The following is a 72,089-nucleotide window of genomic DNA, read 5'->3' on the forward strand; positions in this document are numbered from 1 at the left end:
ATGTCAGGAGCAGCAGACTGTTGCTGGAACAACTTGATGACGGCCGATGCGTACAGGTGTCAAAGAGAATCCACTCTTTAAACCAATTTGCACAGTCTACACAGACGGAAGTATATTCCCGGGCCAATGCAAGGTGACAGCCAGATGGTCAAAGCAGAAATGGACCTTGAAAATGTACAGAGGCGTGCAAGCCGTGTAAGTGCGTGTCCGTCGCTCGCCACTGCCACTGCCAAACTGCCGAGAGCGGGGGGCGTGTCCAGCTGTCGTCGATGTCAGGAGCAGCAGACTGTTGCTGGAACAACTTGATGACGGCCGATGCGTACAGGTGTCAAAGAGAATCCACTCTTTTAACCAATTTGCACAGTCTACACAGGCGGAAGTAGATTCCCGAGCCAATGGAAGGTGACAGCGAGACGGTCAAAGCAGGAACGAACCTGGAAAACGTAAAGAGGCTTGCAAGCCGTGTAAGTGCGTGTCCATCGATCGCTCGCCACTGCCACTCAGTACCAGTCAGTACATGTAGTTTTCAATTTATTCAAAAATTATAAGCAACCAATAAACAATAAAAGAAATTTAAAATAACCAAAACTGTTTAAAAAATCTGTCAGAAGAAATATGTGACATCCACTACACTCCAGGAGTTCTTCGGCTATGTGCACCTTCAAACCACACTTTCTTACAGGCACATTTGCACAGCAATTGGGCTGAACCTGATCTTTAAGAATCTTTTTCGGGTGCAGCAGTAGAGAGAAACCAGGTTTAACCCAAAAACGAAGGGCCCTACACATTGAATCACAAGCCAAGATGGTGCACTTGAGTTGCCTCTTCCATAAGTCTCCAAATTTCTAGTCCTCCACAAGCTGCATGATCCCTGTCTGCTGCTAGTCAAATTTCACTATTCTACATGGCTCAGGGCTCCCCACTGTTTTTCTCACTCTTGAAATGCTGCAGCCCTAGCAGATCATTAGCTGTTTATTTATTTACATTTATGCAGTGCCACGAAGGCATAAGTGAAGGCGGAATACATAAAAACACAATAAATCCTACAGCAAGTGCCATCTTTTTGTACAGGATGGGAAAGAATCTATGGCAGATGAGAAAAAAGAGCGTCAACAGCGCATTCACATTAGTGAATTGTTCAGGAAAGGACAAGAGGAAAAGCAGAAAAACAGCAGCTGTGAATGTGTGCACGTCACAATTCCGACAACAGTGCTCGGAACTTTGCCTCGGACTGGCATTCAACGACACATTGAGGCAGCTTACAACATTCATTGATGACATGCGGAAAGAAAAACAGTTTGAACACATTAGTACAGCCCTTTATCTCATGTATTTTCTAGTCTTGGTTGTGCCTTCTGGACACAAAATGAGGTGGCAGCAGATAAGTTTTGGGGTTGGTAGTAGTTTCCTTGAAATAAATGCGGTGAAGGAATTCTAACTTTATTCGTAAACGGCACTCCTCCAGAGAGTCCCAGTTCAGGTGCTGCTTGATACTCTTACTTCGATAATTAAAAGTATACTTGTTGGTGGAAAACCACGCCGCACGATTCTGAACGCGTTCCAGCATATCACAATAGGTTCTGACGAGAAGGTCCAAGACTGCATAGGTATACTCCATAATTGGTCTGATGTTAGTGACGTATAAAAGCTTCTTAACCTTCTGAGGTGCGTCCCAAAAATTCCTTTCCAAAAAATTTAACATTCTTGATGCGTCTGCCAAAATATATTGTCTGCTTTCTCCAATATTATTCTCATTTTAGCACTGCACTCTCCACAGAAAAACTGCTGGATATTGTACTATCAACAGGTTTGTGTGGCACGCAAGTGGCTTGTATCATGACGAATAGGTGTAAATATAGCCTAGCCAATCTGCCATGCCACAACTACAGCTGCAGCCAGATATCATTTCGTGGAGCAGCACAATGGCCTTCAATTTTACAGTGGTGAAGTGTGCAGCATTTTGGTTCAAACATGAGTGTGAAGGGAAGACTGTTTATGTTGCATGAAAATAAAGGAATCACACGCATACTAGAGTTTGCAAGAATACCCTGTGGACATTACAAAACACTGCCACTTTTGCTTTTTCTTTGCCAGCTAACAAACTCCATAAATCATCTGCAAATAATTTGGTTCATAAAGACAAGCTGCCGTGCACTCGTTTGAGCACAGTGGACTTTCCCTAAATCCAAGCTTGAGTACATGAATGTCTCACTATATCAGGCAGATCTAATTGGAGGGAAGATTTGCAGTGTATTCGACTGAGTCAGTGCACCACAGCGAAGGTTATGAAAACATGAAAGATGTTTACCGCTGCAGGTCCCAGCACGTCTGTGCCAGGTAGCCCATTACAAAAAAGTCTGCATAGATAGCGTGATAAGTAATGTAAGTATGGTTGAACATAGAACTTACTATCCAGGCCATAGCTCTTGGATCAAAGCTTCACACATTTCTGCATAATAATATACTGCAGATACAACTAACAAAGCCATACAGCTGAGAGTTTTTCTAATGAAATAGAAAACAATTAGCTGGCATTCAAAACCACGGACCTGCTACTCAGCGAGGAAGGGAATAAGAGAGGCAAATATGAAGGAAAAGAGGTGCAGAAAATTATTAATGTTTAGAAAATTAATTTTAAGTTTAAAGACATTTTCAGAAATAATGCAGCCACTACTAATTTGCTTGATTTTATGAGGTTTACCACCACAAAGTGGCGCAGGCTAGGTTAGATATTAGAGAAATGAATAAATCTTTAAGTGTGCTAACATCACAGAGGTCATACACCTCTATCATTTCGTCTCCATCAAAATGCAACCACTGCAACTAGAATTTAACCTGAATCTTTGAGGTGAGCAGCTAAGTACCATAACCGCGGCTCTCTTTTGGGATGGCATGCTTAGTTTAGTTTATTTGGGTTTAACATCCCAAAGCGACTCAGGCTACGAGGAACGTTGTAGTGAAGGGGTGACATGCAACGAAGTGGTGACTTACAGGCTTTACAAAGTTCACTAGAGAGTGAGCATTGATGAGGTTTTAGAGTTTGTCTAGCCTACCAATGCCACATATTCGCACAGATAATTCGTTACATGTATATGGTGCCTATGACAGGCTATGGGACCTAAAGCACAAAGCAATATCTCCATAAAATGAAGGCAAGAGCAGAGTTCCTTGCTGCCAGCAACCACTCCACTACCCAAAAGGACAGTCAGCTTTTAAAAATACATGTCCTGCCTATGTCTATTCGAGATTTCAGCTCAGATTTTGATTTGCATTTATTGCCAACTCACGCAGCTCTCTCCTCCATTTCTTAGCATCAGCCCTGCGATTTTTCTTTCAGTGGTTCACTGCACTATTCGCTATTTTAAACTTTTTAGTGTACCAACTTTTTGCATGACAAATTTGTAGCAGCAACGTAGTTTAAAATTTTTCCTTTTGAGCATACTGCAAGGCGCTGTTCGTAACTTCTGCGTGCATGCCAAAGGCCTTAAACCCCAATCTACTCACAGCCATTTCTCTCAATTGCTCTGAATTAGTGCATGACCTGGCTGAAATGTGCAGATGACCTCGCCTAGATATACTCTTACCACTTCCAGTACCTAGGTGCCTATTATAAAATGTTCTCTTTCCAGATTGTTGAGTATTTTAGCTCACTTCATTTGGGCACTGAGTATTTATATCCGCAGTCATGAACTACAATTCCTCATCACTGATACTACAGCAATAACATCATGAAATCAGATGCAACTAAGCCGATGTAACTACGCCGTTCTCCACAAGCCTGCGTTTCCCAAACCAATCCATTGCTAGACAGAGAGGGTTACATCATCTAGCACTGTCACATCTAGTTCCCTCTATGTGTTCTACGTAATAAGCAACCATTAATTTCAGGTCACTGCTGCCAAAAATACACCTCTGACAAACTTCATATGCTAGGACTTAAGAATTTGCTTTCTAGAATCATGATACATACGTACTCACTAGGCTCTCTCGTCACAGAAGGAGGCTGGCACTGTAGTGTGGAGTTTATCTCTCGTCAGTGTTCACACATGAACACACGTAGTGTATTTCTTTATTGTTTCCGCTCGACATACTGACAAAGACGAGAGAGGACACTCAGTTTGTTGTCTCATCGGTGACAAATTTTCGCTTGCCAGCTTTCTGCCAAGGCCTGACTTGGCGACTGTCAGCGTCTCGTCGGCATCGCTCGTTACAAAGCCTTTCACACAACTGAATACCTGGGCATCATTAGTGCTGCTGTAGTCATTATAGTGACCACAGAGGTTTTATGTGCGTAACCGACCAGTGCTATGCCAACAGGTTCTGCTAGCAAGCCCACAGGACCCCATCAGCATCACTAGCAAGCAGTGACTGTTGAGAGGCGATTTCAACGACGTTCCAATATTTGAGGCTGCACCCCTTGCTTTCACTTAATGCGGGTGAAGGTTGAAGGGACTCCTAGGTAGGACAATATTATGTTTCACTCAGTACCTGTGATTGAAACTTGCTAGAATGTGCCTGTTTACGACCAATAAAAAAATTAAAATTTTTAGTGTTTAAAATTTTGTACCCCTCCCCTCTAAACAGCAAGAGCACAGCTGCTTATGCAAGATACAGCAAAAGAGATATCTTGACTAAATTGAAAAAAGAGGAAGTGCAATGCATGTGTAATGCAGAGAAGTTATCAGCAATACCACACTAAAACACAAGGAGGATTCCCAGAGTGTGTGAATGCATGAATGGGTGGCAATTAGATGGCTAAATGAGATTAGAAAATTTGAGGAAAAAGGGTGGTAGCATGTGGCACAGGATAAAGTTACCAAACATGAACTGGAGGACCATCGTTCTGCACTAATTCTAACTGTTCTGCACTAATTTTAACGGCACATTCACACGACAGACAAAATCACTAACTCCAGGAACGGACTGCGCATCATGCGACTCAATGTCAATCACCATTCCAAATGGCACCAGCACCGCGGACTGCACTTGAAGAAAAGTAGACATATTTTTGCTCTCAACTTTGAGCAGCAGTCAGCTGCGCTTTTAAGAGCAAAGCTCTAAAGTACGGCAGCATTGGCACTTAGTTTTACTGACATGAGGGTGCTCGTGAGCACGCAAGTCCCATGTTTGTTTTGCTCTAAATGTGTTAATTGCGAGGTATGCTTGATTAAAGAGGGGCATCTAACAAGGGTGTCAGCCATCCGCTAGGGCACCTCTTCTTTAATTACCTTCTATATCTCTCCCTTATATCACGGTTCAAGTGTCCACCAAAATGTGAGAGAGCTACTGTTACAGTTTCTTCAATTTTCCTTCAACTAATTTTAAAATTTTCAAGGGTGCAGCTTTAAGAAGGTAGAGGTACAAACTGTGCAGTATAACCATATGCTATGGCAATAAACCAGCAATAAATATGTGCTGACAGCAGCTTGCCCAGTGCACTGCAAGGATGCTATGCCATACAAGGATTGGTGTCATCGTGCAATGTTACATTACTGACTGACAATTTGGCCTCTGTATCAGAAATACTGGTAAACAATCGTAGAGCACGTTTTTAATGGAACAAAAGAACATATAGGTCCTTATCGAGGACACATATGAATACCAGGCAACCGGTGTGCAATGTCAAAGCACGTTTATGTTAACAGCAGCTGCGTCAAGAGCTACATCAGCGACTATATTTTGTGCAAGTCTACAGTTCCGGTAATTATAAGCTGAGGTACTGCTGTGAAGTGCATGTAGTGTTTGCATGCATTTCTAAACCTAGCTGCAAGGCTGTGTTGAAAATATTTTTCTAAATAGGCAGCTATGATATGCATCACTGAAAAAGAATAACTACCATGAACGGATCAGGAGGAATAACACAACCGAAGGCAGGAATTACGCATGGCCCAATAGATGCTGGCAGCTGGCAACTGCAAATAAATACATCCAGAGCAACAGCTGTCAGTGTCTGTAGCAATGTGATGAATGACAAGAGAGGAAATCGTCTACTGCTTTAAAACTAAAATTAGACGTAATATAAGTAAATAAAAACCAATGAGCTAGCCCTTGACAAAAGAAAAGAACAGATTTTATGTAATGCACCCATATACATTCTTTGAGAAGAGTCACAATGACTGTTTAACCACACTGAAAGATGAGCTGGCTGAAATACCGCACACCAATTTGAGTATAGGATGCGCATGTTTTCATTAATTCCTATCATGGTGCCTTGCAGCAATGTCTAGGTATTAAATTGAAAGTTGCAACCAGTGTACCTTGGTTAAATGAGAAGAGAGAATGGAAAAAACTATGCCTTCACTAGCAAGAAGCTTGATATCTCACAGCACACCTTAGCATCACAAAAAAATTGGTAACGCAGTAAACAAATCTGCATACAATTAAAAACTGCAGAAATTTTTCGACTGGCAATGCAAGTAAGGGCAAGATAAACAAAAATACCAAAGAACACTCGTGAGTGCGGTGAAGGGAGGTCTGTGGGTAGGATCCCGTGCCTGGGAATAGTAACGAGCTCGGAGAATTACCGGCAGCACAGCTGATGGCACGCAACCAAGAATAAATAACAAAGTGAAAATAAGTAACAAAAAGACGATCGACAATGGCGAACCACTTGAATGCGGGCCGCACAAGCGAGGAATATAGCAAAAATGTAGAAATCCTAAATAAGTGTGCAGTTGTATCCCCGACAGCTCGGAGTGCTCAGAAGGAGAGGAAGCATCGACGCTTACAGCTCAGGAGACGCAAGATTGATCTAACTTTGACATAACACTGCCTCAAATCCTGTTCCATTGGGGAAGCACAGATAAGTTTACAAGTGACAAGGGCGAGGAATATGCACCAGCCTTTCACATGCGATCACTTTCTCAGAATAATTTAGTTTGACGAATATTAAGGCACAAGAACTAATCCGATAAGTACCAACCCTGAGCAAAAATAGTGCGGTGTCTGATCGCAGCTGGCCTAGCGCGAGGGCTCCGTCGCGCGGCACTTCTCGCTCATCGTCTTCTACGCAGTGCAAATCTATGCTTTTGCACTGAGTGATGAAGCGCTAGCAAGCGAAAGCGTAACTCTGTTGTGATATCTGGTGCAATTTTTATTTACTACGGCCCGCGAGTACAAAACGCACATAAAGACAATGAGAACAACACTTGTCATGCAGGATATAGGCCCTGCTTTTTTGGCGCCGCATTATAGATGCTGCAACCGCATGCAGACTGCCTCCACTCACATCCCTATACAGCCGCATACAAATAGCGCGTGTGAATACAGATAGTTAGCATAGAAACGCAGAGCGGGACTCACCGGTCATGCGATTCATCCAGGCTTAGTAAAACCGCGCAGGAGTCTTCGATGCCTTTACAGATGACAAGACGTCGCAGCACTGTCTTTCTCCGTGGCTTACCCGTTGAGACTCGCCAATGTTGACAGGCCGTAATTCTGGTCGTTGGCTACTAAAACACACTCCTCCTCAACTTCGTATTGAATGAGTTCTTCACACGTGTCCGCCGTACAAGCACTCAAGCAATGCCTCAAAGAGGCAAATAATACAAAACGCGACGCGTCGCTTGCGCTACAATGGCGCGGACGGCTGCGCTTACGCGTCGTTGAAAAATTGCAACCCACAAAGACGTTTGTTTTTTAAATCACGAATATTTAAAGTATCTTCACAACAAAGACAATATATTTTTTTAATTATTTTTACATTATTAATGAATTTCAAAGCGCTTTCAGTTACTTTTTCTGGCGTGTCGTTTGTAGAAGCTGCGATCCTGTGAACACCTGAAGTTGCCCGGATGCCCTAGCAGACGACGGAGCAGACGACACTGTTGATGGAATGCAATCTCGTTTGATGCCAGATAAAATCACCAAGTTGGACAAAAATAGCGAAAAAATGCGCCGTATCTCAAGCTGGTGAATATCGTGGATAAGTTGAACGCAATTGGCACGATGAAGAGCAGCTGCGATTCATTAATTTGCGCGACACTGGCACGCTCACCGCAGATCATGAAACTTAGAAGCTTAATCTGTGACCAGTACAAGCGGATTGCTTTGATATAAACTGCGTTAAGAAACTACGCCGATACTTGCGTCACACTTTAGCTAGTATGCAACAGCGGCTAGCACTCGCCGCATCCTGATCGCGTGTAGTTTCAAAATAAAGAGCCCACTTGCGCATCGAAGCAGCCGTGTTTTCGAGTTCGTATCGTTACGATAAATACGAGCTGTTTTGGCACGTACTGGAATTGAAGATCTCAGCCTGCGCGCCACGAACGGCAACGATGGCGTCGCGGACGATCTTAACTAAGACTCGCCGCATCGCAGGCGATAACCCAAGCATATGGGCGTTAAAAGTGTTTCACCAGTACTGAAGACGTGGGCATAAAGTATCGCTCAGTCGCAGGCCAGTCGCTCGATGCTCGATTTTCCACCCTTCCGAGTGAAAGTGTCAAGCTGTTGAGCCAATCAGTGAGCGAGCCGGAGTGAGCGAGCCGAGCTTTGGGGAAGGACGCCGTCCGCGGGCGCGCCGGGCAATGAACTACGCGCTACCCCCTGGCTGCCCAAGTCGTCGCTAAGCCTAGCCGGTTTCACATCGATGCAGCAGCTGAGTGCACTTTGCAACTGGCTAGCGCTGAGGTGCTGCTCTCGTCATCATTTTACTGTGAACTTCGTCTCATAGTAAAACAAAGACATGCTCGGTTTCCTCGACACCTTCAGGAGCGGAGCCAGCTGAGGCCAGGAGAGCCGTGCTTGAGCAGCAGCAATTAAAGGCGCTATGGGAAGTCAATTGTTTGTATTCCTCTTATCGCTTCTACCAACGACTCGATATTGGCCAACGGTACCACATCCGACGGATTAGTATGGACTTGAACAAACGTTACTGTCACATTTTTCTGAAGCTGGCGGCCGGCATCCAGGCTGGCATGCCGCCCCCGAGAAGGGCGCCCGTACGTTATCATGGCACTTAACTGTATGGCCGTGGTGCATATCAAAACCGCCAGACATCCTCCTGTCGCTCAGATTGTCGTAGCACACAGTCACACTGGGACCAGAGCACTTTAGAGGACCGAACGCGGGGGCGCAGGAACTAGACTATGTCAAAGCAGGCGAAACTCTAAAGCGCGCGATTGACGTCAGTCCCAGGACTTTATTCTCATTTCGACCGAGAATCAAATCGGTTCAAACTCGCCGGCCGCCGCATTTCACCTTCGGGTTCATACGCTGTTCTCTATAATTAGCGACATTTTCGTGTCACCGTCATGAAATTTTCAGTGAAGGCAATGAACGACGTCGTAAAGTATTTTTTCCTATTTTATGATAAGAAGCACGTCACTGCCGCTAAAACAATTCTCCGCCAACACTGTATCAGTGTTGGACTTAAGAGCGTTAGCTATGAGAGCTTCAAGTGTTTAAATCGGGGTGCTCAGCAAACGTGAAGAAGATAAAATACAAACATCTGAGGGCGTTTCGGAAACATTCCTTCTAAGATACTGGCAGCGCTATCTACTTCAAAAAGTTTACACTACTATTGCGATTTACAGCCACGTTCGCTATATCCGGTATGCTTCCTCTTTATATATCACTTAACGATTTGTAAAAACGTGTGCATTACAACAAGACGAATCGTTTGACCGCATCCGGAACCCTCTGCGACAAACGATTAGGCCATATGGCTGTCTGGAAGTCCCCGGAATGCACAGTTAGGGGGCGAAAAGGTCGTCGGTGCAATTCCCACACATAATTTGCGCTTCATCTGAATATGTATGTTATCCTCAGGAACATGACAAGTCAAATGACACCACTTCAATCATTCTGCGTCAAAAGGGCGGCCCCAAATCTCATGCAAATGGGGGTCCCCGGGGTTCCACTTCGATAGCTGCTATACTGGCATATGTAAAACGGATCGAAAGTGTCTGTGACAACTGAGGCTCTACGCGCCCGCTCTTGCTATGCGATATAGTGTGGTAACTGTCTTGGCCAATTTGACCTTCCCTGCAGACAGACGTGTCCTTGACAAACGTAAGTAGTAAAAGCTGAAGCTCTTAAAACTGAAACGTGGAATAATAATATCGGGGTTGCTTTGAACATTTATACACAGAACTGCGCGCATGTACATACATGCTGCTTTTGTGATAGCCGGATGATTATGGCGAGTAATTTTCCCTGATTAACGACTAACGACAATCTTTTCCGCGACGCGCGTATATGTGTCCTTGGCCTTTTCTGTGCTTGTAGTAGTAGCGGTACATTATGTTACATGGCTTGAACACGTCACAGAAGCCAAGAGGACACTGAGTTTCAGTAGCGCCATTCGACTTGCGCGCGCCGATTGGTGTGAAGGTGCTGTCGTAGCTGGCTATACATGCCGCCACCGCAAGCACTTGCGGATACGCAGGCGCCGCTGGCTTCGTCGCTTGTGCATTACAGCTTTATGGGCTTTCAAAGCCGCATTATACTCTTGAGCATGCACTGCTTTCTGCACACTGTCATGTGGGAACAGAAGGGAATTAAGTAGGTGCTTGAGCAGTGCCTCTCCTCTAAGCCAATTCTCGTTCGGTGAGAGAGCCAGGTCGCGGTAAGCGAGTTGAAAACTCGATTCGCCAATGTGAATGAGCACTTCATTTCGCTCGATGCCTGTCACCAACAGACCAGATCACCTCGCATCCTCTTCACGACTCGCCACAGTGAACGCGCTTTCACGCATCTTTGGTCAATTTGATCCTATCGCTGTCACACGACAGCACGACAGTATTTCTAGGATTCTGCAGTAAAACAATTACCCTAACCAAGAATCTGTCATACGACGCATCCCACGATAGGTATCTATCGCGAGGCAGAATCCACGACAGGTATCTGTCGCGCGGCATATCCCACGACAAGCTGGTGTGTCGCGCGACAGGCCGCACGACAGGTACTTTTGTCGCGTGAAAAGAGGCGCGCTAGAAGTCTGTCGCGCGACTGAACCCACGGAAGGCAACTTAGCTGAGGCATTTCAACTCCCGTTGCAAAGCACATGGGCTTATACCGAAGTTCCTTCGCTTACTTTAACTCGTAAAGACACCCTTCCGAAGAAAAATCATCACTCAATCAGAACGGCGTCTCCTTCAGGCCCGCTTCATGAACACCAAGGCCACTATCAAGCGCCTCGAAAATGAAGTATTTTTCTCTCAACGCAGACTTCAGGATCTTCTTTCCACTGATTTCATCGACGTGTTGCTGCATGAGAACTACGTCTCATCCAGAACACAAGCGGAGAGGGTCGCCAGCTAAGAAGTAAAGTTTCTGCGCCTACTCGGCAGCCCCGAATGCAGCCATGCTATACCAGGAATTTACAACTTGTCGTCGCACAACTTGGATCCTGCAGAACATGCACTCCTAAGCCGTGGTCTGAGTTTCAACACAGGCGCTGCCTCCAGGGTAGGTCAATTGACTTGTGCTGTTGAGCAGGCAGTTCGTCTTGTAGATCCAAAATTTCAAGCTGAAGCACACTCATGTGCTATTGGGGCGGTTTTAAAGCAGTCTGCTAAAACCGACACTTTAACCATGTCCGAGAAGCATGCCCTGAAGAGACTCAAGAGCAACGAAAAGATAGTAGTCCTTGCGGCTGATAAAGGAAACGCAACCGCGATATTAGACCGCACCCAGTACCTTTCAAAGATGTCCGAACTCCTCGAAGATGCGGTCACCTACGCCAAGCTTAGCCGGGATCCCACGAAGAAAATACAAACAAAGCTTCAAAAACTACTCACGGATGTTTTAAGATTTGTTCCTCCTGCGAAAAAGTACCTTTACTACAAGCTATTGTGTCATAACGGCTCAGCACCCGCTATTTACGGCTTACCTAAGATTCATAAACCGGACATACCACTCAGGCCGATAGTTGACTTCACACGTTCCCCGTTGTATAACCTATCTAAATATCTGCGCCAGGTTATTGGACCTCTTGTTGGACGTACGCCGGCATACGTGAAGGATTCCATTGATTTCGTTGCTAAACTCAAGGCCGTGGCGGTTGACAACGAAGACATCATGGTCTCGTTCGATGTGAAATCGATGTTCACATGCGTTCCAGTAAACTTCGCTGTTGAATGCTGTGAGAGGGCACTGGAAGAAGACCCAACACTACCATCCCGTACGCCTTTTGAAACAGTTGATCTGTGCCGCCTCTTAAGCTTCTATCTTCAGAACACATATTTCGTTTTCAGCAACGTATATTACAAGCAGGTGTTTGGTACGGCCATGGGTGCATCTGTGTCCGTAACCTGTGCCAACCTCGCGCTGGAGTGTATTGAAAGTTCGGCCCTACAATCGTTTCATACTCATCCGAAACTGCTTTTACGGTATGTGAACGATTGCTTCTGCGCAATTCAGCGCAAGGATGCCAAACCGTTTTTGGATTACCTCAACTCTTTTCAACCAACATTTCAGTTCACAATAGAAGAAGAAGCCGCCGGAAGTATTGCTTTTCTCGATGTTCTCGTTCTCTGAACTCCCGATGGGCTCGCCACTACCGTATACCGAAAGCCCACACATACCGGCAAGTACCTCGATTTTAAATCTGCCCATCCCATAGGCCACAAACGCTCCATCGCGTCCGCTCTGTTCAAGCGAGCTGGTCGTCTATGTTCTAGTCCTGGCCTACTCTCTTCCGAGCGGCAGGAAGTTCGCGTCGACCTTGAAAATAATGGCTACCCCCGTCAGATGCTAAACAATCAAGAATGCCGCTGTAAGGAGCCTACTCAGCCCCAGTTTGTTGGGCAACAGAAACGCGTGACTGTCCCGTATTCCCGGGGTACAAGTGAGGGTCTTTGCGCGAATATTTGCCAAATACGGCGTTCGAATTGCGCACGTACCGTCCAGCAAGCTGAAACAGCAGCTGTGTCACGTGAAGGACCGCCTAGAGCGCACTTGTTACCCCGGCGTTGTATACAAGATCCCCTGCAAGGATTGCGACGCTTCATACAATGGCGAGTAAGGCGATTTTTTTAAAGAATAATAAGGGAGCATAAGAATGACGTCAAGAAAGGTCGCACTTCCTCCAACGCACTTGCAGAGCATGCCCAAATGATGCAGCACTCCATTTACTGGGAGAACGCCACAATCTTGGACACGAAGAAACCTTTATCTTCACGATTACTTCTCGAATCATTTTACATACAGACGACCAAGAATGCTATCAACAGGACGAGAGGGAATCTCCTCGATATCTACGCCCACTCACTGTGCAGTCAAGTCCGCTTATAAGTAGCGGCCCATTCCGCCCTTCCTCATTGTGAACAAGGGACCCGTACGGGTCTCGAAACGTCATGTGTTAAATATTTTTTCTTTGGCGAGTGTATGCTTCTTGTGCTTCCAATATGCTTCCCCTTCGCCAGACAGGATTCTGTCGAACTCTTGATTATGAGGCACGCAATCTCTGTCGCGCGGCACGACTCCTTCTGTCGCACAACAATACCTGCGACAGAAACCTGTCGCGCGACAAATGCTGCGACAGGGACCTACTTCGCATGACAAAATGCAGGAAAGATGTCTGTCGTGCGGCAGAAGCTACTACAAACAACTTTGACGTGCGAAAGAACCCACGACACGAACCTTGTCGCACGAAACAAGGCACGACAAGACAGCTTGTCTTGAGACACAAAATTGTGTCGTGCGACAGATGCGCGACTAAAAATTCTGTCGTGCGTTTTGATCGGGTAGGATGCGCGAGTATCAAAATTTTTCTTGCGAACTGAATATTTTCGATCCATTTTGAATATAGGCAAACAAAAATGCGTGTTGCTGGTAACGGCTGAAATGCGCTAACGGACGGGACAGAAAAGAACACATACACATGCTCTGGTGCCTGTGTTCTCTTCCGTACCGTTGGCGCTGTCAAGTCGTTTGCATCAACATCCACCATCCAGCCCGACTTAGCCATCTTCATTGAACAAAATACCGACAGTCTTAAAAAGTTTCCCACAACACAACCACGAAACGAAATATGTATCAGACCATAACTTTACTTCACTCGTTATTGTGGTGGGGGAGTACATTCGCTTGGTTTTACGGGGTTTAACGTCCTAAGTGACTCAGGCTATGTGGGACGTCGTAGTGGAGAGCTCCGAATATTATGGAGTATCTGGATTCTTTCACGTGCACAGACATTGCGCAGTACACAGGCCTCAAGAATTTCGTGTCTATCGAAATGCTACCAACGCATCCGGGATCGAAGCCTCGTTTTTCGGGCCAGCTGCCGAGCACCACAACTACTCAGCTACCGCGGCGGCTCCGGGATGGTTTGAGTAATGGTAGCAATAAACTTTAATTTATATGGCAGTGTTATGAAAACAACCCGTTGGATAAAATTACTCGGTTCAGTTTAAAATTCAAACGTCCCGTTCAAATAATGCCTACATCACAAAGCTCACGGAATGCTGAGCTACTATTCTGGACTGAATGTTGAGAAAGCATTGTAAGGTGCTGAAATAATTTCTTACTGGCTAAGTGACGTCAAATAGTGGTACCTGAATAGCATAAAGAAACTCAAAAACATGCCTCTGAAAATAAAGAGAACAAAATTTCGGTTGCAACGCGGACAGAACCATTTCCTCGACGCTCCCCCACGACCCCTATCTATAATCGACCACCTCCGCGCCTGCGACAAAAATGAAAAAGCAAACCGCGCAACTACAATGCCCAAACTCTCTCTGGCTCACCCCCCAACTCTAATATCTATCACTTCCGGCATTCACTTTCTCTCGCCTGTTATCTATCCTCTGACAGCGGCTCAATGTGCTACCAGTTGTCATAGCGTCAGAGGGACGAAACGACATGTTTCCAAAACATCAGATTTAAAGAAAAAATTTATTTGAAAGGGTACTTGTTGCATAGCCAGAGGTATTTCTGAGAATCCCAGCATTGTATGAGTGTCGACAAATTCAGTCAGGCCTGACTGCGCGCAGGCATGACACATAACCGTGTGGCGGCACGTCGCATGCGACCTTACACATCAGGTGACAGGTTAGGTCCACCGAAACAACACATATTGTACAGCGTCAAGTCTAAATGGGATTTTTGAGACACACCACATTAACGGTGTTGTGCATATCGCCAGCCACTTCACCGACCCAAGTAGGTTCGTTTAAAGAAACGAAAGCAAAGGCCATTTGTCACGTATGCCTTGCAATCACGAAGTGCTATGTATAAGGTATGGTTTAGGTAAAGTTAAATTACTCTTTCTGTCTGAGGCAGGTGTTAATTATAGTACCTGGTTAGCTGTGAGAATGTGAATGTGGAACTCACGCATAGAAGCGGTCGTGTTCGATAGAGAAAAGGATCAAATGAAGTTGGCTCAGCATTGCAGATAACGTCGGATTAACGAAATTCATCGAACAAATACACAGAAGATGAAGAAAGCCGCCAAGCGATTTCGTTAATATTGACATGAAGATCCTTTCAAAAGTCAGCAAAACATAGCAAACGGTTTGAAGCTATTTTGTGCTAAGGAGTGATTCGAAACGCGTGGCGATGTCCAGGCTACAGCTGACAAGAAAAATCTGCAGAGATTGTTTACATCCCCATCATTGCGAAAGCAAGGATTTGTGCTACGCAGAAGACGACAATGAGCGGGCGGTGCCGAGTGACGTAGCGGAGACAAGTTGGCGAAGACGACGCTCTGCAATGTACAGAGCAAGAGTGCGGTGGAGTTTAATACGAGGCGTGTTCGGCTGTGGCGATAGCCTCAGTTGTAGCATCACAGGCTACAACTTAGGACGTTTATGACAGAACAGACTTTCTACCGGACTGGTTTTAGCTCTTGAGGCCGTGTCTATCTCTGCCGCCCTTTTACTTGTATTGCCTTTTATGAATCTAGTGCTTTGCAGCCACTAGCTGAGTGCTTAGTAAATAATCTTTATATAGCCCCTTTCAATACATGCATAACCTCGTGCAGTATGTGCCATGATGAAAAAAAAGCGATGATCGATATCCACGTAGTCTTGCGCAGCGGCCTTTGTTCGCATCTCCGCGGGCTCTACTCCCATTCTTGGATATTTTTCATTTCCTTTTCTTCCCATTTTTACTATGCTTGGGACAGAGTGGACCAATATCGGCAATAGACGGTCTTTTTAGTCTCTGAATCTCTAGATTAGTGCTTTTTCACTTATACATGCCGACGGAATAATTTTAGACAGCCCAAAGGACAGCTCAAACTAAGCATGCATTTGTAACAAAGTACCTTAATTCCCTGCTTCTTATGGGCGATAGAGTTACATATGCTACATTCCTCGTTGATAAAATCTAGCTGTAACGAGGCTGAAAACGAGTCACCTGTGGTTGACTGCAAGTGAAGTTAATTAGTTTCTTTTCTAGTTGATCGATTCACGAATAACTTTCACGTATGATGTAATAGAAACAAAGAGGTGATGTAGCCATGATATTTTTGTTTATATTTTAAAGTTCTATAATTTTGCGGTTGCGTGTGAGCCCTGCCAACATGAATGTGTTCGGCGGAAAAAGGGAAGACAAATTATTACAGGTTTCAGTATATTTCAGTTTCTTGCAGGATTGCTATGACTCAGAGAGTCAAAGAAAACTGTTACCAAGATGTGACATCCATTTGATCAAGAGCCGACCAAAATTGATAGTTGCAGATGAAATGATTTCATCCGTAAGAGTGAAGACACGGAGCGGGTGGTAGGCCCTCGGTGAAGATCTACATCTCCAGTTAGCAGCAGCAAGCAAACCCTTCAAAAATATTGAAATAATTCATAGCAACCGTTTTGATGGCTGGTGGGCACTGGAAAGGAAAGCAGTAAGAAGAAACCGGTTTTCGTTTTTCAGATTTAGTAGGAATCTAAGCGCATACTCAACCGTAAGCACCGGCCTGAAAGACATGTAACCAATAACGTTTTAATCTTCTCACGTTTTCCGCTTCGGTTCTATTTTATATATTATACGGGTGTGGTATTTCTTTTCTCTTTTGTCCATGTTACTGCGCGTTTCTCCTAGTTTTCTGGCATGGCTCTGCCTTGAGGCTCCTACTTTATCACCACCCTTTTCTTTTCTTGACGCGTCGGGCATTCTCCCGGGCGTCTGCATGGAGCATGCCTCAGTTGCGTCGTTTATAGCTTGTAGCATTTTATTTTTGTCTTCTTAATGTTCTATTTTCACCTCTTAAATGCACTTGGCTGTGACAGTTAGGGCCTTCTCATATGTGCATAATTTTGGCTGAGAGCTTGTGCTCAGGTTGATTCGTATCTGCTGAGCGGCCGTTTTTCGTAAATCGTCCCTGACTCCTACGTGTTTTATGAAAAAGCCTGTGGTCTATACGGCAGTCTTGCAATAAAGGATGTTGGCGCTGCTTGTGTGTTGTCTATAGTCTTCACTGAAGCATGTCTCTCTACGGTGACGAAGCTATAGCACGTGAAGATAAAAATCTAGCAGGTGTTCTAGAACTCTTCGACGAAAAGTGGTAATTCAGGAAGAGTTCTGTTGGGGTTCAAGCCACAGATTTAAAACTTGGACCTAAGTCTTACTTGGTTGTCTGGGCTAGTTTAGTGAACCCACCAAAAAAATTATTTGGTGATCCTCAACATCTTCTAGGAAATCAGTGTCGAAGGCACAGCTATGGTGTCTGCATCGGTAGAAGGCAGGCAATTTTCTAATCTCTTGCCCATTCTAAGAAAATAAGAATGGTTGGCTGGGGCGCACGAATATGTGCAAGTAACTATACTGAGAGAAGTGTTAACAACTTATAAAACCACGTTAACAATGCCGAGAGGTGCGACCCCATCGCTTTGTTCCCCTGCGCTGACTGCGTCCCCGAGCTGACTTCTCGTGGAGGCAGGAAGCGTTTGTAACGTCTGAACAACGTACCCTCGAGATTGCTGGAATTCTTGCTCTGTGAATTCCGCATAGCAAAAGAAGAAAGGCTGCAATGCATAACAAGGTATCTTTAAACGGGAGAACAGAGGTGGTGGAGGAGTGTTTCCTAACCGGCTCCGCGGAGAATGCACTTTTGCACATTCAGTTGCAATCCCTTGACGTCGCGTTGTTTAGACCGGTGGAAGGTCTTCCTGAAAGCACATGTGCACTCGGCACCGCGGTGAGCAATGTTCGAACAAGAATACAGACTTGTTATCTTGTTAGGGTAGGATTTATGCAAGAAAATGCGGCGTTTTAAAAGAAATCAAAGGAAAGGATTGGCCGCGTCGCGTGTGTGTACACAGGCTGACACATTCTCATGTGCAGGTGTGTAACAGAGTGGCTTCCTGGCTAAAAAAACTAGGAAGTGTGTCACCGTGCACGGAAGCGTGACTTTCTTGAAGATGACCGATTCAAAAAGCATAAAATGTCTCTTTTTTATGAGGACATTACCTAATGTCGGATCGAAATGGTCGCGTTTCTTCGAGGTGTCGGCGTCGGAGGAAAACCGGGTCCCTGGTGGTGTTTGCGGCTGGGCGGACATCGCAAGTTAGGCTGGCTTCGTTCAATCGAACCCGCTAATTCTTTTAGATAACTACGCCCGCATCTATAGTTAGTGCAGCGGCGCCGAAATCAACTTTTGCCAGTTTAACAGAAGGATCAGCGTCGCTGCTTTGGCAGGCCTTCTCGCTTAGCAGTGCTTGCCCCTCGTTGATGACATTCAGCGTTAGCATTGAGCGATAACGCACATCCTTTTTTTGCTTTATGTACCTCAGGCTGAGCGTCGACGCGTCGCGCGCTCTCTGCTTCGCAAATTTTGTCGAAAAAAGCGTCCCAGTCTTAGATCGTCCCGATATTTCATTATTTTTTTAACAATGACCGTAAGGAGCTTCTGAATACAGTTTTAGCGCAGAAAATCATCTAGCTCCCACATTCAGCAGAATGAAGCAAAACCTTCCGAAATTCGTTTGACGATACTAAAAAAAAGTAAACTTTAAAGCCAAGAGTGCAGAGAGGGATTGTGACCGACGTTGCCAAAAATGGGCATTCTTTGTTTTCGTACGCTTCATACCACTGAGCCAGAGCCGTGGCATCCCGCGATATGATAAGTGCTTGTTGGTAGGAGTTACCTATATTGTCGTCATCGTCATCTTTCATCGCTTCGTTCTCTGGTTCGCAGGGGTCTTGCAGCGGAAGCATACGAGTGGTAAACGACGAGGTAAGACTCGTCTTTGTCACCCACAGCAGCTTTTATGTAGCCGTAAAAAGAAGGCCAGAAGCGAACCATTTCTTGTGTAACATGCATACTTGCAGTAGATTTAAGAGCGTCAGCTCTTACTCATCGCGTTTCTCGATTTCTTGGATAATTTTCTAAGTCCGAGGAATTCAAGATGACAGCCTTCTTAGTAAATCAATTTTGCAACCCGTTTTGTAATTGACTGGCAACATCATGAGTATATCGAATTAGTGATTGATTGGTTACGTCGATTATAAATGCAGGATGTCAAATTAGTATTTCCATTGGTGTCCCCTCACTTTAATCTCATTCATATCAATTCTAGTAAACCACACAGCTAAAGCCCCAACTTGATGCACACATCCTAGGCGTACGGTGGAGCGCCTACGCGCCCAGCGCCGCGCCGCGGCGGGCGACGAAAAAAGGCATCCACCTCCATGCTCCCTGTGCTGGCGCGTTCCTCCTCTCGAGCCGACCGAAGGAATTTCAAGCGTGAAGAAAGGGGATTGGGGGCGCTGAAGGGGCAACTTAAACCGCGAAGAAAAATTCCAGGAACCTGAAAGAGCCTCAAGCCACGAAGAAAAGAGTCCCCGAGGCCCCGCGGTCCTCCTATTGTTGTAAACCGGACCCCGCTTCAAAAGCGCGCGCAAGCGCGCGCGCTCAGGTGCGGATATCTGACATGTCCAGATATCTGCGCACTGCTCGCGCCTGCGCGCGCGTCGCGCTTTGCACATGCGCAGACAGGATCCAGCGTACGCCCGGGCGCGTAGGCGCTCGGCCGGTACGCGTAGGATGTGTCCATCGAGTTGGGGCTTTAAAGCGCCAACTCCAAGCACCCTTCCTTGGGGTACGCGCTCAGCGTCGGCGCTCTTGGCGTACGCCAAAACCGGTCTGCGCATACGCACTGCAGAAGACGCCAGCGAGTCTCGGCGAGGCGCTATCTGTCCGTGCTAGATATCGGCGTCAGCGCACGGGCGCTCGCGTACGCGTCGGAAGAGGGGTCGGGTCTATAACAATGGCAGGATCGCGGGGATCTCTGTGACTCTTTTCTTCATGGCTTGAAGCTCTTCCAGGTTCCCCGAAGTTTTCTTCGCGGTTTAAGTTTTCCTTTCATCGCCCCTCAACCCCATCTCTTCACGGCTTGAAATTCTCTCCCTCGGCTCGAAAGGGGAAGCGAGCCAGCGCCAGAAACATGGAGATGCATGCCCCTTTTCGACTTCCGTGCCCGCGTACTCCAAGAGCGCCGAAGCTGGACGCGTACGACCAAGAAGGGCCCTTGGAGTTGGCACTTAACGCTCGTTACTTCAGTGCCTTCCAGACAGTGACCGGCCGGCATCTTTTTTGACAGAAGACCGCTCAACGTCCGACAAAGAGGGCGCGGGTATGCCGCGCTAGCCACGACCGGACTTTTTTCTTTTTCTTGCAACCCAGCCCAGAAATGAGTCGGGGAGCCACACAGTCTGTCTCCCTTGAGCACCCTGGGTCAGAAAAGAAAAAAAGAAACCAAAATGCAAAGCCGCCTCCCCTCCCCGAGAAGCTGGGCGTGAGGGGAGGACACACGAAGTGGACAGTGCGCGAAGCTTATCGGCGTCTCTCTCCCAAACCAGGGAGGGAGAATGTAAGAGATGAAATAGGCGCTCAACTTCATTCGACGCGTGGTGGCGGCTTTGTGACCTAGCGGCGCATGAACCAGAATTCTGGTCATGTAGAAGTGAGCGCAATGACCTCCTGTACACCAACACGGCGGGGTTAAATCCAGTGCATTCATGCGGCACTGACCGCAAAGCGAAAAGTGCAACAGGTAGGCATGCGACCCAGCCACGCTTGTTTTTATAGCACAGTCCCCTATGCACACGCCTCAGAACAGAATGCCACCTTTCTACGCTGTTGCTCTGTGGGTAATGGATTGAGCTGTGCACTATTTTAATGCCGCGCCGCTCTAGAAATGATGTGGTGATGACACTAGTGAATACACTACTCTGATCTCCTTGGATGTCGGAAGGGAATCCAAATCGGGCAAAGACTGATAACAGTGAATTCACAACACTCTGAGGTCACCTGGCGCAGCGCAACAGCCTCTGGAAACTTCGTGCAGGCATGGTGAGGATATAACGACACCTTGACTCTGTCAGGAGAAGTGGCCCAACTATATCTATCACCAAGGGGTGAAATTGCTCAGTAACGAACCGTACTAAAGCCATCGGTGCTTTCCACTTATCTCGAGCCTTTCCGACCCGCTGACATGTGTCGTAGGACCGTCCAAATCACTCTATGTCCTTAAAACATCCAGGCCAATCGTATTCCTGTAAAAGCCTCTGATTTGTTTTCCTTATTCCTAGGTGGCATGACCACGAATTTCTATGGGAAAGTCGCAGTAAGTCTTGTCGGTACTTCTGGGATACGACTAATTGTTTCGCTCCACTCGACGTTTATCCTTGTATAAGCGATAAAGCACTCCGCCTTTCATTTGGAAAGCAATATTCTCTTTTTTCCTTACTCGTTCTGAGGACCTTTCTGATCTCCTGTAAAGTCGGGCCATTTTCTTATCCCACACCTAGCTAGCTCCTCTTGGTTTGCACTCAGCAGCGTCGTGAAACCACTTGACACTGGCGGCAAAAAAACCACTATCTAGTATATTCTCGTTCCGCGGTTCGTCATGCTTACTGCGAGGTTGACCGGTCTCGGGTGCCTCGTTAGCGCGATTTTCTGAACCTTGTTTATCCATTTCTGCAGCAAGTTTAACGGCCATTTCCGCCGCAGTGGCATTCTCAGGAGTAAGTCGTGTTGCAAGTTCTCGTGCCTTTGAACGAGGCCCGCACAACTCGGTCTCCGAAATGGATACCCTTCTCTCGTAGTAACATATCTGATTTGTTGGACAACAAATACGCATAGCAATTAGGTAGTTTTGCTGAAACTGCGTCTTCGGTTGTAAGCGTACCAACAGGGGCCTCAATTACCACAGTCACTATAGGCCAGCACACGCTTTGTTCTTTCCCTACCTGTCGAGTCCATACACATTGGCCTGTGTAATCAGATGGTGACACATACGATGGATGGATAACATCCATCTTTAAGGCTAATGTCCCCGCATCTTTCATTGCTTCCCGTTCACTACCAGGCCATGTATATAAGGTTGCAACAGCTTCATGTTTTCATCGCAGTTACTGACATACGAGAACGCAGCACTTTCTCTTCGGCAGTTCACTGCTATGTGACCCTGCTTATTGCATCTATAGCAAGTGAGCGGCATCCTAGCCTCAAACGCGACTTTTTCTTTCGGCGCTTTGGCCACTTTTGCACCCTTCTCATTGTCTTCCTTTCTTTGAGGTTTATCGGAAGAAATCTTTCCTTCGCCCTTCTCGACTGTAGAGTTCCGAAAGTGCTTCTCGTGACGGTAACTCGGACTTCTCCCGAAATTGCGGGGCCTGTCAACTCTCGTGTTGTTAAACTGCCGGCGCTAAGCGTACTCCTCAATGAGTTCAGAAGCTTTTGTCGCAGAAGTTGAATTCTCCCGCTCCTGTATGCAATTTCTTTCCTCTTCAGGGAGGCAGTTGTTAAGCTGCACCAACAAAATCCTCTCCGCTACAATGTCCCGGTCAATATAGCTTTCTGTGCACTTCATCCATTCGACCGAGTTCACTAGCAACTTGTACAAAAAAATTGAGAAGGCTCTTGCCCTTGGCGTTCTTAGCTCCCTGAAATCGCTGCGCGATCGCTCCGGCGCAAAGTCCACTTTCATAGAAGGCAAGCCTTGACCTTCTCGTAGTTGTCCGCGTCCTCTTTGCTGAGCCGCGCGACAACCTCCGATTCCTCGCAGGGCAGAACAGTCAGTCGCCTTTGAAAGCAAGTGTATCGACTGAAGGACAGTTTCTCGCACGTTCGTGCAAAGTTTGCTAGATAGAGACCGATGTCTCCTGATACCACATATGGCTGCATGTTCATAGACATCTTGAACTCTGCCTCCTTGTTGAGAAGAGGTACCACTTGCTGGGGACAATTGCCCGACCTCTTGCTCAACTCCACTTCTAACTGACGGAGCTCTATCGCCCACTCCTGTGATTTTTGCTTCATTCTCACTTTCAAGCTCACGCGATTTCTGCTGTCTGAGCTGCTCTTCCTGTTTTCTTCAATGAGGTTCCACGCCTCACTGAGCTCCTCATCATCTGCCCCAAATCCATGATTGAATAATCACGGGTTTTTGGACCAAACCCTTTCTATCGATCTTAAATTCCTCATAGAACAGCGACAGGTCCGGCTTCTGCAGCTTCTGTAGGTCTACGATAGTTCTGAGTCGAGGCTATTTCCAAAACAATCACGCAAAAATACCAAACCTCGAGGATTTAAGCACAAGTCTCTACCAGTTCGAAGTTTTAACCCTCTTTTAGAATCTGGTCCACATCAGAGGAAACCAAGCACTCACCCACACAAGCGATCATGTCTTGAGATATCTGCCCCTTCGCTGGCTGACCGTTGTTGCCGCTTGTAGGTTCCGATCTCACCGCTGGTCACCAGTTTTCGTGGTGCTGGGGCTCCCTCGAACCCGGATGCCTTTGGGTAGCGTGTCCGAGCCTTCGGGCTGAGGAAATATGGAACTTGAAGTTTGGGAAAACGAAAAATAAGCGGGTTTACTGGCACTTTGAAGAAATTTATTTACATAATTTAGAAAAGAGCAAACAGCGAAATGTTAAAAGTTCATAGCGTCAACCGACTGGATGAGCCTTGTCGTTAGGGCTCAGAGCGATCGTCCTCACTCAGGTCGTCTATTAAATATCGCAAGGCTCCGCCCCTCCACCAGTCGGTGGCCGATTCAACACGCGGCACAGATTGGAAGAATGACACAGCACATATTACGCGGAGGCACTCGTGGGAATGGGCGAGGAGAATTTGGGGGTCCGCTGCTACCTCGCGCAATAGAGCGGCATGTCTCTATCAAAAACAGGTTATTCATGGGCGTGCCACGGTCACTCCTGCGTTCAGTCACAGCTAATCACTGGAAGGCATCGTCCCCTCTTCCCTCTGTCGTCTTGTTCATCGTCAATCGCATCTCGCGGCGGACCAGACAAAGGGAACGCCATCTCCCCTCTCCATAAGAGCGCGTGAAAGATTCCGCAGGTAGGTTCCCAGAGACATTCTTTTTCTCGCGGGGTCAACGAGGAGTCAAACGATGTGTCCCCTGCACAGCAGGATTGAAACAATGCCAATGTACTGCATGCATATTGGCCATTCAAACACATGCTTTAGAATGCAGGTACTTTCAGAATTTTGTTCAAACTGCACTGAAAGGGTCAGGTCTGATTCGATGAAATTTATTGGTGCTGGAGCAACTGGCATAGCCACATAGTCATGGCAGCCAGTACTAGTTAACTGCTGTGATTGCATTAGTGTGGTAGGTGAGGGAACGAGGAGTCCATTGCAGAATGCAAAAATCAAGTGCATGAGATACCAAAAAGGAATGGGAAAATTAGTTAAGCGCTGTAACATTCTGTCGTCCTCTTTAATTTAGCGGTGCCATTCATACACATCACAATTTTTTAGAATACCATGGTGTCAGCTTCTTTTTACGCTGTATTTTTCATCACAAAGCAACAACTACCTGACAAGCTGAGGTTCTTAATGCACACCTACCTGGAATGCTTTCGAATTGTGGAAGAGAATGTTCACTACTCCTCCTGTGTTGAATTAATTGGGGTTGCTCCTCATCATACCTTCATGGAAGCCATCCACATTCGGGCAGTGGGAAATTATTGCCATCATCTCACTGGAAACAAAAAAAAATATATGTTGAATAAAAGCAGTGAATTGCAACGATATTCTTTTATTACTGCAACATTATCAAATGGCACTGATGCAGATTTACGCCATCCACAAGGTCTATGAAAGGTGCTTTTGCTTTCAAAATGAATTCTCGGAAGTTGAATACTTCGTCTGCGTCAAAAAAAAAAGGGGAGATGAAAATTGTCAGCTGTAGAGTTAAGTTTTTCTAGCAACACTGCCACTGCACCCTAAAAGATGGGACCAACTATTTTGAAAGTGGGTAAGAAATCAGAATTTTAAATGTGCACCAGGAACATAAAGGCACTTAAGAAAAATTAAAATCAAATGAAACCATAAAATATTAGCCCTGTAGGTTTCCATTTAAAATAAAAGAAATATGTGTTGCAGCCTGGAACGCCTCGGTCAGTGTAAAATTGCATTTTTTGAAAGCACGTGGTGTGTAATCGCTCGTAACCTGAAATGATGTATTAATTTATTTTGGTTTTGTAGACTGCCTTGTGCGCCTTCTAAAAAGAAGCGCTCTCAGTTTTGCAAATAACTTTGCTGTAAGGTAACTTCTCTTGCCATGATGGTGCGCTTGGCATTGGTATAGCATAGACAAGGGGCCTGCAAGAAATCAGCTGATTCCATGGCTAGTTCATGTTTTTTGCGTGCCGCCTAAATTCAAGGTACTTTGCAGATGTGTTAAGTCCGCAGCAAAATCTGACTGAAGGCATGGAAGGTTAAGAGTATGCAGAAATGAACTAACAAGGAGCCCTGGGCTCCAAAAACTACGAAGACAACATATTGTGGTAAGTGTGTTCTTGGTCGGTACTTAGTATCGATGACAAAAGGACCAAAAGATTCCCAGTAGGGTGACATGTCAGATGTGTGGTTCTATTTTTTGTTGGGGAAATACAAGGCGACCGTGAAGTGTGCAAAGTGGGCCAAAATAAAGTTGTATGGCCGCATGAGCGTCTGTTCATTGTGTGTAGGTTTGTAAGTTAGGAACGAACAAGGACGAGAAAAACGGTTAGGCGCACACCACCAACCGTCTTGCTCGTCCTTGCTGCTTCGTAAGCTTGCTTTAAGTTGCTGCAAGAGAGCGCACGGCTATGCTCTGCTGTGTGAACCAAAGTTCTAGATAGCCCATGTCCGTGTGAAGCCAAGTTGTATATTCCCCATTATTCCCCATTAGATGGCGTCTGCAAAGACATCATTGCGTGCGTCGTGGGCGCAGTACCTACTTATGGTAGAATTCATGGAGCGACACCCAGCGCTGGCTCACACTGCTTCACCCCTCTCCGGCGGCTATACGGCAGCTCGCAAGCGCGAGCTATGGCAGGAGTTAGGCGTCTTTCTTTACGTCGTGGCCCCTCTGGCGCCACACGCGGCACCTGTGGTCTAGCCGCTGCAAGAGGGCGTAGTTTTTGGCCACGGGATGGTGAGCGTGTCAACATCAGTCTGTCGAATTGCCCTTGAGCATGTCTCTTCGCATCCTGTCGCATGGGCACTGGAGGCGGCACGCTGCCGGGCCGCCAGGCCGCGTTGTGAAACTCAGGTCGACAGGTAGTGTAAAAGGTGTCGTTGCCCCAATGTTCGCCACCTCCAGCCAGGTCTATAATAAGCCGCGGTGACGTTACTGATAGATAATGAAGGGTGAAGAATAGTGGAGGCTATTGAAGGGAGGCTAATGAATGTGAACCTCAGAGCCATGTACTGTGAGCAATGCACACACAGAATGAACTTCGAGACACTCGTGCATGAACGTGCGACGCAGTGCCTGTTGCATAATCAGCCCCGCGTGTCTGTCAAATTCTTCCTTGAACGAATGGCCTGCTGCAGCCAGAGGCGCGTTCTCCAGCGGGTAGGTCAATTTTTATCTGATATTTACAGCTTACAACCTGTGTACACTGCTGGCCTCATTCTGTTTTTTTTAGTTTTGAAGAATGTGAATGCGTAACCTGAAGGTATCAAATGCAACCTGAAAATAATGCTCGTCGTATTTTCTTGCTTTTTTGCTAGTGCTGTTCTTCGTCGTATCCATCAGTACCAAGTGGCCGTGCATTTTGCGCCAATACAATACATGGTCCGCGAGGTGCACAAGGCTTATGGATTTCTTTTGCTCGTCTTCTGCAAGATGCAGAATGTGTATATATTATTGTATTTTTGATCTTCTGCAAGATCCGGAAGGCATATGTAATAATCTGTTTTTTATGCCTTCTGCAAGGTGCAAAAAGAGTATATATTATTTTTTCCCTGCGAGGTGTGGAAGATGGATGTATACTTTTTCCATAATTTTACCTTCCGTAAGGTGAAGAAATTGTGCAATATCCATTAATCAGTTTGAGGTGGTGTCATAATCTGAAAGCATTACTAGCCCCATTACAAGAAACGTGGACGGCATGTGTGTGTACTCGCAGACGGTGCATAAAATCCCAGTGGTGGCAAGATAAATACGCCAACGTCGTCAAGCGGTCGTATGACGCACACAGCTAGCCGAGCACCGCCTATCCAGATGGTCCTATACATGACATTATTCATATACACCCTCCACTACCTGATCTCAATGTGGCGCCAGTTTTCGCTGCAACATTCGTACCAAAATTGCGTACAATCTTGTGTAGTACAGCGTTCCAGGCGGTGTCGTACGCACGTGCTTTCGCATTCCCACACGTAAGCAGTCTGAAGTGTATGTGCCAATTTTTTTTATGTTACCTCGTCACCTTGTGGAATACGCACAGGGTGTGTGATATGTACCATTTACTTTGTCTTCGCTATTAAAATGTTACGTTTTTACCTTTTGCAAGACACAGAAGGTGTGTGATATGTACAATTTACTTCCCTTCTTTTTTCAGATGTAACCTTTCTCCCTTCTGCAAGACATAAAAGGTATGCAAAATCTACTCATTGTTTCGTTTGTCCTTGTGTTCATAATTTTCCTTCCTTCGCATGTAATGTTGTTAATTGTGTGCTTTAACGACCAGAAGCGACGCACGTGCTTGTAGGGGCGCTCTAGTAGGGGTCCCCGGATTGATTTACACCATGGGACTTTTTAACGGGTGTAGACGTTGCACAGCACGCGGACACCGTTTGTCTATCGCAATGCGACCGCCATGCTTGGCAGTTAACCTGCTCCAGATCACTAGCAGAGCACTCCCTCCACTGATGTGCCATAACGAGTCTTACATGTAGTGTTCATTACGTGCAATGTGACGTGGTATACATATTACAGTGCTCTCCACGCTGGTGGCACATTTTGCTCATGAGTAATAACTTCTGCTCACATGCTGTCTCCTTGGTGTATCTGTGATATCTGCACTCCTTAGTATATGTACAAATAAGACAACATCGTTATTAAAACAATAAACGACAATCTTACAGCAATCATTGTGGAGTGCACAGGAGAAGTAGGCGGCAGGATGGTTCGACAGGACACCAGCAAGCTATCTCAGGAGGCGAACAATCTTACTAAGAAACAGAAAATCATGAACGCGTCTAACTGAATAGAACTGGAATAGAACTGGATGACCTATCCAAGTTAATAAATAACCTCCAGTTAGCCGACATAAGCAAGTTCAATATGGATACAGTCGAGCATGCTCTAAAAACACAGGTAGCCTAAAAGAAGTGAAACGGAAACTAGGAATTCGTAAAAACCAGCTGTATGCTTTGACAGGTAAGGAGGGCAATGTCATTAGCAATATAAATACAATACTGGGTGAGTTTTAAAAATAGCCCTTCTGCCCACTTACGTCATCGGGGTAGGGGAAGCGCGGTGAGTTGTGTCGCCTTATTAGGTTGTGAGCTACTGGAAGGCGTTATGTTGAATTTTTTTATTTCTAATATATAGGATTGAAGCATAGTTTTCAAATTTCGCATGATTAATATCAAAGACCACGTCTACAGATCTGTAGTACTAGAATATGCCCATCGAAATCATTTCAGGTCTTGAACGCGTGTCGTGCAATAAAATTGCTTCCGGGAGACTTTCTCGTTTCAGCAAGAATCACAACCATTTGGCACCTTGTTTTAACACTACACTTTTTATTTACCCAGTTACGCACGCATGCACGTCTTTGCGCACCTGCACGCACACACACAGACGCGCGTGCGCGCGCACACGCATGCACACGCACACACCACGGAAGGAAGGGAGGGCGGGATGGAAGTAGTTTCATGAGAGTGACAGCGCGGGAGGGCGCACAAAGACAGCACGTATTTCAACGAAAGAAATCTCAATTATTTACACAGACAACATTATTAGCAAAACAAAAAACGATTTGCCCTCTTATAAACGGCGAAAAAAATTTCTTTGGGGCATCGTGTAAATAGGAAATGGTTGGTTTGGTTTCTGGGGTTTAACGTCCCAAAGCGACTCGGCTATGAGAGACGCCGTAGTGAAGGGCTCCGGAAATATCGACCACCTGGGGTTCTTTAACGTGCGCGGACATCGCACAGTACACGGGCCTCTAGAATTTCGCCTCCATCGAAATTCGACCGCCGCGGCCGGGATCGAACCCGCGTATTTCGGGCCGGCAGCCGAGCGCCGTAACCACTCAGCCACCGCGGCGGCTTGTAAATAGGAAATAGTTCAGCGAGATCCCCGTAATCCACGCACGAAGTGCTTCATTTTGATCAACCGCGACTTCAGCCGTCACGATGGCAGGCGACCGAAAATAACGGAACGGCGACCGGGCCTCGGGTAATATTTTCAGGCAAAAAGAATTGTGCACGCGAGTGAAGCCAGGAGCCGCTAGACCAAGTGCCCGCAAATAACTTGAAGCCAGCGTTGCCTGGAGCAAGGGCTTCATCTACAGCTCAGTGAAATGACCGAAGAAGATAAATTAGAGAACAAGGAAACGTGGCCTTCAGGAGAGGGGCAGGTACGATGAGATCACATATAATTACGCACCGACGGATTCAAAGAGTGCCCAAAATATGACGAAGTCCCACTCACACCCTTTATCTGAAAGAAAAAGAGGCTGGAAGGAATACCAGCAGTACTTCGCTCGTCAGAAGATGGTTGAAGGTCTTAGCAGATGATGCATAACCTCGTGAGAGATTCATTCATCGGCTAAAAAGAAAGTACAATCACTCAGAGTGAAAATAGGTGGGAGCTTCTCTTTTGAATGCTGCCTCCTTGGCATCAGCTCAGTGTCTGCTGCTGCTATATGGCGTGGTTGGCCTCGGTGGCGTACGTTTCATTCAGGAGTATTATAGAATGAACATAGGAAAAATTCGCCTTGTTCCTCTTCATTACATGGACGAAAAGCTTGGTCAGTTACAGAGGGGCAGCCTCAGCTCTCCGTTTGTCAAGGTAACACCGTCAAGATGATGCAGGTGCAGGATCCTGTCCCCTCTACTCACTGATACTTATCTTCCCATCCTCTCGAGCTTCACAAGCCATCCTGCAGTAGAATACTTTAGACCCCCACTTGTTTAAATAGCTGCCAGCGATTCAGTCGTAGGTCGACGTGTTACACTTCGGTGTAAAATCTGTTCGGAGGGTACCGAGGACCGCCCGTGTGAATAACTATTGCAACCAAAATGTGCGTATTTGCTCCCCCCCTTGTCCTAGTGTTCAAGCTGATTACCCGTTAATATTCAAGGAGTGAATTCAGCACAGCATTAATTTTTTATGCAACACCCACAGTGCCTGCATTGGTATATTATGGTATGGTGGTAGTGTTGTAAAAAACATGAAAATAAGACTTCGTCAAGCAGATGATACATTGTACAAAACTTTAAAGAAGATCATTCAATTTGTGACAGAAAGAATGGCAGGGAACAATGTGAGCCAGGGGAGGAAATGCAAGCAAAGACAACCTGAAGAATAAAAAACACGAGTTCTGGAATATAGCAATCAATGAGTTTTGTCCTAAAACCAGTGTGCGATTATCTTCATGACTTTATGATTGCGTCATGGAGATTCATTTGTTTGTTATCTGATTTTATTTGATTAGATTTAACGTCCCAAAGCGGATCAGGTGGGTAGGGACGCCGTAGTGAAGGGCTCCGGAAATGTCGACCATCTGGGGTTCTTTAACGGGCACTGACATCGCATCAGTACATGTGCACCTAGAATTTCGCCTCCACCGAAATTCTACTGCCTTGGCCGGGATCGATTCCGCGTCTTTCGGGTCAACTAGTAGCCTAGCGCCATAATGACTGAGCCACCGTGTTGAGTTTTTAGTTAGTTGTATTTTTCATGTTATTTTTTAACACAAAATTGCACTCACGACAACCTTATTTGCGTCAATATGTCACTATTGTTTGAATGTGCATGGCACCTTGCCAATCCCCCGCCCCCCCCCCCCCTGTGGGTATGTGCCACTCCACCTGAGGCCAGCAAGAATAACAACAATTAGACTTTGAAGAACTTTGGAAATGCCGCAAGAAGCGAAGCAATTACTATGACCTGCTCTTTTGCAAAGCAGCAGGAAAGGACGCGGGACGAGCAGAAGCGATTTGTGCAAGTAGGCTGTTGCAATACATTACTACTCATGAAAAAGGCTAATTAGAATGTGCGTATTAGCAATCGTATTGATGCACTAAATGAAGCAAAGTCAGTGCGTGGAGAACCAGGGTTCCGTCAGTGTTTTTTTTTCAATGCAATATTAACCTTTAAACGCATTATGAAAGCTTGTCTGTAATATTTTCTATTTACGCCAGTTTTAAAGCAACATCCACGTCATTATCTGATATAAACCAGAACAGCTTTACGTCAAACCATCAACAGCTGCAGCTCTTGGATTTTTGATGGTATATATACGCGTCCAGAATGAACGAGCCTCCTCCGCAAAAGCCTGGCAGCCATGCATGTGCAAGACACCGCTTTGGACTCACCAGTTGTGTCATTTCAACGTCGTCCTGAGCAACCTGCGCCAGTGGCAACAAAGGCGGTTTCAACATCCAGAGGCAAAACGCCTCGCTCTCTGTGGCATATCAGGGCCTGATTATGCTATTTGCACCAGTACGGCGTATTTCGTCGCATATTTCTCAGGCAAGCAACTGCTCGGAAGTAAAACTAGTATGGTATGGGTACCGCCTACAGGCTCAGTTATTGCTGGCAGCAGCTAAGCTCCCTAACATTTACCGCAATGTCGCAATTCTCTAGCAGAATGCCCATAGGATGAGAACGAGAGCTCCGGACTTTCATAAGTGCCACACAACTCCGCTGAGCTGCGCGTACATGATGGTTGAGTAAGTGCAGAGTTCCGTCCTTCGAATAACGAACGTTACTTACAAGTCATCGCGTCGTGTCGGCTTGAGCAGAGAAACTGATGTGTGTTAAGAGAGACTTGCCCTCGCGCTTAAACCTGTGCAGTGATTCAGACATTTCAGACTTTTTGACCTGCTAAGCGCCCTCCACAATGCCAGTCTTTCTCCTGAATATTTTAAAAATATATGGTTCAGACTTTAATTGGGGTTAAAATCTTCATTACAAGAATTGTGTTCATGTCTATACTTGCCATAGGTTATTTCAGAACCGCATGACAAGAATATTATAGTATTACTCTTAGTATGGACTTTTTGATGAATATGCCAGCAGTGCACTGGAATGAACAAATAGACTTCGTGTATAATGGTGTTCTTTCACACTTCAGGACAGTATGGCCTGCAATAGTCCAGTCTGCCGAGCGCACCCGGTTCCCAACCGAACGGACTCGATATCAAAGCTCTGCAGCTTAATGTTTCTTTCCGTAGTTATCATATTTTTTAGTCCTGCTCCCATTCACTGTACTGCACGCAAATATAGGTTGGTTCTATGGATGAACCGTCGACCCATTCTCTTGAGGTCTAGAAAAGGTAGACAGGTAGATTTCATTTAGAACCGATAAAGACGTATGGTTGTGGCAAATCAATTCCTCCACTATAGGACTAACCTCTCGACTCGTTTTAGTCACTTTCTTCTTTTAGTCGAGGGTCGTTAAGTGTGTCGCCGAGGAGCTTATGTGGGCTAAATGATGGCCCATTGATGTTTATGCGGGGCTATCTGTATTCGTGCTCGAAGGGTAACCCTTTATCCACAGGATCTCGCGATTGACATAGCGTGGGCAACTTACATTGAGACTCGTGAAGTGCCCTGTTTCACATACTTCGCTCTGAGAAAGCACGGCTCAAAACCAAGCTTACCTGGAAAGCTTTTCACTTAAACGTAAACCATCAGATAATATCTATTAAGCAACAAAACTCACACTGACATTGGTTGTTTCACGTCGCGTTTGCAAGAATATGTGCACATCAGTACTACGAAAGACCCAATGCCTGACAAATCCAAAATGCCATTGGTCGAGAATATGAACGGCTGAGGGCTTTTCGAACAAGAAAGGGCCTGTCTACGAAATGGCTACTAGAATTATATGCCGTTGGCCAAATATTACACTCAGGCATGCGTAGCCCGAAATCAGAAATGGCCTCAAGTGAGATTTTACCGCATGGAGCGAATTTATGGCTGTTTGACTGCGGCCCGAATCACTGGCTCCTCAACGCAACTGTTTGGTCCAGGACTCCTTTCCCAAGCATTTCACCCTAGAAAAGCCGAGCACCAGGTCGGGAGAAATCTTGCACCCATTATAACACCTGTGGGTACCCGGCAGTCTGGGGATCGAACCCAGCGCCTACAGAAAATTGAAGACTCTGGCATGGTTTCTGCTTCACATTGGCACCTGAGGCTATAGAGTGCCGAAAATATGGATGATTGTGGACCCGCCAATCACAATAGCACACTCCGAGAACTTCAGTTTAGTGTTGTCAATTTATGCAAGGTCTCCTAGCTAATCTAAGCAAGGCTTACTAACAGCCACGTGAAATCGAGTCCATTTGAGAGTCGAATAGTTTGAGACAGCTCTATTTACAGTATCGCATAGTTAGAGTGAGAGGTAGCCCCTGCGCATGGGCAAGAGGGGTCCGGTAAACCGGTATACGTCTCCGCTAGTACGTATCCGGTATGCTAAAAACGTCTTATGTCTTTCGGCGTGCATCTGTGCTGCGTAATTACCTACGAGGGACGGTGCATTTTGCGTCTCTCCAGACCGGCCAACTTGGCAGCCTCTTGGGCTTCTTATGCCGCTGCAACAGTAGCTAACCTGATAGGGACAAGACGGAAACGGGCACCATAAAAAACCAACTTGACCTAATTCTGGCACTGTTAGCCTAGTACGTTTTTGAAACGCACCATCACACGCTATCACTTGCACTTGCTTTTCAAACGCGCAATCACCCGATATCGCTTGCACTTAGATGCCTAGCCACTTCGTGATTCACGCGAAACCCGTTGCTTTTCCGGTCGCGGTTGCTTATCGCTGAGCGCGACCCTGGCGGCTCGAAGGGCAAGCACTGAGCGAAAACGAGGCCCAGAACCCACGAGCAAGCCCTGCTTTATTTTGGCCACGCATTCGTACGGGACACGCAACTCAAACCCAGGGCCTAACGTTAGACGGCGCTCGCTTGCTCCGTGAAGCACTGTCGGAGCGCTCTAGAAAGGGCTGCTCACCACTGTACCTGTCCAGACGAAACTTGTCCAGTGCAAAAGCGGACACGCTGTAGAACGCCATTCGTGCAGAGTGGGTAGTACTTTAAGCTTTTCGCGAATAAATCATCTCTCTTTGCAATTCTAGCCAAGGAGGATGTCGGAGGCCATTTCCGCGGCGGTCACTTCACCCTAAATATACAGGGAACACACATGACACATTCTGTCAGTGTCATGAATGCTCTGAGCCCTGCACCAATTTTGTTCTTTCATGTCAGACATGGCCACGCCGATATCGGCTCGCAATACTTTTTCCTCATGTAATGGCTTATTTTATTTTGCGTTCAATGTGACCTACCTTCCTAGTCTGTTCTGGTGTTTATTATAATAAAGTAAACCGTTTAACGACAAAATGCCTTTCAGTTTTCAGTGTGCTCGTTCGTACATCAACAGCCCACGGTATGTTTAAATCAAAAAGAAAATGCAAAGAAGAGAAGAAATCCTTTATGCGGCGCCGGTTTGCCGCCCAGAAACGTGCGATATGTTACCTCATCGGGACAAAGCGGGAAGCGCATGATTCACCCTAGCCCTGCTCCCGCCCAACTGCATGCCAGGTGTAGTAAATAAAGAAAGCAACCCCTTGCGCCAAGCGCTTCATGTGATCAGCTCTTACATACGCTGCAAGCAAGGAAAACGACCCGGCTGAAAGCACGAAAGGTGTCACGAGCACTGCGCTATCTCGGCACCGGTAGTGCAACATCAGGCAGTGCGGCGAAGCAATTTTATTTTCGCGTGCTCTCGCGCGCCCTGACATATTTTGGAAATCGCCCGGGCCAAATTTCGAGGTCGCTATCGTGTCGGGCACGGTCAATAATGGTTCGATGTCCACTTTGGTCAAAATCGGCCAAGGTCATAATTTCGGGTTGCCTATACCAAGTTTTTGGAAATGACCCGGGTCAAATTGCGAGCTTGCCATCGTGGCAGGCACGGTCAGTTATCGTTTAAATCGATTATGGTCCAAATCGTCTAAGGTCAAATTTCGGTGGTGATACGGGCCAAATTTTTTTAGATGACTCGGGCCAAATATGGTGGTCGCCATTTTTTCAGGCATGCTGAATTATATGCTAACATTGATTTTTCTCCAAATTATCCAAGGTCATAATTTCGAGGGTCCCCTGAAGCAAGTGTTTGGAAATGACTCAGGCCAAATTTAGAGGCTGTCATCGTGCAGGGCACACACAGTTACGGTTTGGCGGCGGCTGCGTTTTTATGGAGGAAAAACGGTAAGGCGCCCGTGTGCTGTGCGATGTCAGTGAACGTTAAAGATCCCCAGGTGGTCGAAATTATTCCGGAGCCCTCCACTACGGCACCTCTTTTTCCTTTCTTCTCTGACTCCCTCCTTTATCCTTTCCCTTACGGCGCGGTTCAGGTGTCCAACGATATATGAGACAGATACTGCATCATTTCCTTTCCCCCCAAAACCAATTATAATTATACATCGATTTTCGTCCAAATCAGATAAGGTCAAATTTCGAAGGTTGCCCAGGCCAAATTTTTGGAAATGACCTGAACCGAATTTGGAGGTTGCCATTGTGCCGGGCATGCTCAGATATGTTTAGACAGAACAGCAGCAAAAACGCCTCACGTCTCACTTGAGCAGACCGCGTTTCCGGCAACGCCACCCGTCATCCTCCGCCACCCCAGTCCTCCCAAGAAGATTCGAGAGACCAGGAACTCCAAGCCTTGCGCGACGAGGTAAGCCGTCTCCCTCCCTTTTAAACAGCCCCACCCCTTCTCTGCCTACTCAACCCGCACCCCCTCTCGTTAACCCGACATCCCCATCCACAGACACTTCGAGCACCTCTCCTGCAAAGAAGCAGCGCACCTCAGACGCCACAACGCCTCCCATACCCCTAGAAATAGACGCTAAATTCGCTGCACTGGATGCCAAATTTGACCACAAACTAAAAGAGCTAGAGGCACGCCTTGAGGCCAGATTCAATCACCTTGCCGCCACCGTCACCGAAAAACTTGAGCAGCGCATGGACGCTATGCTTAACAAGATGATGGAGCTCATGGAACATAACCTTACCCATCGCTTCACCCAAATTCAGACCACCTCAACTTCTCCCCCCTACCTCCGCAAGCACAAACCCCCTTTGCTGAACACATACCAATTGACACCCGTCTCACTCCCCTCCTCAACCCCCCGACTCTCCAATATGGCGGGGCGGAACACTAATTCTCTCCCTATTTTAACTTGGAACTGCCGCGGTTTCCGGGCCAAGCGCGCACCTCTGCAACTTCTCCTTCCCACCCTCACGCCCACTCCCCATATACTTCTTCTCCAGGAGACTGCACACCGGGTAACCCTCCCGAGCTATACATCTACACACTCAGACACCACTAGTAAACCAAGGGCGTCCACTAGTAAACCAAGGGCATCCACACTCGTCCACCGCAGGGAAACATCCTCTATTAATTGGTGGGGACTTCACTAGTCAGCATACTGACTGGGGATACACAACCACGACACATCGAGGTCGCAGGCTGTGGCTGCTCCTGCAGAACCTCCAGCTCACTGTTCATAACACGTTTCAGATGCCCACGCGGATCGGCAACAGTGTCAGCATGGACACCAGTCCGGACCTGCCGCTGAGCCGCTACATCCGCGGCGTTACCTGGAACAGAACTCAACATACATTGGGCAGTGATCATTAAATTATACAAATCACTGTCCCGTACAAACCTCCCCGTCACTCCTATAAAACACATAAACTGGTTAACTGGGACGCACTTCGCGCGGCACGCACCGCCCACCCAGACACTCCTATCACAGAGATCGACGCCTGGGTGCAATCACTCAAGCATGACGTTCACCACAACACGCAACACATAGAAACGACCACCGAAACCCCTACCCTGGACACACACCTAGCCCACCTCTGGGAGGCTTATCACAGCTGCCTGGAACGCTGGAAAGGCAATAAATATAACAAGGCACTTACAAAGCGGCTGGCCGCGCTGCAGACAAAAATCCAACAACACTCGGAGGAGCTCTGCCGATAGAACTGGGGACAGCAACGAGCATGTCCAGCAAACGAGCATGGAAACTCCTCTGACACCTCATAGACCCCACAAACACCAAATCATGAACACAACACCACGTGACACACCTCACACACCAACATATTGACGATCCCGAGGCCCTCATAAACACACTTCAGAACACATACACCTCTCCGGGTGCCCCCACACCTCTACCCACCTACACAGGACCAGCCAATCCAACACTCGGCACAGACGTCACTGAGACGGAAGTCAGAGCGGCCCTCCTGACTCTCCGAACCAACTCCGCACCTGGTGCAGACCAAATCACAAACTCCATGCTCCGTAATCTGGACGACCAATCGATCACCCAAATTACGCAATACTTCAACCAGTGCTGAAAGGAGGGTATCCTCCCGCAGTCCTGGCGCCACGCGAAGGTAATATTCATACCCAAACCCAACAAACACTTACACTTCAAAACCTTCGCCCGATTTCGCTAACATCATGCCTCGGAAAGCTCTTCGAGCATGTTGTGTTAGCAAGACTCACAACGCACATGGCGGACAACAATCTATACCCGCATAGCATGGTGGGATTCCGCCCCCATCTATCCGCACAGGACGCCATGCTGCAACTCACACATGACATTTTCGACCCGCTTCTGCCTGGTCACACAAAGGCAATCTTAGCTTTGGATCTCTCCAAAGCTATTGATCGCATCGAACATCAGGCGATCATGACTGCCCTATCTTCATTGAATGGGGGTGCGCGCACGTACGCCTACATTCAAGCATTCCTCACTGACCGCACGGCTGAGATACATTTTGGACCTCTCTCTTCCCCCTCCTGCACGCTTCAGAGTATCGGAACCGCTCAAGGGTCCGTCCTCTCCCCCTTCCTCTTTAACATCACCCTCATCCCCCTCGCCCGAAAATTGGCAACTATCCCCACCTTAAGCACACTCTTTATGCCGACGACATCACACTGTGGACCACCCACGGCAGTGACAGCGACATAGAGAACACCTTACAGGAAGCAGACACCCTCACCCAAACTTATGCACAGAACATCGGACTGTCTTGTTCCCCAGAGAAGTCCGAACTGCTCCTCATCCGGCCAAAGAACCAACGCTCCCCCCACTCCCCCATTGCCATCGAACTGAATGGGGACCCGGTACCGGAGGTTGACACCCTCCGCGTATTGGGCCTGCATATCCAGAACGAAGGCAAAAACACCACCACCCTCAAGAAACTCAAGCAGGTTGCAGGCGCGATATCGCATCTCATCCGCACAGTTTCGGGCCATCATAGGCATGAAGGAGCGCGACCTCTGTCGCCTCATTCATGTCTTTGTCCTCAGCCGTGTGCTCTACACTACCCCATACCTAGAACTATCCAAACACGACATAAATACTTTGGATGCCTTGATCCGCAAGGCATTCAAAGTCGCACTTCATCTTCCCCTCAACACCCCCACAGACAGATTACTAGGCCTGGGCCTCCACAACACGATCGGGGAACTCGTGGAGACCCATCGACAGGCCCAATACATAAGGCTTACACAAACCTCCACAGGCCGGTATATCCTGGACTCCCTCGGAATCAGAATACCGGCCAACGACCCAACCCTCCTCGCCATTCCTCGATCCCTTCACCGAGAGCTGGTCATCAAGCCACTGCCAAAAAATATGCACGCCTCCCACCATGAGCAGCGCCGCAGAGCCCGTGCGAAGGCACTCCACCGAGTGTACGGCTCCGAGCCGGACGCCGTATGGGTGGACGCCGCCTGCACGGGTGACGAAGCAACCGCAGCCGTGGTGGAATGCTCTTCATCCGCCCTCCTCACACTACCTCTCCCCCCTGACACCACCCCAGAGGTTGCAGAGGAAGCCGCCATCGAAATTGCCATCACCCGCACGGAAGCTCAGTACATTTACCAGACTCTAAAACTGCAGTTCTAAATTTTGCGCGAGGCCGAGTCCACGTCCCTGCTTTTGGCATACTGGGCTCGCCCGATGCACCCCCACCCCGCCATGTAGAGCTTATATGGGTGCCTGCGCACTCCGAGAATCCCGGAAACGAGGCCGCCAACCTTTTAGCCCGAGGTTCTTTAAACCTGGTTCAGGTGGCCTCGGATCGGGCATTCGCGAGGGAGCGAATGCACTCGTTCAGCGAGATGACGCAGGCCTACAGAGCCTCGCGCAAGCTCTACCCCCCGCCCCACCCCTCCCTAGATAACAAACACGCAACACTCTGGCGCAAACTACAGGCACACACACTCACCTCACCCCTGACCCTAGCCCATTATCACCCCTCCTTCCCCACTCCTGCCTGCACCTTGTGCCCGGAACCATTCGCCTCTTCCCTCCACATCCTCTCCCTCGGCCCGGCGGACCCCCCGCGCGGCCTAGAGGACCTCAAGACCTGGGAGGACTGGGAGACCCTGCTGCGCTCGGAGGACCCGGCCGTTCAGACAATCGCCACCGGCCGGGCTGCCAGTGTTATGGACCTTAGGGACATAAACACTTGAATGCAGTGGGGTCGTGCGGAGACCCAGGGGCGTGCCCCGACTTCCTCTCCAACAATAAAGTTTCTCTCTCTCTCTCTCTCTTTAGACATGATTTTGGTTCAGGTCGAATGAGGTTAAATATCGGGAGTCGCCCGGGTCAAATTTTTGGAAATGATGCGTGCCAAATTTGGAGGTTGTCGTCGCGCCGGGGACACTGATTTAATTAATAATAATTGGTTTTGGGGAAAAGAAATGGCGCAGTATCTGTCTCATATATATCGTTGGACACCTGAACCGCGCCGTAAGGGAAGAGATAAAGGAGGGAGCGAAAGAAGAAAGGAAGAAAGGGGCGCCGTAGTGGAGGGCTCCGAAATAATTTCGACCACCTGGGGATCTTTAACGTGCACTGACATCGCACAGCACAAGGGCGCCTTAGCGTTTTTCCTCCATAAAAACGCAGCCGCCGCGGTCGGGTTCGAACCCGACACTGATTTACGGCTAGACATCGATTCTGGTTCAATTCGGCCAAAGTCAAATTTCGTGGGTCGCCTGACAAATTTTTGGAAATGATGCGTGCCTAATCTGGAGGTTGCCACTGGCATTCCAAAGCACACGGCCGTCTTAGCGTTTCGCCTCCATCAAAGCGCGGTGGAACCCGGCAGCGGCAGCCGCTTTTCGGTGGAGGCGAAACGCTAAGGCGTCCGTGTGCTGAGCGATGTCAGTGCACGTTAAAGATCCCCAGGTGGGCGAAATTATTCCGGAGCCCTCCACTACGGTACCTCTTTCTTTTCTTCTTTCAGTCCCTCCTTTATCCCTTCCATTAAGCGTGGTTCAGGTGTAGGCTGAGATGTGAGACATATACTACGCCATTTCCTTTCCTAAAAAAACAATTTTTAATTCTTATTCCAAATGGCTCCACTGCGGCACCTTTTCTTCCTGACTTCTTTCGGTCGGTCCTTTACCCCTTCCCTTACGACGCGGTGTGGGTCTCCACTGAGATATGTGAGACATATAATGCGCCATTTCCTTTCCTCAAAAAAACAATTTTTCAATTTTTACTCCGATGTCCTATGATATGGCACCTCTTCCTTTATTGTTTCACTCGCTCTTTTATTCCTTCTCTTACGACGCGGTTCGGGTGTCCACCGAGATAACTGAGACAGTTACTGCGCCATTTTCTTTCCTCAAAACAGCATTTTTCAATTTTTATATCCTCTCAACACGCAACGTGCGTATCCGCCTCGCGTGGATCCCTGGACACACCGGCGACGAGGGCGATGAGGATGGGAAGCAGCTCGCTCACAATGCGGCTCGGCTGGGTGTCTCATTCCGTTCTCCGCTGGATGGATGGATGGAAACAACTTTTATTAGAAAAAAAGGAAAGAAACAAGATCTTCCAGTGTGGTCTCTTTCTGGTCCAGGAGTCCAAGGGCTTGTGCCTCACATAAGGCCCGATCCACCAGCCATTTCTGGCCGGCGGGCTGAGCGGTCCGTAAAGCAGCCGAATAATAATAATTGCTTTTGGAGGGAAAGGAAATGGCGCAGTATCTGTCTCATATATCGTTGGACACCTGAACCGCGCCGTAAGGGAAGGGTAAAGGAGGTAGTGAAAGAAGAAAGGAAGAGAGAGGTGCCGTAGTGGAGGACTCCGGAATAATTTCGACCACCTGGGGATCTTTAACGTGCACTGACATTGCACAGAACATGGGCGCCTTGGCGTTTTTCCTCCATAAAAACGCAGCTTCCCAGGAAGAATAAGTGGGATTGGGGATGGGGGTACTGCCTGTGGGGAAGGACATTCCCAAAGGTAGTAGAAAAGCGTGTATCTGGGCACGCCACAGGTGTTACAATTAGGAGGAAAGGTGGGGTGCTAGGAAGGGAGTGCAGCCTTGTTCGACGTTCCGACAGGCCCCTCGCGAGTCGGTGATTATGTATTTTGAATTGAAATGTGAGGCCGCGAGAGCAATCACGACCTCTTCTGCTTGTGTTACACTGCGGGCTCTGAAAGTTAGGCCGTTAACTGTGTTGCTGTTGTGAACTACCGCGGCCGTGTACCATCCCCCGTGGTGAGGGCCGGAGGCGTCCACGTAGTAGACACCTGTTTTGTTGCCATAATATCGGGCTAGCGCTTCCGCTCGTGCCAGGCGCGACCATTATGGTCTTCGTGTGACATGTTTGCTTGAAGAGGCTGCACGTGGAGGGCACGTCTCCACAGTTCCGGGATGCGAAACCTGTCTTCCATTGGAGGGGTGTGTTGGATATGGAGTCGAGCAAGAAGGCGGCGACCCGACTCCGTTAGCGACAGGCGCGTGTACTGGTTTGTAAGGTGCGCCTCCCGGAGCTCCCGGAAAGTGTTCACCACCCCAAGAGCCATAAGCCGGCTGCTTGAAGTAGTGATGGGGAGGTCAAGGGCACGTTTAACAATTTTGCGAAGGATGACCTCAAGGGCGTCCTCCTCTTGTTTCCGTAGGTGGAGATAAGGAGTCGAATAGAGATTTCGACTAGTTACGAAGGCGTTTGCCAGCCGCAAGGCATCCTTACTTCGTAACCCTCCGCGTTTGTTGGAAACCCGGCAGACCATGCGGCCCACCTGGTCCCCCACCTTACGGAGTTTGGCCAATGTAGTGTCTGGCCGCCTGTGTTTGTGGATGCAGAGTCCGAGTACCCGTATCTCATCACTTTCGCGTATGGGACCGCTCTCAAGAGAGAGAGATATTTTAGTTGTGCACTTCTGTGAGGGGCGGAGGTGCACAAATTTCGATTTTTGAGGGGAACATTGAAGACCGCAGCGGCGGACGTAGCGGTCTACTATCGTCGCCGCTGTTTGCAGGCTGGTTTCAATGTCTCCTGTGCTGCCCTGTGTGGCCCACAGAGTGATGTCATCGGCGTACAGGGCGTGCTGCACGCCGGCGACACCACTCAGCTGGGCCAGCAGGTGCATCATGGCCAGATTAAAGAGCAGCGGGGAAAGTACCGCGCCTTGAGGGGTTCCCCGCGTGCCGAGTAGGTAAGGACCATGGTCTCTATCTTGAATTCGAATGTAGGATTGACGATCCATTAAAAATTGGCTTATGTATTGGAATGTGTTGAGGCCACAGTCGGTGTGACTTAGGTTAGTGAGTACGATCTCATGTGTTACATTGTCAAATGCCCCTTTAAGATCCAGGACGAGTACTACCCGGTCATTATGGGGGCATTCGAGGGGGTCAAGGACTTCCCGATTGAGTTGCAGGAGGACATCCTGTGCGGAACTGTGTGGGCGGAATCCGAACATGGTGCTCGCAAACACTTGTTTGTGTTCAAGATATGTAGATAACCGATCCCGCACCATCGTCTCCATTAGTTTGCCCACACATGAGGTGAGAGAGATGGGGCGGAGGTTATCTGTGTCAATTGGTTTGCCAGCTTTAGGAATAAAAGTCACCAAAGCCGTTTTCCATTCGATTGGCAGGGGGGTGTCCCCGCGCCAAATCGCATTGACGTATTCCAGGAGGGACTGGTATGCCAAGTAGGGCAGGTTCGTCAAAAGCTTGACGGTGACCTTATCCCGTCCTGGCGCAGTGCCCCGTTTCATTTTGGCGAGAGCCGCCCGCAGATCATGGAGCTGGATCCAGCTCCGTGTTCTCTCTGCCTGCATAAGAGTACGCAGATCCACGGGGGTCTTGGGCTGTACACAGATACTGGTCCCGAAGTTTCTGTGCCAGTTGAGTCGTGTTGCCAGGAAAATGGTGCATGGCTCGCTGCAAATGTTTTTGTGTTTCGGTTCGTGTTTGGGTTGGGTCGAGTAGGGCTCGAAAGAGACGCCAAGTGTTTCGGCTGGACATTTGTCGCGCGGCCGTGTTGCATCTATCTACCCAGTTGGAGTCGGCGAGTTGGGCCGCGTACTCTGCCGCTTTCTGGGTAAGCTCGGCAATTTGAGCTTTAAGCTTTCTGTTGTGTTTCTGGCGTCGCCAACGGCGGACGAGGCTGCGACGGGCTTCCCAGAGGTGTAGAAGGTGGTTATCCACGTCCGTGACCGCCTCTGAGAGCTGGATGTGTGTTTCATGCGAGGAAAGGTGTGCCAGCAGCTGTTGGGACCATGCTGTGTAGCCTTGCGCGGAAATGGGTGTATTATCAAGTGAGTTAAAATTTTGCCTGAATTCCGTCCAATCTGGGATATGGGCTTGTGTTCTGGGACGCTTGAGGGGGCGTGTGCGTAGTGTAGTGTTAATGATGCAGTGGTCGCTACCGAGCTACCGAGTGTCTCCTCGGTGTTGAGCCAGTCTGCGTGTTGTATGTTGCGAGTGAAGGTTAAGTCCGGACACGTATCCCGTGTCACGGAATTTCCTAGCCGGGTTGGGTGGACAGGGTCCGTGTGGAGGGTGAGGCCCAACGTGGACGCAAGCTCCGCCAGCTTACGCCCGCGTGACTCCTCCTTGCGATACCCCCATTGCTGACTGGGAGCGTTAAAGTCGCCCACAATAAGCAGGGGATCGCGGCCCGCTACTCTTAGCGCGCGGCTAAAGAGGTCCGCAAAAGTCACTCGCTTTAGTTTGGGAGAGCAGTACACGTTGAGTATATGCAACGGTGGGTCCCTGCGGCGGACTGGTAGGAGGGTCACCATTACATAAGAGTACTCTAGTGGGAGGTCGAGATCCACTAGATTTGCTGTGTAGTCTTTGTGGACAAGAAGACAAGACGCGGGATCCTGTTGGAACGTCGTGTAATTTGAAATTGTGGCGCCCAGGCCTGGCTCTTGGAGGGCAACCACGGCTGGTAAGGACTCGAAATTTTCAAGGTAGAGGCGGAAATTGGCCCGCTTAGTGCGGTCCTTAATGCCTCTACAGTTCCACTGTGTTATTGAAGTTGACATGGCCGAATTGGAGATGGCGGAATTCCTTTGATTAAGGTGTCTCGCCATGATTTAAAATTCTTGGGGGGGAGGAGGAGGGATTGGCTGCCTCAGAGCCAGCTACTTGCGCCATCAAGGGGGTGATGACGGAAGGAGCGGGGCAGTTGTCCTCATTGTCCGAATCAATAATCAGACGGGTGAATTTTGAAGGGCGGGATACGTCCCTAATGGGTCCCGTCCGACGGAGGAGGCGGGGGTTGTCCGAGATGTGTTTTGAGACCACCGCGGGGACGGCAGATTTGACCTTTGTCAAGATCTGGTCCATGGCGGTCTCGATCATATATCGCAATTTAGAGGTTAAGCGCTCCTCCATCGCAAAGATGGCTGTCACGAGGGCAGGCGAGATCTCCGCGTCGCTCTCCATTGCGTCCGACTTCTGCGGGCTCGGTGCGGCGGACGCCAATTTTGATTCTAAATTTTGAATTTTGTTGAGCAAAAGCTCATTCTGTGCCCGGAGCACGTCTATCTGTTTTTTGTATTCCGCGTCGAGTGCGGAGACGGTTACGGGGGAGGGTGAGGGATGGGAGGAAGAGGAGGCGATCTCAGCCCAGCTGCTCACCTGTTTGTGGTGTTGAGGCGCTGATGCCCGGGCGTCGGCAGCGCCAATTGTCTTGAGGGCCGGGAAGTGGCCAGTGTCTCTGCCGCTGGGCGGTGGAGGCGCCGTCTTCTTCCCGGGCGCTGGTTTCACCGACGGTGAAGAAGGTGACGATGTCTTGTGGTCGGTGCCGTGAGCACCACGCGGCGTTCCACCACCGGCACCTGGTTTTGAATGACTTGGCTGCTTGCCAGGTCGCTGGTTTTTTGGCACCTCTGGGCGCTTAGCCTTGGGGCCATGCACCTTGAGCTGCCGGAATTTTCCCGTGCAGTCGCGGGAGTTGGTAGCGTGGGCTTGCCCACAGACTGCACAGGACAGACTGCATTCATGCTGCGCCTTGACTCCGTCGACGGTCGGCGCCGTTTGGCCACACAGGCCGCACTTTTCATCCGGGCAGGGGCAGGTGTCTGCTCGGTGGCCCACAGTGCCGCACCGCACGCAGGCCGGAATGGTTCTCTTGTACGGACGCACAAGGGTCACCTCAGAGTTGTAATGCACATATCGCGGCACCACTTTTCCCACGAAGGTGAGCGACGCGACGTCGGATTTGCCAAGCTTGCGGATATCGGCAAGCTCTCCAGCACGCCACTGGATCTTGTTTTGGAGGGACTCACTGGTCTCGTGCTTGGCCACGGTGATGACGCCGCGGCACACGTCTTCAGTGAGTTTCAACTGGCCGTACATGGAGAGCTGGCCCTTCGGTGATGTTAGTTGAAAATCCCGCAGAAGCTTGTCCGCGACGTGCGGCTCTCTGGTGCCTGCGACGATCAGGTTTTGCTCCCATGTGGGGAGCAGGCTGAGGGATGCTGCGGCCTTGGCGCCCAGGTAGTCCGCGAACGCTGCTCCCAGCTCGCCATGTTGGTAGACATCCCTGAGAGCGACGGTCACCCGGGGCTTCAGGATGATGACAATGTCCTCTGGATGAAGCCGCGGCAGTGGCTTTGGTTTCCAAGAGGGTCCGGTCTTAGACTGGGCCCCTCCGTGAAGCGCTGCAGCGCGCGCAGCAGCGCTGTGCCGTGTTGAGCGGCCTGCCGACGTGGCGTCCGCTTTCTTGGAGGTGGCGTCCCGCTTGCGGGAGCGGCGTTCCACTAGTTTGAAGAGCCTGGGGTTCTCGATGGGCGCAGAATCCGGACTCTCAGGCGTTGGAGCTGAAGGAACCTCGGACCAGGCCATGGCGTCCGGGTCGTAGCCGCGTTGTACTTTTTGGGCATCCATCTTGACACGGGTGGGCGACTCACTCACGGCCGAGCGTCGGCGTAGGCGTTAGGCCTAGCGCCGTCGCCACGAAACGCAACTGAGGATCGGCCCTAAAATGCGTAAATGTTGCCCCACCTGTGTGTGAGTGGTGTCCACAGGTAGCTGTCGACTTCGCGAACACAGACGCGGCTGTGTTGACGGGGTTCCGGCCGAGGAACCGTGGCTCCAGCGAAAAGTTGGTGGAGACGATGCGCTGTATGTCCACTCGCTTCGCGCGCTCACAGCGCCCTCCTTGTGACGGGCGAGGCGGCAGTTGGCAGCTGCTCTTGGCCTTGTGCGGAAATGCCAAGCTCTCCGTTGGCAAGGTTTAAGAAACAGGGCAGTTGCGCGCTGCCGAAAATCCCCGCAAGCGGAGAGAACGCGAAATCGTGGGCATTGGATTTATGTGTCGTGTGGTACATTGGCAGTGCACTAAGAGCTCCATGGAAACTTTGTTATCTCATTGTCACAAGCAATAGTAACTGTTTTCCTATTTTGTTTTGTTCGGATGCGTCTTCTTTCGTCCACCTGTCAACGACAAGAGGTGAAAGTAATAGTTGCTAGTGTAGCTTTTGCGGAAAATGTTTTTCTGCTGGAATCGCCAGAGGCGATACGAACTCTTGATTAATTTCACTCCCCCCCCCTTTGCTTGCCGTGCTTCGGGCACACATGAGGCGTGTTCGTTCCTTTGCGGCGTGCGCTTTCGTGCCAGTGACGAGTAAATACCTTTTCAGCATGGTAATCTCACGTGAAATTTTGATGAAGTTTACGGCAGCAGCTACCTAGGAGAGCCAAGCCGCATTTTATCATCTGGCTTTACATTTCACGACATCCGCAACACGTTCACTCCCGGTAGGCCCGGCTTGATGAGGGCGGTCCGTATCCCGTACGTAATCATCCTTTCCGATAAGTTGCCTACCTGCGCGGCATGCCGCCAGTTGCACGCGTCTCCTGCTACAGGGCTTTTTAAATGTTCCAACGGCATTATTAGGCACCTTGCAAGCTTTCTGTCACGAATAGTTTTATAGCATAACACTAAGAGGCGTTCTAGTCAATGACAAAAGTTTGTTGCCGTTTTTCTTTACGAATAAAGTTCTCGTACCGATCTATTTCGAACTTTGTGCTACTGCTAGAATAACATGTTTCAAGCATCAGCATTACGTCAGACATCAAGAGAAACTTTTCAAAAATCAATACATATTCTTTACTAATAACCGAACAGGCATAAATGCACAGTCGGGGATAAAAGTCTGTGGACCAAACGTTCCTCAAACAAAGCCCAGAGCTCTGCTATTAGCCGGCGGCTTAAGTCCAAACTTGTAGGTGGTGGTGGCGGTAAACATTTATTATGTACACGGAGGTGTTTGGGCCCAGGCCATATGGCCGAGGTCCTCACAAATCTAGGTGGAGCTCCTATTCCGGAGCCCCAATGGCGTCTAGCGCCGCTCGCGCTCTGGCGACAAAGGTCCGTTGGGACTGTAGGTCATGGCAGCTGAGCAGCGCCGCCTCCCAGGCCTCCATAGAAGGATGGGAGATGAAGGATTGGGAAGGGTTGGGATTGGAAGGGCAGGCCCAGACCATATAGCAAACGTCCGAGAACGTCGCTCCGCACAGCCTGCAGCCACCATCAAATTCTGAATTTAAGTGTTTCAATACTGCCGGGCACAGAATTGTATCTGTAAAATGTTTGAGAAGCTTTTCGTCTGCTCTCCAGAGACCCTTACAGGGTTCCGGAAAGTGACGATGACTGTCCTTATATTATGTAGTGATGTCTTTGAATGTAATTAGAGATTGGGTACGCTCGGAGTAGGCTTACTGACCAAGAGTGAGTGCCAGGGGAGAGAGCGCGCGGGCCGCCTGATCGGTTAACTCATTGCCTTAAGAGTCCCTGGTGGCCGGGAGCCCAGATGAGGTTACAGTTTGGAGGGTCGCTGGACCGACAGCAATTTTATAGGATGCGGCAGGTGAGAGGAGGTATCCAACCCAGCTCATAGTTCTGACAGGCCCCCTTCGAGTCGGTAATGATGTGTTTCACTTGTGGGAGGGAGTGTGCGAGCGCAATCCCGATTTCCTCCGCGTGTGTTGTGCTCTATGCGCGAAAAGTGAGTCGTGCCACTGTGGTGGTGTCGTGGACCACTGCTGCGGTGAACCACCCCACCCCGGTGGGGACCAGCAATGTCCACGTATTACACGTGTTGTTGTCGACCATAATGTCGCTCCAGTGCTTCTGCACGCGCCTGGCGACGGCTATTGTGGTCAGAGTGTGACATGTTGCGGGGAATGTGTCGGATCCTGAGGGCACGTCTCCAGGGTTCTGGCGCTCGTTGCCCTTTCCTCAAAGGTGATGGTGTGTTAGATGTGGAGTCGGTCAAGAATGCGGCGACCGGATGGCGTTTGTGATAGGCGCGATATTGGTTGACGAGATGGGCGTCTCGGAGTTCCCGATAGGTGTTTACCACCCCCAGGTCCAACAAACGCTAGATTGATGTGGAAATGGGAAGGTCAAGAGCCCGTTTGATGACTGCGGTGCATGACCTCGAGTTGGTCCTCGTCGTGCTTCCACATGTGAAGGTAGGAGGTCGAGTAGAGAATTCTACTCGTTACAAAGGCATATGCCAGCCGCAAGGCATATTTGCTTCGTAACCCCCATGCTTGTTGGAGACGGCGGATCATACGGCCCACCTGATCACCATACATGCGGAGTTTTGCGAGTGTTCTGTCCGGCCTGCGTTGTTGGTGAATAAAGAGACCGAGGATGCGGATCTCCTTGGCCTCTCGAATTGGACCCGAAGGGAGTGTGAGGTGAATTGAAGTGTCGTCCTGAGTAGAGGGTCGAATATGGACTAATTATGATTTTGTGGGAGCACACTGGGGACCACAGCCTCTCCAAAGTTACTAGATAATTCCTATTTTCAAATTGCTGACCTATTTTTTTTTCTCCTGAAAGCTCGTTTCGTAGAACAGATGCTATGTGCGACACAGTTCATGCCATTGGCACAGTGCTCCGTTTTTTTTCCTTGCGTTATCAATGATGGCACAAAACTAAGATAAAAATTAGTTTTAAGTTATAGCACTGAGGTATGCGCTCTTTGAAAAAAACTTCGTGTGTTTTGTAAACCACGGCTCCAGGAAGCCACGCATACCATCGTGCTTGAGAGACTGTTGTGGTGGACGTCTCAGCGGCATCCCAACCATTCGTGTCCTATTCGCACGGTAGTAGTCGTACAAGTCGTTTCCGTCGGTGGGGCCCATTCTGGCGCTCGATAAGAGGCTCTTCCAACAGACCAACATTGTACTTAGACCATGGACCTCCAGAACAGTGAGTGCCGAAACTCCTGGAGCGCGCTGGATGTGCCGACCGTGTCCGGCTGTGAGGGAAGTAATAAGACTTTCTTCCTGCTGCTTGTGGTCCACTGACTACTAGGATAGTTCCAGCTGCAACGCGGGCAAGAACTGTGTTCTGGGCTCCAGGGGCAGCCTTTGCCCTGTAAAGCTTGAGACAGAGAGAAAAGTATAGTAACAGGCAACATGAAATATATCAGTCCATTTGGAACTGGAAAATAGACCCCACAAACAAGGAAGCCATCAAGACTGATCAAGTTTAACTTTCCACTTCCATCCACCTATGATTGCTCCTTTCAAAAGGTGTAAAAGCCTGGTTGTGCGGCTCTTGTTTGTCCTTTTCGTATCCCAAAAGAGCGGAAGCATCCTAATAACTAGCGCCATACTAACCTCAGGCTGACCACAAAGCTGAGACAGTAAATAGATGGAAGTGCTTGCACTACAGCTCAAGCAGGATTGGCTTCTCGTCGAAGATTACGATGAGGAAGCTAGGACGCAGCAGGGCATGCGTCCCTTCCGGTGCTTGCGTATTTGACTCGTTTCCCACTTGTTCTTACAGGAAACGGAGGTGAGAGCAAGGCTAGACCGGCTCCTGATGGGGAATAAATAGTGCAGATTGAGACAGGTGGATATGTCTTTGGCGATCTGCCCTGGAATTCGTAGCAGGGCAAAACTAGCAGAGCCTCCTCCAACCTCGCAGCGTTTCAGCTACGTGCCTGTTCCTTCGGTGAGCCCAAGGTTGTGCCCGATGTCGAATCAGATGAATACCGACCTTATGCGAATGGCAGTCTAGTTGAGGAGCATGTGGAGTCCCAGTTCGTCCCATTGTGAAGCGTGAATGGCAGTTGAAGCGGGAATTTTCCCTCACCTGCTGATCCAACAATCGCCGAATCCTTGACTGCACTTCTCAATGGTGTTGTGCTCTATGTGCCACGGGGCTTCGTGACGACAGCTTTGCAGCCGCGGAGCACGTATCTTAGGTCGGCGGAAGATTTACAGAGGCGCTTGTTGTAGAGGTATGGCTCTCAAAAAATTGAGGCGGCATTCATTGATGGCGACGGTGGGGATGGCCAGGCTGGCAGAGGTATCGACGTTTCTCGCGGTGTGTGTGTTCACTGCGGCCATCTGCTGGCAGCATTTAGTAGAAATCGACACAGCAGCAATGGCACTGGTCTGTGACAGTAGGGATGCCTTGCAGAGGATTATATACAGGTAAGGTGGCCAACCGCTCGCAAGCTAGGGACAAAATCTGGCGACGCTTACGTTGCCAGGCTGGCGCGGTGAGACCAGGGATCCGCATAGGAAGCAAGCTTCGGTGGCGACTTCCATGTAGCCCTAGATGCCTCATTCCAAACCGTAGAGAATGTCAATTCGACTGAGCTTGGCAGAGGTGAGCGAAGAGGGAGGCAGCGTCAAGGCACTGGTACTCGAGGCCACCCTGGTAAAGATGCTCAGCGTCGTCCAAGGCAGACTCGACACAACCGCCAGGTGAGGGGCCGCCAAGGCCGGCCGCTCCCAGGACGGTGCTTCGAGCAGGTGGGTGCGAAGCGGTCTTCTAATTCGCTTCTCAAACCGAGGAACAAGCGCATCCACTGATGCCGATGGGGCATGGTAGCAGTTAGTGTATGATTGAAGAGAAAGAATAACCATTCAATTTTCAATCCCCTGCCAACAATGCATCTTGCTGAACCAGGCACACACTGCATGTTTCTTTGTTGCCTGTGAGTGAATAGTTTGTTTTTTAGGAAATGCCCCAGTCCACATCCCCGCAGGGGGGCGTCTGCAGCTTGCAGGCATCGGTGAGTGGCGACACCGCGGGTTCCCGAGCATCTGCAGGGACATCCCCACAAGGGATGATGGTGAACAGTGCATCACCACGGAACCGAGCACCCGCGTCTAGCCGTGCGTGGCATCGCCGTGTCCGGGGAAAAGGGAATACTGGTGGTTTAGCCGATGCTGAACGTTTGGACCTTTAAGGCCCCTCGGTGGAGGCAACACACCACGTTGGCCCCAGCTTCCTGTAGACGGCACATCCGGCCTGACCCGAGCGGGGGAAATCGGCAGTCACCTTTTCCTATCCACCCCTCTATCTTTCACTTTCCTACCCATATCTCACAACTCTCCTGTCTCCTACTCACTTCTAGTTTTCCCTTTTTTCCTGGCGGCGAGGGTTAACCTTGTGTGGCCAACCACCTTCAGTTGCGTCATATTGGGTTATAGTTGGGGTGTACAGCTGGCGAGGGTAGGACTTGTTTGTAAGTTTCTGTCCCGTCCCTAAGTTCGGCTCTATGGTGGGTGGCTGGAACCGTAGCCGAAAAACACACTTATCCTATGGCAAACCTTCTCTCAGCAACCAATCGCCCTCACAAGAGGGTGGACCGAGGTAGCTCAAAATTTCAAGACAAAAAAGAAACAAAGTTTTCCTAAGTTTCATGTAATTCATAGTGAGCAAAGTGACACATCTGCTGAAATCATCTCCCCATTCATTGTAGAAAAAGGTTTGACGGGTACCTTGGGCTTTGGCTGCAAGGTTAAAAAATGGCCAGTGGAGATCTCTTCCTGGAACTCCGAGATAGCATCCAACACTCAAAAATTTCCAACATTGTGTCCATGGGTGAAATCCCTGTATCCATATCTGCCCACCGATCCCTCAATGCAGTCCCGGGTGTAATTTCAAAGAATTATTTTCTGCACCTCACTGAAAGAGAAATCAAAGAAGAGCTTGCTGAACAAAACTTTGTCGATGTCCACAGGATAAAAATAAGAAAAAAAGGCAAATAAATACCAACAAAGCACATAGTCTTGACTTTTGCACATAGTACTCTCCCAGACTCAATTGAAGTGGGTTATCTAAAAATAAATCTGAGACCCTACATTCCTAACCCTCGGCGACGCTTTAACTGTCAAAGGTTCGGCCACGGCTCAGGGAGTTGCCGCGGTCGTAAAACGTGCGCAAAATGTGCTTCAAAAGATCACTCTTCTGATGACTGCGACGGCGCCCCACGCTGCGCAAACTGTGAAGGAGACCATGCAGCATACTCCAGGGCGTGTCCGTCCTGGAAGCAAGAAAAAGCAATAATCACACTCAAAACTACTTAAAACATTTCGTTCAAAGAAGTAAGAAGGCGATGCACACAAACAACCACATTCTCCTCCACAGCCAAAACAAACTTTGCCGATGTGGTGCGTGGGCGCGGCGCACCACAACAGGCTTCGGCACCTGCCCAGGCCACTCGCATTGAGCCTGTGGTGGGGTCATCCGCGCCCCCGGGTGGAGTAGGTAACACTACCCCGCCAACCCAAAAAGAGGCCTCGCAGACCCCCGTGCCCGTGGCCCCCAAAACCTCCTCCCTCAGGTCGAGGTCCAACTCTTATTTCCCCGTGCCCTCCGCACGGTCGTCCAGCGCCTCTGCAGAGGCGATGGAAACGACCCAGGGCAGCCCCGTGCCATCCACGTCGGGTGGTCGGCAGAGCTCTCTGGATCGGTCAAAAAAAGACAGGCCCCGAATCAAAGGGCCACAACTAATTTAATCAAGTTTTAACTACATAGGAAAACAAAATTAAGATGGCTTTCATAATGCAATGAAACTGTAGAGGACTTATGAATAACTACCGTGACATAAAAGATATCCTAGGAGCACACGCTCCTGTTGCGTTATGTCCACAAGAGACAAATTTAGAGCCTTAAAACAATAATTTTCTTAAGAATTATGCTGTTTTTCGCCGCGACCGAGAACAGGCGAGAAGGCTCTCAGGAGGTGTGGCAATTGTAGTAAAAAACGGTGTCCCGGATAGTGAGCTTAAACTAAAAACAAGACTTGAGGCTGTAGCAGCCATTCTGCTTGCACATAAAACGATTACGGTGTGCTCTGTAAATATTGAGCCACAGTTGAAATTAACGCTCCTTGACTTAGAGGGTCTTTTAAATCAGCTACCAGAGCCATACGTGGTAGTTGGCGACTTTAATGCACATTCTCGTTTTTGGGGAAGCGAGAAAACGGACGCTAGAGGGCAGCTCATCGAGGATTTTATTCTATTCACTAATGTCTATTTGCTGAACTCGGGTAAACCCACATACTGTTCCCCATCCTCAGGAAGAATGAGTGTTTTAGATTTGTCTTTTAGTTCACCGTCTGTTTTTAGCGATTTTAACCGGAGTGTTTTTGACAATCCATATGTAAGCGATCATCTCACTGTTTTAATAGGTCTGTCATCCTCGCCAACAATTATTCCAACAAAACCGCAGCGTTGGAAACTACATTTAGCTGATTGGGCATTGTTTCAAGAAAAAGCAAGTTTACAGGATATAATTTTAGAAAATCATAGCATAGATGAGATAAATGAAATGTTCACAACATGCATTCTTTCTCCTGCACATCTATCAATTACTAAATCCACAGGAGTTGTGCGCCAAAACCACAAAATTTGGTACACACGAGAATGCAAGGAGGCAAAAGAACTACAGGGTAAAGCCTAGGGAGTCTTTCGCAGATACCCAACTCATGAGAACCTTATTTTTTTCAAAAAGGCGAGAGCACATGCGAGGCGTATCCGGCGCAAGGCAAACTTACGTCTCTTCTATAAACAGCTCAACCACATAAAAAAGATGTGGGAGCAAGTTCGAAAACTAAATCGCCGCTACTCACCTTTCCCAATTCCTCTTCTCACAACACCCGGCACGCAAAAGAGTTTAGAGGAACAGGCAGACATACTGGGGGAGCACTTCGCTGTAGTTTCCGGTTCAGCACAATATACGCAGTCATTTCTTAAATACAGAAATATAGCCGAAAAACGAAGGCTATCAACAAGTGGAGCTACTAATGAAAAATATATTACTCTTATTACACTCCAAGAAATCAACACTGTACTGTCTGCCGGTAAGAAAACTGCTCCAGGACACGACCAAATACGCTATGAAATGCTTGCCAATCTTTCCAAGCCTGCTGTAGAGGCACTTTTAAGATTCTTTAACAAAGTATAGGTATCAGGGAAAATACCCGAAGCCTGGAAAAAAGCTATTGTTGTACCGTTCCTTAAACCTGAAAAACCCCCAACCTCCCCTGTAGTTACAGACCCATAGCCCTGGCTAATTGCCTCTCAAAATTTTTTGAATGTGTACTTAATATAAGATTAAAGTTTTTCTTGAATCTTGGAACTTCTTGGTTCCCATCAGTGTGGTTTTAAAAAGCGATGCTGCACAACAGATCACCTAGTCCGTCTTAAAAATGCTGTTCGGGAAGCTTTCATTCATAAGCAACACTGTCTCACTGCATTTTTCGATTTAAAAAGGGCATACGGGACGGCCTGGCGGTTCGGGATTCTTCAAGACCTTGCCGAGCTTGGCATCCGAGGAAGAATGTTGAACTGCCTAAAAGACTTCTTATCTAATCGTTTATTTCATGTCCGCCTCGGTGCAACCCTTTCGAAATATTTCATTCAGGAAAACGGAGTAGATCAGGGCTGCATTTTAAGCACAACTCTCTTCGTTGTGAAAATGAACTCTCTTACGAAAATAAACCCAAGGTCCGTTATGAACTCGGTCTATGCAGACGACCTTCAAATAGCTTGCACATCCTCCAATGTATCGACATATGAAAGACAAATACAATTGAAAATAAATAAACTAGCAGCATGGGCGGATAAAAATGGTTTCCGGTTTTCCCCACAAAAATCAGTGGCAATTCTGTTCTCATTAAAACGAGGATTACAGGCAGATCCGACCCTACATCTGAACGACACCGAGTTGCCCGGAAAAAATGAGCACAAATTTTTAGGTATAACATTTGACAAAAAACTCACTTTCCTGCCTCATATTAATGCATTAAAAAAGAAAACTTCCCGATCACTGAATATACTCAAAGTCCTTTCACATAAACACTGGGTTTCTGACAGGGCAAGACCTCCTAAAAATCTACCGCTCTGTGGTACGATCCTGCTTAGACTATGGCAGTATAGTATATGGTTCAGCAAGGCCATCGTATTTGAAGCGACTCGACCCAGTACACAATTCAGGTTTACGCCTTTCAACTGGTGCTTACAGGACGTCACCTATAAGCAGTCTTTATGTTGAAACCAACGAGCCGTCACTTACAGACAGATGAGTCATGCTCACATGCTCGTACATTCTAAAAATTCTTTCACTGCACAAACATATTTGTTACCCCATCGCTACAGAGTGCCCCTCCAGAGTACTCTTTAACAATAAACCGAAAGCTACCGCAACATTACAACAGCCATAGCAAAAGGACAAAACATTAGACTCTGTTGGGTACCAAGTCATGTCGGCTTAAAGGGCAATGAAACAGCAGATTTGTGTGCTGCTCAAGCTTTTGGCAAGCTAATAAAGAATGCAAATGTGCCCTATAAAGATTGCATGAAATTACTACAATGTAAGGCAAGGAAAATTTGGCAGTCCTCTTGGGACAGCGAATTAAATAACAAGCTACACTTAATAAAACCAGTGCTCGGTGAATGGAAGTCATGTGTGCATCAGGAACGTTTCAACGAAGTCATTATCTGTCGCCTCCGTATAGGCCACACACACATTACTCACAATTTCCTGCTAACAAAAGCAGACAAACCAGTTTGTACATGTGGAGACGAACTTACAGTCAGTAACATTTTAATTTCATGTTCTAAACTAGAAAAGCTACGAAAAAAGTGCTTCTCTCTGTTTTATAACCAACGCATCCCTTTTCATCCATCACTGAATTTAGGTGAAAATGAAATTGCGGACATGTCCTGTGTTTTTAGATTTTTAACAGAAGCTGGTGTTCTTAAAGATATGTAAAACATGACCCAGTACTTTACCTGATGCACCTCAGCCACTTTTGCATTCTAGAGAAAAGGGCTTAGGTTTTTATCTTCATTGTTTGGGGGCCTCCAGTCCTTGCCCAGCCAAGGACGGCTGATGAGGGTAACCAGCCTCCTTTCAAACCTTCAATATCTTGTTTTGCTCTCAATACTGGGCAGAAGGGTATTACCTTTTAGGCATTCTACACCTCCATATTTTTTATACCTTTGTAAAATTATACAGAAAACAATTTCTTATACCTTGAGCATGGTGCATGATAGCCTTAGTCGCTTATGCGCCATTAAACTCAACTCAACTCCACTCAACTGACCCAGTCCACCGAAAATGAATCCGAGAAAAACACGATAGTATGTTTCCCGCACCAACCATCAGGCTGTCAGGGTTGTTATATGCTTTAGATGTTAGAGCAACTCTACCGCAAGGAAGTAATGAAATATTATGTAAATAATTTAGTGTCAATATACACTTTTAATTTTGAACTTTTTAATGTTTGGCTCAATATTTGTCTCAGCTTTGTTCAGAAAACTTTTTTTGCCAGTGTTTTCAAGCGCTGTTTATCAAGATAATGCTTTAAAATGAATATGCTGCGAATAGATAAATAAAACAATTTGAACATACAGTGTGGGCAATCAGGGGCACTGGTATGTTCCATCACAGGCAAGTAAATGCGCACAGCAGGCTTGTGTCGGAAGTACTGACCTGATAGTCTTCTTTTGTTGTGTTCACACTTTGGCTGCGGAGAACGAAACCAGCTAGAATGCATAGGATCTTGAATATATGTTATTTCACTGCAGCATTCTTATCTCAAGCGTGGAAGCGGAAAGGCTGACGTGTAGAGGTTGCAAAACGACCGGGCAACAGCTAGTGTTGTCGGTTCCTGTCTGGATGAGCTATTTTGCTTCAAATAATGCACTGACAAAGGTACTGGCCCAACTGAACGTTTTAATGTTCCCTGTATTACGGGCAGATCCTTGTTTCACCGTCGACGGGGTAAATGATCCCATCGATAATATTTTCTTCTGGTTCTGGTCTTCTACTGTCCTCTTCATACCTTTCGCAGTCGATGAGAAAGAAGCGCTGGGGAAGGAGTAAATGAAGCAACGCTCCAAACAGTCCGATTTATGGGGCTTAGGTTGAGAAAGAAGGCTCTCCCGAGAGGATTTAACCTCCTTTCTAGGCGTATATCAGCGAGATCGACCTGGCTCATTTTTGAGTTGTAATAGGTTTGCTTTAGGGGGTTTAACATCCGAAAGCGACCCAGGCTTTGAGGTACGCTGTAGTGAAGGTCTCCGGAAGAGTACGCGAGCCTCAAGAATTTCGCCTCCATTAAAATTCAACCACCGCGACTGGTATCGAACCCGAATCTTTCAGGACATCAGTGGAGCTCCATAACAACTGTGTCACCGCGGCGGAGCCCTCACAGAGGATTTGCCCGCAGGTTTTATAGGCTTAAATGGGCACCGCTTTAGTTCTCACAGCTTCTGAACAGTAAGGCCTTTGGATGAGCTGCCCATTACATCAATATTTGACTTATTTTCGTTTTCGGAATTTCGCTAATTTCGAAATAAATCTCCTGATGTGTATACAGCTGGGTACAAGAAAATTAGTGTGTCCTAAAATGAGTACTTGTCATGAATGCGTGCCTCATTATCAAAACAAAATTTAGCTTTCGGTTTTGTGGCTGATTTTTTAACTTCTTTCAAGAGCTGTATAGAAAGATATATCGGGTGGCAGAGCTTTAACTTTAAAGATATAAACCGTACCTATATTTAAATAAAAAGAACTACAAAATCTTCCCCGTGACTGCTGCGCTACTTAAGCATTCCTAGATGCGTCTGAGAGAACAAATACACTTTTCTTTGAAGCATTATCCCGGACGGAGCATCGCGTGTGCACTAGGCGAGAGGCATGTGCCAGCAGTTGTCGCATTGAAAATACAGTATTTCGGAGGCTTTTTTCAAAGGCCGGTAAATAAAGCTGTCTATGTGGTACCTGGATGCAAACATTTCCGCCAGTTGTTTTGAAAGACGACCTGCAACTTGTGAATGAAGATTTCGTTCCTGAGGAAAATACTTTTTTCTCCACCTTTAAATACACACCGTCTAGCCCAAGCACCTGTGCTAACAATAGTTTAAATCTAAGCTAATTAGTAGTTACTAATTAATCAGTTTGGAGAAGGAAAATATGCACATGCGATCATACCATGTACTGCGGCAAATCCGCGTCGTCAATATTGGTTGTACAACAAGTGCATCTCTTTTTTAGATTACCTTTCCGCTGCGCGCCATTGAGTTCGATTTCGTCGTGAGCATAAGGCGGCTGGAGGTTTCTGAAGGGTAGAGTTGCGTGAATGGGTGGATGATGGGTGAATGCTTCCTGGAGTGTGGTAATGGGTGGTGGTTGGAGGCCCTCAGATTGGAGGGGCATTTTTACTGGTTGACAATGGTTTCAGATAGACCTGCCGGTGCACCCACTGGAGGGTCGTCTGAAAGATGCCTCGATCGTTTCCAGTCCGCTAGAGGCGCTTGGTTGAGGGGCCTCACAAACACAGGCAGCGGCTTGTCTGCCGGAAGAGGACTGTATTGCGAACACAGTAGATATAGTGTAAATTAGGCTGTCTCAAATTTGTCTACTCTCCAAAAGGCTCTTGGTTTCGAAAGGAGATTCCGTCTGTTTGTAACCCTTGGCTATTTTAGCTAGGATCATCATCATCATCATCATCATCATCATCATCAGCCTTACTACACCCACTGCAGGGCAAAGGCCTCTCCCATGTCTCTCCAATTAACCCTATCCTTTGCCAGCTGCATCCACCCTTTGCCTGCAAACTTCTTAATCTCATCCGCCCACCTAACCTTCTGCCGCCCCCTGCTCCGCTTACTTTCTCTTGGAATCCACTGCGTTACCCTTAAGGGCCAGCGGTTATCTTGCCTTCGCATTACATGCCCTGCCCAAGCCCATTTCTTTCTCTTGATTTCGACTAGGATGTCATTACACGTGTTTGTTCCCCCACCCACTCTGCCCGCTTCCGATCTCTTAACGTTACACCTATCATTTTTCTTTCCATGGCTCGCTGCGTTGTCCTTAATTTAAGCTGAACTCTTTTCGTTAGCCTCCACGTTTCTGCCCCGTAGGTGAGTACCGGTAAGATTATGCTGTTGTACACTTTCCTCTTGAGGGAAATTGGTAAACTGCCACTCATGATCTGCGAGAGTTTGCCATATGCGCTCCACCCCATTCTTATTCTTCTAGTTATCTCCCTCTCATGATCCGGATCAGCTGTCACTACCTGCCCTAAGTAGACGTATTCCGTCACAATTTCTAGGCTCTCGCTGCCAATTGTGAACTGTTGTTCTCTTGCTAGGCTGTTGAACATTACCTTGGTTTTCTGCATGTTAATTTTTAGACCCATCGATCTGCTCTGCCTGTCTAACTCATTGATCATGATTTGCAGTTCACCTCCTGAGTGACTCAGCAAGGCAATATCATCAGCAAATCGCAGATTATTTAGGTATTCTTCATTTATTCTTATTCCCAACTGTTCCCAATGCAGGCCTCGAAATACCTCCTGTAAACTTGCGGTGAACAGCATTGGCGAGATCGTGTCTCCTTGCCTGACGCCCTTCCTTATTGGAATTTTATTGCTGACTTTATGGAGGACTATAGTAGCTGTGCAGTTGCCATATATATCTTCCAGTATTTTGACATAAGGCTCTTCTACCCCCTGATTACGCAATGCCTCTATGACTGCTGAGATTTCCACTGAGTCGAATGCTTTCTCGTAATCAATGAAAGCTATATATAGAGGTTGGTTATATTCTGCGCATTTCTCTATCACCTGATTGATAGTGTGAATATGATCTATTCTGGAATATCCTTTACCAAAGCCTGCCTGATCATTTGGTTGATTAAAGTCTAATGTTGCCCTGACTCTATTAGCGATTACCTTAGTAAATACTTTGTAGGCAACGGATAGTAAGCTGATCGGCCTGTAATTTTTCAAGTCCTTGGCGTCTCCCTTCTTATGAATTAAGATAATGTTTGCATTCTTCCAAGCTTCTGGTACAGTCGAGCTCATAAGGCATTGCGTATACAGGGTGGCGAGTTTTTCTAGCACGATGTCCCCTCCATCCTTCAACAGATCTGCTGTTACCTGATCCTCCCCAGCTGCTTTTCCCCTTTTCATTGCTTCTAAGGCTTTCATTACTTCATCTTTCGTTACTGGTGGGATGACGCATTGCTGTGCACTGCTGTCTTTCTCATTAACGCTCTGATTACATTGGCTACTGTACAGGTCTGTGTAGAACTCTTCGGCTACTTTAACTATCTTATCCATATTGCTAATGACATTGCCCTGCTTGTCTCTTAATGCATAGATCTGGTTTTTACCTATGCCTAGTTTCCTGTTCACTGTTTATAGGCTACCTCCATTCTTTATAGCATGCTCGATTCTCTCCATATTAAACTTCCTTATGTCGGCTACCTTGCGCTTATTTATTAACTTTGATAGCTCCGTTAGTTCTATTCTATCATTAGGGTTAGATGCCCTCATGTTTTGGCGCTTCTTAATCAGATCTTTCGCCACCTGGGATAGCTTCCCGGTAGCCTTTCGAACTGTCCTACCGCCTACTTCTACTGCGCACTCCGTAATTATTGATGTCAGATTATCGTGCATTGAATGAACATCAAGATCATCTTCCTCAGTTAAAGCCGAATATCTGTTTTGCAGCGCTATCCTAAACTCCTGTGCTTTCCCTCTTACGGCTAACTCGTTAATGGTCTTCTTCTTCACTAGCTTCTTCCGTTCCTTCAAGTCTAAGCTAATTCTAGACCTTACCATTCTGTGGTCGCTGCAACGCACCTTTCCGAGGACGGCCACATCCTGAATGATGCCAGGTTTAGCGCATAGTATGAAGTCGATTTCATTTTTAATCTCACCATTGGGGCTCTTCCAGGTCCACTTCCTGTTTTCTCGTTTGCGGAAGAAGGTATTCATGATCCGTAAATTATTTCTATCCGCGAATTCGACTAATAACTCTCCCCTGCTATTTCTAGAGCCTATCCCATAGTCACCTACCGCGTGGTCGTCAGCCTGCTTCTTGCCCACCTTCGCATTGAAGTCGCCCATCAGTACAGTGTACTGCGATTTTACTTTATTCATTGCCGATTCTACGTCCTCATAGAAACTTTCAACGGTCTGGTCATCATGGCTGGATGTGGGTGCGTAGGCCTGCACCACTTTCAGCTTGTACCTCCTATTCAGCCGGACAGGCCGCCATTCGAATCAGAACCTGGCAACGTTTAACGCTAGAACTTTAGCTAGGATACCTGGCATAAATTGACAACACTGAACTGGAGAGTTCGGACTGTGTTATTCTGAATGACGGGGCAACAATCATCCACATTTTCGGCGCTCTGTGGACCAGAATCCAGAGCCGCTTTCGGGCGCGGCCAATTTCCGCCGACTGGCGCGCCGCGGTGCGGGCATTTCACTGGGGACTGCGGGGCTGTGGCAGTTGCGCGGCCGCGCCTGCATACAGCCGCGATTTAGTGCCGTTCGGGCACTAAAACAAAATGCAAAAAAAACAGCGCGAACAAACGGGGACTAGACGAAGGATACACAGGAACAAGCGCTGACTCTCAACTAAAGTTTAATCACAGGAAGCACACTTATAAAAGGAAACAGAAAACGAAAAAAACACAAAATCAGAACGCATGTGTTACTTTGTGATGTCCAGATATGCAACCTCACAGTCACGCAGGAGCAGGGATGGTTGGCTGACACATAATCTTGGTTTCTTTGTCATGTTATACGCCTCGATAATTTCCCTGGTCAACTGGTCGGGGTGTTTGTACAAAATGTCAGTAAAATGCAAGGACGGAAAACATGATTGACACTCTCGGCAATGATCAACTAGATTAGTGGAGCGATTAGATTCTAATGAATTGAGATGTTCTCCGAGTCGTGTGTTAATACAACGTCCCGTTTGCCCAATGTATATCTGACCACAGGATAGGGGGATTTTATAAACTACCCCTTTGGAGCACGGCACAAAACTTTTAGCGTGCTTAACACCACAGGACGCTACAGATTTCTTGGGGTTGCGGGACTTATTTTCTACTGCTGAACAAATTTTACTGAGCTTATCCGGGGCCGAAAAAACCACATCAACTTTATACCTATGGGCCACATTTTTAAGACCATGAGACAGGCGATGCACATAGGGAAGGACTGCGAACTTTTTCCGTTTCTGTTCTTTCTGTGAAGACGGCAGCAATGTCGGCGCTTTAAGCTTTTGAATTATTTTATTGCAACCCAAAGTGATAAGCTCAGCTGGATATCCTGCTTCCTTTAGTCTCTTAGCCTGATTATCAAAGCTTTCTTGCATAGCATGGTGACAAGATTTTGACAACGCAGATGACAAGGATGAAACAACAATTCGCAGTCCTTCCCTATGTGCATCGCCTGTCTCATGGTCTTAAAAATGTGGCCCATAGGTATAAAGTTGATGTGGTTTTTTCGGCCCCGAATAAGCTGAGTAAAATTTGTTCAGCAGTAGAAAATAAGTCCCGCAACCCCAAGAAATCTGTAGCGTCCTGTGGTGTTAAGCACGCTAAAAGTTTTGTGCCGTGCTCCAAAGGGGTAGTTTATAAAATCCCCCTATCCTGTGGTCAGATATACATTGGGCAAACGGGACGTTGTATTAACACACGACTCGGAGAACATCTCAATTCATTAGAATCTAATCGCTCCACTAATCTAGTTGATCATTGCCGAGAGTGTCAATCATGTTTTCCGTCCTTGCATTTTACTGACATTTTGTACAAACACCCCGACCAGTTGACCAGGGAAATTATCGAGGCGTATAACATGACAAAGAAACCAAGATTATGTGTCAGCCAACCATCCCTGCTCCTGCGTGACTGTGAGGTTGCATATCTAAACATCACATAGTAACACATGGGTTCTGATTTTGTGTTTTTTTCGTTTTCTGTTTCCTTTTATAAGTGTGCTTCCTGTGATTAAACTTTAGTTGAGAGTCAGCGCTTGTTCCTGTGTATTCTTCGTCTAGTCCCCGTTTGTTCGCGCTGTTTTTTTTGCATTATGTATCACCAACTCGCCCGCTTATCTATCCTGTTGGACTAAAACAAAATTGTTCAGCCTACTTCCACAGCGTGGTTGTGCTGCAGGAAGTCTTTGCGTTATCAAAAGGATAAAATTGTTGCGTTAATCATGAAATTTAGTTCGGCATTCACGTTAATTGTGCCGGCGCTTAGCACGCGCTCGCGCTTATATAGCTACCGTCTTGGTGTTTCATCACAGAGAAAACTTTTTTGGTCAGCACCAAGCATATGTGCACAGCTAGGATGCAATTTCAATTCCCATACGTTCTTTCTCCTTCCTGCCGGCCATTAAGCACTCACCACAAATAGGGCTTTCTTGTCGCCAGCTGCGTGGCTACATCAACAAATTATCGTTGTGAGCTCAACTGAGTCGCAGGGCTAACGGAAAACAAGAAAAGAAACGTATTCTCGCTTAATTTAAACAAGATTGAATCAATGTCAGCAAAGAGGCCATGCAGCTTTCACGATTTCTGCGGCCTGAAGTCGCGTTAATTTTCATTAGAAGCTCTCGGCGCATGTGACAGCGTCGCGTAGCCATTTGGCCAAGTGTCATAGACTGTAATAAAATCGCATATATATATAATATATATATATATATATATATATATATATATATATATATATATATATATATATATATATATATATATATATATATATATATATATATATATTGACACAGGTGATAGAAGAGGAGGACGAAGGGAACTCAGGCGATAGAAGCAGAGGACGAAGAAAATCTTCTTCCTGCTCGTGCTCGCTCTACCGGCTGTGTAGCTCCTTGGTCTCCGAGTGTTTTTGGTTTACTATTCGTTACAAATCTGGTGGAGGTGCTGGGTACGCTTCCAGACCCGCGCAGCCCACCTGTGATCACGGATCTCACCCCGGTCCACCAGCGCCGCGGCCGCCGCCTGCGAGGAGAGTCCCCAGAGTTCGGACCCCTTCCGGCAGCCACCAGGACGACACAGCCTCGGACGTCGGAGGAGCCAGCTGCCATGTCAACTGAGAGTAGGCTCCCAGCTCACATCCTGTGCCAGCAGCCACGAACACCCCCGTCTTTTCATGGCGACGTGTTCGAGGACGCCGAGGACTGGCTCGAGACATTCGAGCGTGTCGCCCGTTACAACGGGTGGAGCGATGAGCGGAAGCTCCACAACGTGTATTTCGCTCTCGAAGAGTCGGCGCGGACATGGTTCGAAAACCATGAGGCTTCGTTTCCATCCTGGGAGGCCTTCTGCCGCAACCTGCTCGCCACTTTTCCAAACGCCGACCGCCGGGAGCGAGCTGAAGCTGCGCTACACTCGCGCAACCAGCGCCCGAACGAGAGTGTCCGCATGTTCTTTGAGGACATGACCCGCCTTTTCAAGCGCGCGGACCCCTCTATGTCGGAAAACAAGAAGCTTCGCCATTTAATGCGTGGTGTCAAGCAGGAGCTATTCGCGGGGCTCGTGCGCAGCCCACCGCGCACTGTGGCCGAGTTTCTCAGCGAGGCGGCCACCATGGAGAAGACTCTACAGCAACGAGCCCGCCGATAAAATCGTGACGTCAACGCCTTCGGGCCAGACACCTGTTCTATGCATCTCGGAAGCGCCCCGGACGACTTACGCGAACTCATCCGTTCCGTCGTCCGGGAGGAACTCCAAGCCCTTCGGACGCCTTCTAACATGCCATCCTTCGCGTCGCTGACTGACGTCGTCCGCGACGAGGTGCGCCTCGCAGCCCAACAACAAGCATCTGAGGTACCCCTCCAGCTTGACGCAAGACCCACGTACGCGTCTGTACTCCGTCAAGCTCCGACGTCGGGCTACACCATCAATGCCGCGGCTCCATCAGTGCGGCCACCGGGTCCCCCTCGTGACCCCGCTCTGCCAGCCTACGAGCGGACGCGTAAGAGTCAAGTGTGGCGGGCCCGAGACCGTCGGCCCCTCTGTTATCATTGTGGCGAGGCGGGTCACCTCTATAGGGCGTGCCCGTACCGCCGCGTGGGCCTGCGGGGTTTCGCCCCGGACGACCCCTGCCCTCGCAATGGCGAAAGGCCACTTGAGAGCCTCTCACCTATTGGAGCGGCAGAATCTCGTCACATCCGGTCGCCGCGGGTCTCGATCACCGTCCCCAATGCGCTACCGTTCTCCAAGTCCCCGCGGAACGCAAAGCTATTCCGGACGCCGTTCGCCCAGCCCACGCCGGGAAAACTAATGCCGGCGGCCTCCGGAGGCAAGGCCGCTGCTGTAGGGAAATGTGAAGATCCTCCGCCACCATCACGCCGATACGCCATTTCGCCGGGGGCAGGTAGCGACAGCATCCGACACGCTACCTCCGATTTGTACGTAACAATTGATGGAGTCGACGTCTCCGCCTTACTCGACACCGGTGCCGATTACTCCGTAATGAGCCGTGCCCTCGCCCAAGAATTAAAGTTTTGACGCGATGGTCTGTGCCGAGCATTCGTACTGCTGGGAGTCACCTTATTACCCCTGCTGGCAAGTGTACTGCAAGGGTCGGCATCCGTGGTTTTCTGTACGTCTGTGAATTCGTCGTACTGTCCGAGTGTTCGAGGGACTTGATCCTGGGCCTCGACTTTCTGCAGACGAACGGCGCTGTCATTGATCTGAACGAAGCCCGGATCACGTTCTCGACGAAACAGGCCGTGGCGCATACCGACAGAGATCCGGGAATCAACGCTCTGCGTATAGTCGACGATGACGTGATGGTGCCACCACGGTCTAGCGTCCTGGTTCTCGTGAGACATGACTTGTTCCACGATTACGAGGGTATCGCGGAGAGCCACCTCCCGCTGCTGCTCGCGAAGGGAATAGCCGTCGCTCGAGGCCTCGTCCAGTTGCATAACGGTTGTACTAGTGTCCTACTCACGAACTTCGCCAACGAGGTTCAGCACCTCGCCAGGGACACGGCTGTTGCCTTACTTCACGAAGTTACTGTGTTGCCTGATTTATGCGCCATCGGGGCCAGCCCTCAAGACGAGGCCGCACCATGCCACGCCCTGCAGACCGTGAAAATCAACCCGGACTTGGCACCTGAGCAGAAGAATCTTCTGTCTGCTCTTCTAGCAGATTTTGCAGATTGCTTCGCCACCAGCTCCAGGGTCGGTCGTACACCTGTCGCCAAGCATCGCATCATCACAGACGAGGCCACGCCACCTGTATGCCAGTGCCCATACCGTGTTTCTCCTAAGAAACGCGAAGCCATTAAAACGCAAGTCGATGAAATGCTTGCAGACGATGTTATTCAGCCGTCAACTAGCCCATGGGCGTCACCCGTGGTCCTCGTCAAAAAGAAAGACGGCACCTTGAGATTCTGTGTTGATTACCGGAAACTAAACAACGTGACCAAAAAGGACGTTTATCCGCTTCCCAGGATTGACGATGCCCTCGACCGATTACGTGACGCCAGGTTCTTCTCCTCATTAGATCTCAAAAGCGGATACTGGCAGATAGAGGTGGACCAGAGAGACCGAGAGAAGACGGCTTTCGTGACTCCAGACGGTTTATACGAGTTCAAGGTGCTCCCGTTTGGTCTTTGCTCGGCGCCGGCCACGTTCCAGCGTATGACGGACACCGTTTTATCCGGTCTGAAGTGGCAGTCTTGCTTGGTGTACTTGGACGACGTCGTCATTTTCTCGCCTACCTTCGATCAACACTTGGACCGGCTGCGCATCGTGCTTCGAGCCCTGAAATGCGCGCAACTAACGATCAAGCCCGAGAAATGTCATTTTGGTTTCACGGAACTTCGCTTCCTTGGCCATGTTGTCAGCGCACAAGGCGTTCTCCCGGACCCCGACAAGACTGCTGCCGTCTCCAGTTTTCCGCGCCCAACCGACAAGAAGGCACTTCGACGTTTTCTGGGCCTCTGTTCTTACTACCGACGCTTTGTGCCCGATTTCTTCAGAATAGCTGACCCGTTGACAGCACTGACTAGAGACGAAATACCCTTTCTGTGGGGAAGCGACCAAGAAGAAGCTTTTCAGGAGCTCCGCAACCGCCTACACAGCCCCCCGATACTCGCCCATTTCGATGAAGACGCCGCCACCGACATACACACCGATGCCAGCAATGTTGGCCTTGGGGCGGTACTTATCCAGTGGCAGGACGGCGTGGAACGCGTTATCGCTTACGCGAGCCGAACACTTTCGCGATCGGAGGCGAACTATTCGACGACAGAGAAAGAATGCCTTGCGGTGATCTGGGCCATCAGCAAGTTTCGTCCATACCTGTACGGACGACCCTTCCGTGTTGTCAGCGACCATCACTCGTTATGCTGGCTGGCAAGCCTTAAAGATCCGTCCGGCCGGTTGGCTAGGTGGAGCCTCCGTTTGCAAGAGTACGACGTGACTGTCATTTACAAGTCGGGCCGGCAGCACCAAGATGCGGATTGCTTATCACGCGCGCCCGTGGACCACGCTCCGCAAGAAATCACCGAAGATCTTACTTTCATTTGTGCTCTTAGCCCATCCCATGTGGCTCAGCTTCAACGAACGGACCCGGAGCTAGCGCCGCTCATCGAGCACCTGGAAGGTCACAGTGGTCGGGTTCCGCGTGTTTTTCGTCGTGGCCTGCAATCCTTCACCATGCGAAATGGCGTTCTCTACGAGCGCAACTTTGGAAAGTCCACCGAAACATTTTTACTCGTGGTGCCCACCCAGTTACGACCTGACATCTTGAGCGCTTGTCACGACGAGCCGTCCGCCGGCCACTTGGGAGTCAGTCGCACGCTGTCAAGGATTCGGGAGAAGTACTATTGGCCCAAATTACTTCCATCTGTGCAGACCTACGTGCGAACCTGCCGCGACTGCCAACGCCGGAAGTCTCCACCCATGAAACCAGCCGGATTTCTTCAGCCAATAGCGCCACCGAAGATCCCTTTTCAACAAGTTGGAATGGATCTCCTTGGCCCCTTCCCGAAGTCATCCACTGGAAAACGGTGGATCGCTGTTGCGACGGACTACTTGACACGTTATGCTGAGACCACGTCGCTTGCGAGCGGAACTGCTGCCGAAGTAGCCGAGTTTTTTGTCCACAGCATCGTCCTGCGTCATGGCGCCCCTGCGGTCATTATTACTGACCGTGGGGCAGCTTTCACAGCCCGCCTAACCCAGGCTGTGCTGAAACTGACGCACACCAGCCATAGACGTGCGACGGCGTACCACCCGCAGACCAATGGCTTTTTGGAACGGCTCAACAGAACTCTGGCGGACATGCTTTCCATGTACGTGGATATAGAGCATAAAACCTGGGACAAAATTCTGCCATACGCTACATTCGCTTACAATACGGCACTGCAGGAGACAACGCGGCTCACTCCCTTCCAGCTTGTCTTCGGCCGTCGAGTTACTACTACGCTGGATGCTATGCTGCCTGTTGACCCCCACTGCGAGAGTGACCCTGAACTCGACATCGCCACTTTTGTGCAGCGTGCGGAAGAAGCGCGGCAACTGGCAAGGCAGCGCATACACCGTCAACAGCAACTAGACGCTGGCCGCTACAACCAGGGACGGCGCTTCGTTGCCTACGAGCCAGGCGACTATGTGTGGATTTGGACGCCCGTTCGTCACCGCGGGCTGTCTGAAAAATTACTCCGTCGATACTTCGGCCCATACCGTGTCCTCCGCCGCATTAGCGACGTCACCTACGAAGTTCAACCCGCCACCCAAGCCAGCTCATCCCACAGACGCAAGCTTACCGACGTTGTGCACGTCGTTCGTATGAAGCCGTACCACGACCGACCACCCGATTGAACTTGAGGCTGACCGCTGTGCCCTGTTCTATGTTGTGATCCTCGTGCCTCACCCTAGCACGCTCGGTTTCTGCTCGTCACTCTAGCGCACGATGGCCGCATCGGGGCGATGCTGCAGGGGAGGGAGCAATGACACAGGTGATAGAAGAGGAGGACGAAGGGAACTCAGGCGATAGAAGCAGAGGACGAAGAAAATCTTCTTCCTGCTCGTGCTCGCTCTACCGGCTGTGTAGCTCCTTGGTCCCCGAGTGTTTTGGTGTACTATTCGTTACAATATATATATATATATATATATATATATATATATATATATATATATATATATATATATATATATATATATATATATATATATATATATATATATATATATATATACTGCTTTGATTCCGGTAGGTACCAAGACCAGAGAGATACTAGGGTGAGCCCTTTACCACGGGGATCCCTCTGAGATACATGCGGAAATAAAAACTTAAATTGGTAGCGGTCGTACTTACATACCCGTGCACGAAATGTTTTTGACGGGAACAATAGCAAGCTCAGCGCGCGGATGTCGAAGACGTACTGTTGAAAACAAGCGCTTCTCCTGGACAACCTTCAATCTGCAGCTGGCCGAACAGGTTACCGCTTGCACATAACTGCACCATCGAGTTGATGTGAGTTGTTGTATGCTACAGAGGGCATTAGCCTTGCTTGATCTGCCGGAAAATGCTCCAGCGTAGCGTTACTTATATGTTTATAATGACCTCAGACCTATCGGATCTGCCCAGCTATGCACACAGTCCCTTATAACAGTACATATTCTACTCCCGCTAGGCCCAATCTATGCACACATTCACTCACAGCAGAACATAGTCCACTCTGCTGCTCACTGCTGCCGTGTAGCTCTCAGAGGAAAAAGTGACTGAATGTACAGTTGCCATATAATACAGCGCGATGTGCAATAACCTTACTTTTTGGTGCAATGTCTGAAAGGACTATTTACATGCACACTGGGTAGCAGTTGTACATAAAAGCAGTCATAATCATCGCTATGACAAAAGCAGCATACTTTCAATGCGTTCTATGGGCACATTCGCTTAACCACCAGAGACACCACAGTTCCCGCTGTAAGAGAAAAAAAGCTTACACAAGGTACCAAAGGTGCATATGAAGGAGACATATGTGGCTACTGTGAAACGATACCTATAGTTCGTTCCTGCCAATGGTATTAATTTCAAGCAGCTTGCGAAATGGGTAATGTGGAGCCTGATATTGGCACACCCGCTCTCAGCTTGTCTCACAAAGCTCCTCCACCGCCTCATCCTCCACGGCCATCTCCCCTTCCAGAGCCATCTCCTCCGCCGTGTCTGGGCGGAGGGCGAGGGGGGAGGTTCCGTCTATGTGGAGCCATTCCGCAAGACACCACTTCTTAGCGCCCTGTTTCAGCAGAACATGTATTGTATTGACGCAAAATTCACGCTCACTCGGCACTGGTACATAAGACGAAAGAGAGCACTAGCAAGAGATTGCATTTGCTACCTTCACTTTACGCATACACATTCCTTCCAAAGTAAAAAAACACAATGAGGCCAACAATGCACACAAGCTGTAAGATGTAAATATCAAATGGATAAAAATTCACCTACCCGCCGGTCAGCGCGGCTCTGGCTGCTGAAGACCATTCGTTCCTAGAAAGTCCCCGACAGACACGCGGGGCTGATTCTGCAAGAGGCACAGCGCCGCCCGTTCATGCACGAGTGTCACGAAGTTCATTCTCTGTGTGCACTGCTCACAGTACATGGCCCCGAGGTTCACATTCAGTGTCCTTCATTACCCTCCACTATTATCCACCCTTCATTATCTATCAGTAACGTCACCGCGGCTTATTTCATACCTGGTTGGAGGTGGGGAACATTGGGGCCGCGACGCCTTTTACAATAGCTGGCGACCTGAGTTTCACAACGCGGCCTGGCAGCCCCGGAGGCGTGCCGCCTCCAATGCCCCTGTGCGACAGGGTGCTCAAGGGCCATTCGATCGGCCGATGTTGACACGCTCACCTTCCCGTGGCCGAAAACTACGTATGCTCTCTCTTGCAGCGGCTAGACCACACGTGGCTCGTGTGGCGCCAGAGGGGCACAGTCATGACAGGGGGGCCACGGCGTTATCGAAAGTCGGCTAAAGGACGGTTCATATGCAAGCAATTCGGTGAATAGAGCGAACAGCGGCTCGGCGCTGAGAAGCGTTTCGCGAGCTTTCGTTTCATATGCGCCACCGCTGCGCGTTTCCCACCGCTGCGAAAACCAATGTTGCTGGCAAAAGATATGCGCTTGCAACCGGTTTTAGTGGCCTGGAAACACAAATAAGCGTAATATATAAGCACTATTTTGTCCTTAATTTTCATAGTTTATTAAAATAAATATAAAT

Source organism: Amblyomma americanum, chromosome 1 (genome assembly GCF_052857255.1).
Source record: "Amblyomma americanum isolate KBUSLIRL-KWMA chromosome 1, ASM5285725v1, whole genome shotgun sequence".
NCBI classification, from domain to species: Eukaryota; Metazoa; Arthropoda; class Arachnida; order Ixodida; family Ixodidae; genus Amblyomma; species Amblyomma americanum.